Here is a 72,089-nt window from a genome sequence, read left to right as displayed (position 1 = left end):
TTTCCATAAAAGTGCCTCCCGCGGCCGAATCTAAAAGATTTCTAGAAGCAAAATTCAATCCGGCATAAAAGTTTTGTATAATCATCCACAAATTTAAACCATGAGTAGGGCAATTTTGTATCATTAATTTCATTCTCTCCCAAGCTTGTGCAACATGTTCATGATCAAGTTGCTTAAAATTCATAATATCGTTTCTAAGAGAGATGATCTTAGCGGGAGGAAAATACTTAGAGATAAAAGCATCTTTGCACTTATTCCATGAATCAATACTATTTTTAGGCAAAGACGAAAACCAAGCTTTAGCACGATCTCTAAGTGAAAAAGGAAATAACTTCAACTTAACGATATCATTATCCACATCTTTCTTATTTTGCATGTCACACAAATCAACGAAGCTATTTAGATGAGTAGCGGCATCTTCACTAGGAAGGCCGGAGAACGGATCTTTCATGACAAGATTCAGCAAAGCAGCATTAATTTTACAAGATTCAGCATTGGTAAGAGGAGCAATCGGAGTGCTAATAAAATCATTGGTGTTGGTATTGGTGAAGTCACACAATTTATTATTATCTTGAGCCATCGCGATAAGTAAGCAAACGAACACACAAGCAAACAAAAAGCAAGCGGACAAAAAGAGGCAAATAGAGAGGGAGAGGGAGGATAGAGAGAGAGGGCGAATAAAACGGCAAGAGTGAAGTGGGGGAGAGGAAAACAAGAGGCAAATGGCAAATAATGTAATGCGGGAGATAAGGGTATGTGATGGGTACTTGGTATGTTGACTTTTGCGTAGACCTCCCCGGCAACGGCGCCAGAAATGGCTCATTGTCGGGAGTCAACTCTTGACTTGCGCGAACCTCCCCGGCAACGGCGCCAGAAATCCTTCTTGCTACCTCTTGAGCACTGCGTTGGTTTTCCCCGAAGTGGAAGGGATGATGCAGCAAAGTAGCGTAAGTATTTCCCTCAGTTTTTGAGAACCAAGGTATCAATCCAGTAGGAGGCTACGCGCGAGTCCCTCGCACCTGCACAAAACAAATAAATCCTCGCAACCAACAAAAATAGGGGTTGTCAATCCCTATAGGGCCACTTACGAGAGTGAGATCTGATAGATATGATAAGATAATATTTTTGGTATTTTTATGATAAAAGATGCAAAGTAAAATAAAGGCAAAGTAAATAGCAAAGGAAATAACTAAGTAGTAGGAGATCAATATGATAAAGATAGACCCGGGGGCCATAGGTTTCACCAGTGGCTTCTCTCGAGAGCATAAGTATTCTACGATGGGTGAACAAATTACTATTCAGCAATTGATAGAATTGAGCATAGTTATGAGAATATCTAGGTATGATCATGTATATAGGCATCACGTCCGAGACAAGTAGACCGACTCCTGCCTGCATCTACTACTATTACTCCACTCATCGACCGCTATCCAGCATGCATCTAGAGTATTAAGTTAAAAACAGAGTAACGCCTTAAGCAAGATGACATGACATAGAGGGATAGACTCATGCAATATGAAGAAAACCCCATCTTGTTATCCTCGATGGCAACAATACAATACGTGCCTTGCTGCCCTTACTGTCACCGGGAAAGGACACCGCAAGATTGAACCCAAAGCTAAGCACTTCTCCCATTGCAAGAAAGATCAATCTAGTAGGCCAAACCAAACTGATAATTCGAAGAGACTTGCAAACATAACCAATCATACATAAAAGAATTCAGAGAGGATTCAAATATTATTCATAGATAGACTTGATCATAAACCCACAATTCATCGATCTCAACAAACACACCACAAAAAGAAGATTACATCAAATAGTTCTCCACAAGAGAGGGGGAGAACATTGTATTGAGATCCAAAAAAAGAGAAGAAGCCATCTAGCTACTAACTATGGACCCGTAGGTCTGAGTTAAACTACTCACACTTCATCGGAGAGGATATGGTGTTGATGTAGAAGCCCTCCGTGATCGATGCCCCCTCCGGCGGAGCTCCGGAACAGGCCCCAAGATGGGATCTCGTGGATACAGAAAGTTACGGTGGTGGAATTAGGGTTTTGGCTCCTGTTCTAATCGTTTGGGGGTATGTGGATATATATAGGAGGAAGGAGTACGTCGGTGGAGCAACAGGGGGCCCATGAGGGTGGAGGGCGCGCCTGGTGGGGGTGGGCGCGCCCCCCTACCTCGTGGCCTCCTATTTTCTTTCTTGACGTAGGGTCCAAGTCTCTCTGGTCTTATTCGTTGAGAAAATCACGTTCCCGAAGGTTTCATTCCGTTTGGACTCTGTTTGACATTCCTTTTCTTCGAAACCCTAAAATAGGCAAAAAACATCAATTCTGGGCTGGGCCTCCGGTTAATAGGTTAGTCCCAAAAATAATATAAAAGTGGATAATAAAGCCCAATAATGTCCAAAACAGTAGATAATATAGCATGGAGCATTCAGAAATTATAGATACATGGGAGACGTATCACATGCCTCCACTAGTCAGGTTCCAGACCCTGCCCTAAGGACGGGGCTGACACGTGAGTGGTGTCGGGCAGTCCTTTCGCAGAGGATTCAGACAATATGTTCGTCACGAACTCTGAAGTGGAGAGCGCCATGAATCATCATCGTCGGAGGGCCGTTCTCCGTGACTCCGGCTTTTCAAAGGAGGCATTCGATGCCTTCAGATCGGCCGATGCGTACATCCAAGCTGCTCTGGATGGACTTGCCATGGGCACGGACTAGCATCTAAAAGATATGCGAGTAAGTGTAGATTTAATAATCATATACCGGTAGACCCCGAGACTTAAAGCAGTTGATACAACTGATTTAAGGATCATTGTATGATTAGGCACTTATGGAGAAGAATAGCCTGCTGTCTCAAGAGCTGGAAAAGTGTCAGACTCAACTAACTACGGCTACCGCCGAATTGGAAAAATCCAAGGAGGCACCACCTGGTAATGCTTCTCCCCATCAGAAGAAAGTATAATCATATACCAGTTATATTAATACTATTGTGTTTCCGCTGACAGAATCGCTAGAGCAACTGAGAGAAAAATTAATGGTCGCCCAGGCTGGTGAACAAGAGGCCAAAAGGCAACATGCGGCAGGCGAGCTTGTGCTGACGCGGGTTAGGGAGGAGAAGAACAAGCTACAGGATTCCCATACCCAACTGGGCGAAGAACTAAAAGATGTTCGAGCCCAGCTAGCTGACGCCATCAAGGAGAATAGGAAGCTACAAGGCGGCATATTTAGTATTCTTTTCAAACTTGCCTCCCTATCATTTGGCGATGGCAGGAACTGACAGATTTATCTCTACAGGTATGCTGACTGGCTGTCCCGGAGAGGAGATGTCCGGATCTCAAGGCGACCCGCTACAAGAGCTGTCCCGGATGCACGAGCGAGTTCGGCAAGCAATGTGGAGTGTTGCCAAGGCTTTATGGCCATCCGCCTCTCCTCCAGGAGGTATGGCGGAGCTCGTGGAGCTATTCAAAGGGGCACGGCGGTGTATCCGATTATGGAAGATATCAGCCTACCGGGAAGGTGCGCGAGAGGCCTGGGCCATGGTAAAGACACGGTATACCAAGCTTGATCCAAATCATATGGCCCGGGTCTGACCTCTAGGGCCGGATGGGAAAGAAATTCCCGTTAATTTGGTATATGACCAAGTAGAAGTAGCCGCCAAATATTCCCAACAGGATTGTAAGCTAGACAGCCTGTTACACGGTATAGAGGAGGAATTTTTTTGAGTCCAAGTGACTATGTACGTTTCTTGACATATTTGACCCTAGCCGGATTGTAAAACAATTGTCATGGCCGACCTTTTCGCTTTGACCTATGGACCCGAAGGTGCGGAGTGTTTCCGAATACCTGAGCGGCAAAATAGACCGGGGTATGCGTGGAAAGAAGGCGTAGGGGTCATCTTTTCTTGAATAAACAAGTTGTATCCGACTAGCTATGTTATATTACATTGTGATTGTAAGAAACATCTTCTAGAGAGAATAGTTCCGTTAAGGGTTCCTTTCCCTGGGTGTACATGCAGTAATGTGGATGTCCGAACTGTGATTGAAAATATCACAGTATGTGTAACATCTGGGGGTAGTGGGAGGAATATAAAAACATCTATAGTCCGCCGACCGAATATTCCCTTAAGAACGCTAGCTTTCGGTTTCACCGAGTTTGAGGTACACATCCGGATGACCCAGCAGTAGCAATCGCAGAGGTGCTCCCTTTATGCCCTAGTCGAACTAACAGGAATGTAGGGCATAAGCACAGGAGCCAGGCAACCCAGCTTGGCCAAAACTTAAGTCATATTGATGCATATAATGGCGAAAAAGGTACATATGAGGAGAAAACGCATATGTGATGAGCTTGATGCTCGAAAAATAACAATAATAAGCTTTTGTGCAAGAAGCCCCCAGGTATAATGGACGTTTACATTTGAAGATGTGTACGTCATATGTGCATGTTTTGGCCGTACGAAAGTTTTAAGGCTAAAAAAAGGAAAAGAGAGAAGAGAGAAGAAAAAATAATGGATACAATAGGGAGAAGGAGACGAACGAAGAGTTCAGCGCTAGGCATAAAATCTTCGGAGTCTGGCTGCGTTCCAGTGGTTCGGTTCTAGGCGATTGTATGATGCATCATGCAGGCGGTACGCTCCTCCAGTGAGAACTTCATCAATGATGAAGGGACCCTCCCACTTGGGATTGAGTTTGTCCTTTTTCTTCTCTGGCAAGCGTAGAATGAGTTTGCCAACATTATAAGTCTTGGCCCGCACTTCTCTGCTTTGATATCCACGGGCCTACTATTGATAAAATGCAGAACGGGCTTTTGCAACATCGCGCTCCTCCTCTAGGGCATCTAAGCTGTCCTGCCGATCGAGCTCGGCCTCTCTCTCTTCGTACATGCGCACTCGAGGTGAGTCATGAATAATGTCGCAGGGTAACACAACCTCTGCGCCGTACACCATGAAGAAAGGTGTATATCCGGTAGTGCGATTGGGCGTGGTCCACAGCCCCCAGAGTACAGAGTCGAGCTCCTCAACCCAATGCTTGTCTGATTCTTTCAAAGACCGCACTAGTCTGGGTTTGATGCCGCTCATAATACGACCATTGGCTCGTTCAACTTGACCGTTTGTTTGCGGATGATAGACGGAGGCGTAATCGAGCTTGATGCCTAGATTAGCACACTAGGCTTTCACCTCATCGGCTTCAAAATTGGAGCCGTTGTCGGTGATGATGCTGTGTGGGACACCATAACGGTGCACGACACCGGATATAAAGTCGATCACTGGTCCGACTTCGGCCGTTTTAACTGGTTTGGCCTCTATCCACTTAGTGAACTTATCTACCATAACCAGCAGATATTTTTTCTTATGGCAGCCTCTTTTAAGGGGTTCAACCATATCCAGCCCCCAGACCGCGAAAGTACAAGTAATGGGGATTATTTGTAGGGCAGTGGGTGGCATATGGCTTTGGTTGGCGAAAAGCTGGCATCCGACGCAACGTTGGACAAGGTCCTGTGCATCTGCTCGGGCCGTCGGCCAATAAAAACCTGTACGGAAGGCCTTGCTTACAAGGGCCCGAGCTGCGGCGTGGTGACCACCGAGACCGGCATGAATTTCAGCCAAGAGCTGCTGCGCCTCTTCCTCGGAGATACATCTTTGAAGTACTCCCGTAGTGCTTTTCTTGTAGAGCTCTCCTTCGTGGACCTTGTAGGCTTTCGAACGCCGAACAATGCAGCGACCCTCATTCTGATCCTCAGGGAGCTCTCGCCTATTAAGGTAGGACAAGAAGGGTTCGGTCCATGGGGCAATGACTGCCATGATAAGATGGGCCGACGGTGTTATTTCGGTGGCTGGGCCTCTGATGATATCAGTGTGTCCGGAATTTGGGGTTATGGTCGGATCAGGATTGGTGTTGCCGCTCTCGCCTTGCCACACCACGGATGGCTTAAAAAGCCTTTCCAGAAATATGTTAGGTGGGACGGGGTTGCGCTTGGCGCCGATGTGAGCAAGGACATCTGCCGCTTGATTACTTTCTCGAGCCACATGGTGAAACTCGAGCCCCTCGAATTGAGCAGACATTTTGAGAACAACATTACGGTAAGCCGCCATCTTCGGATCTTTTGCATCGAAATCTCCATTTATTTGAGATATTGCGAGGTTCGAGTCCCCGCGCACTTCCAGGCGTGGTATGCCCATGGAGACAGCCATCCTAAGACCATGCAATAAGGCCTCGTATTCGGCTACATTATTGGAGTCTGTGTATAATATTTGGAGTACGTACTGAACTGTGTCTCCGGTGGAGGACATTAAGACAACGCCCGCCCCTAAGCCTACCAGCATTTTAGAACCATCGAAGTGCATGACCCAGTTGGAATATGTGCCGTACTCTTTAGGGAGTTCGGCCTCTGTCCATTCGGTGATGAAGTCCGCTAGTATTAGAGATTTGATGGCCCGACATGGCTTATATGTTATGTCGAATGGAAGGAACTCAATGGCCCACTTGGCAATCCGGCCCGTGGCGTCGCGGTTGTTTATTATGTCATTCAGTGGTACTTCGGAAGCCACCATGATCGAACACTCTTGGAAATAGTGTCATAGCTTCCGGGATGCCATGAAGACCGCGTATGCTATATTTTGATAATGAGGGTACCGGGATTTGCATGGAGTTAGGACAGTGGATACGTAGTATACTAGCTTCTGGAGCGGGAATTTGTGTCCGTCCTCCTCTCGCTCGACGACGAGTACTGCGCTCACCACCTGGTGTGTTGCAGAGATGTATAATAACATTGGTTCGCTGATGCTTGGCGCGACTAGGATTGGGTTGCTTGCTAAAAGAGCCTTTATTTCTTCCAATCCGGCCATTGCCGCATCCGTCCACTCGAAGTGGTCGGTGAGTCGGAGAAGTCAATAAAGTGACAATGCTTGTTCTCCTAGTCTGGAGATAAAGCGGCTTAGAGCTGCCACGCATCCAGCTAGTTTTTGGACCTGTTTAAGGTCTGATGGTGTAGCCAATTGTGATAAAGCTCGGATCTTGGCTGGATTTGCCTCAATTCCTCTACTGGAGATAATGAAGCCCAACAGTTTTCTGGAGGGAACGCCGAAAACATTTTTCCGGATTGAGCTTAATGTCATATGTCCGGAGATTATCGAATGTGAGGCGTAAGTCGTCCATTAATGACTCGACGTGCTTAGTCTTGATGACGACGTCGTCCACATACACTTCAACTGTCTTGCCGATTTGTTTCTCCAGGCATGTTTGAATCATGCGTTGGTAGGTGGCGCCGGTGTTTTTAAGCCCAAAGGGCATAGTGTTGAAGCAGAAAGGCCCATATGGGGTAATAAATGCCATTGCGGCTTGGTCGGATTCCTTCATTTTAATTTGATGGTATCCGGAATATGCATCGCGGAAACACAGTGAGTCGTGTCCTGAAGTGGCATCAATAATTTGATCAATGCGGGGGAGGGGGGAAGGGATTCTTAGGGCAAGCTTTGTTAAGGTCTTTGAAATCGACGCACATGCACTAGGATTTATCCTTCTTTGGCACCATCACCAGGTTTGCTAGCTAGTCCGGGTGTTTTATTTCTTTGATGAATCCGGCCTCAATTAACTTGGCTAGCTCCTCCCCCATAGCTTGTCGTTTGGGTTCAGAAAAGCGCCGCAATGTTTGCTTGACTGACTTATATCCCTTAAATATATCAAGGCTGTGCTCGGCCAACCTGCGTGGGATTCCTGGCATGTCAGAAGGGTGCCAGGCTAATATGTCCCAGTTCTCACGTAGGAACGCTCCTAGTGCGACGTCCACCATTGGGTCCAGCGGTGCCCCGATGGAGGCTGTATTCTTTGGGTCCGTCGGGTGGACTTGAAATTTGACTATTTCGTCTGCTGGTTTGAAGGAGGTGGATTTGGAGCGCTTATCAAGGATTACATCGTCCCTATCCACCGTCGAGCGCAGCGTGGTTAACTCTTCGGCCGCGAGGGCCTCAGATAGTGCCTCGAGGGCCAGGGATGCTGTTTTGTTTTCAGCGCGGAGGGCTATATCCGGATCACTAGTGAGAGTGATAATACCGTTGGGCCCGGTCATCTTGAGCTTCATATACCCGTAATGAGGTATGGCTTGGAAGCGTGTGAATGCATCTCGCCCGAACATGGCGTGGTATCCACTGTTGAAAGGGGCCACTTGGACGGTTATCTCTTCGGACCGACAGTTCTCCGGCATGCCGAATACCACGTCAAGTGTAATTTTTCCCGTGCATCGTGCCTCCCGACTGGGAATGATTCCTCGGAAGGTCGTGCTACTTTGCTCGATACGACCCCTGTCTATTTCCATTTTGTTGAGGGTATCCTCATAGATGAGGTTTAATCCACTACCGCCATCCATGAGCACTTTGGTGAGCCGAAAGCCGTCCACAATTGGATTGAGAACCAAGGCGGCTGGTGCCCGGGCTGTCCAGAATTTTGGTTTGTCACTAGCACTGAAAGTTATGGCCGTGTCATTCTAGGGGTTCATTGCTGTGACTTGGCAGACTTCGGCAAGATCGCGGAGGGCCCTTTTGCGCCGATTGTTTGAAGCGAAAGTCTCAAAGACCGCCAATACCCTGAGGTCGTCGTCTTTCGGAGGGTGTTGCTTCTGAGGTATTTCTGGTGAGGATATACTCGCTGCTCTTGGCCACTTGCCCGAGTATCCAACATGCTCTAAGGCTGTGGGTTGGTATGGTATCCGGTGTTGTGTGTATTTTGCATGGCCTATCGAGCCATCCCTCTAGAGCGGTTCCGTTCCCCGTAATGGGTTTAGATTTATTTACTGCTGTGTCAGACGCCCCGTGAGGGTCCATCCTTTTTGCCCGAATGAATTGTTGAGTGGAAACTGGTGGTTTCCAGCGAGCTGCCTGAGTTTTCTAGGCACTTTCCATTGCGCAGTACTTCTGTACTATGGTTGCCAAGTACGCAAAGTGTAACATGTGGCGGCGGTTGATGGCATTGAGGATTCCTTCGTCCATACAATTACTGCGGAATATTGAGATCGCTTCTTCGTCGCGGCAATCTTTAATCTTGTCCTTGACAAGGAGGAATCTGGCCCAAAAGTGACGGACTGTTTCCTGAGACTGCTGCCGTAGGTATGCGAGATTGCGTATATCTGGGTGGGTGGGTGGATTTAAATCTGAACCCTGACCCAATTTGGGATCCGGAGTTTGAGAAACTTTCGAGCTTGATAGTTCGGGCTCTGGGAGATCGACCGATTTTTCAGGTCTACCGTCTGATTGCGGGTTCGGAGGACAAGGCATGCCGTTCCACGGACAGGTATCCGGCTCTTCGAGCTCCGAGCTCCGAACATAGTTCGTCCTCAGTATAGAGGGAGAGTTGTTGTTTTGCTCCTCTATTACCGCTATCTGATGGGTGATCGGTGGAGATTTGATTTCTCTCTGATCGGGTTTAAGCCCAATCCGATCGTAGTCTGTAGCAACCCCCAAGGCGGTGATGCGATCCAGGAGTTCCTTCAAGGATGACAATTCCGTCGGGTCCATCCGTTTGGAGTATTCGGAGTCAATTCGGAAGCGATTTTTGATGACCTGAGAAGTCATCATCGGCTCACTGGCCGAACGGGCGGTCATGATAAAGCCACCCAGCCGGAGGGTTTGGCCCGGGGCCAGAGCTCCTTTGGTGGTGATATTGTCCTTGATCACAAGGCGAGCCATCGACCCTGACTTCGATGTCATAGTGGAACTCTCAATGAAAGCACCAATGTCAGTGTCAAAACCGGCGGATCTCGGGTTGGGGGTCCCAAACTATGCGTCTAAGGATGATGGTAACAGGAGACAGGAGACACGATGACCCGCCTGGAGCTTGGCGATTCACGGGTAACCCACCCGATCTTGGCGGCTCATTAGTAACCCGGCGGGCGGGTCAGGCAGACGACAAGGCCCGGTGGCCCAGAAGGCGGTTCATGGAAGTCCGGCTCAAGCTATGGTGGGCCGGTTTAAGAGGAAAGCATAAGTAATATTCCCTTACAAAGGAAGCAAGACTAGGACTCCACTTGTAATAGAGTAATCCTAATCCTAATAGGACTAGTCCTGTAAGCCGCCCCTTCAACATATATAAGGAGGGGCAGGGTGTTGGGGAACGTTGCAGAAAACAAAAAATTTCCTACGGTTTCACCAAGATCCATCTATGAGTTCATCTAGCAACGAGTGATCGGATTGCATCTACATACCTTTGTAGATCACGCGCGGAAGCGTTCAAAGAACGGGGATGAGGAAGTCGTACTCGACGTGATCCAAATCACCGGAGATCCTAGCGCCGAACGGAAGGCACCTCCGTGTTCAACACACGTACGGTCAGCATGACGTCTCCTCCTTCTTGATCCAGCAAGGGGAAAGGAGAGGTTGATGAAGATCCAGCAGCACGACGGCGTGGTGGTGGATGCAGGGGTCACCGCAGCAGGGCTTCGCCATTCTACTACGAGAGGGAGAGGTGTAGCAGGGGAGAGGGAGGCGCCAAGACTCAGGGTGTGGCTGCCCCCTCCCCCCCCTTTATATAGGCTCCCCAAGGGGGGGCGCCGGCCCTAGGAGATGGGATCTCCTAGGGGGGGTGGCGGCCAAGGGGTGGAGTGCCCCCCAAGCCAGGTGGGGCGCCCCCCCACCCTAGGGTTCCCAACCCTAGGCGCATGGGGTGGGCCAAGGGGGGCACACCAGCCCACTATGGGCTGGTTCCCCTCCCCACTTTGGCCCATGGGGCCCTCCGTGATGGGTGGCCCCACCCGGTGGACCCCCGGGACCCTTCCGGTGGTCCCGGTACAATACCGGTGACCCCGAAACTCTCCCGATGGCCGAAACTGCACTTCCTATATATAATTCTTCACCTCCAAACCATTCTGGAACTTCTCGTGATGTCCGGGATCTCATCCGGGACTCCGAACAACTTTAGGGTTACTGTATATTCATATCTCTACAACCCTAGCGTCACCGAACCTTAAGTGTGTAGACCCTACGGGTTCGGGAGACATGTAGACATGACCGAGATGGCTCTCCGGTCAATAACCAACAGCGGGATCTGCATACCCATGTTGGCTCCCACATGCTCCTCGATGATCTCATCGGATGAACCACGATGTCGAGGATTCAAGCAACCCCGTATACAATTCCCTTTGTCAATCGGTACGTTACTTGCCCGAGATTCGATCATCGGTATCCCAATACCTCGTTCAATCTCGTTATCGGCAAGTCACTTTACTCGTACCGTAATGCATGATCCCATGACCAGACACTTGGTCACTTTGAGCTCATTATGATGATGCATTACTGAGTGGGCCCAGAGATACCTCTCCGTCATACGGAGTGACAAATCCCAGTCTTGATCCGTGTCAACCCAACAGACACTTTCGGGGATACCTGTAGTATACCTTTATAGTCACCCAGTTACGTTGTGACGTTTGGTACACCCAAAGCACTCCTACGGTATCCGGGAGTTACATGATCTCATGGTGTAAGGAAAAGATACTTGACATTGGAAAAACTCTAGCAAACGAACTATACGATCTTGTGCTATGTTTAGGATTGGGTCTTGTCCATCACATCATTCTCCTAATGATGTGATCTCGTTATCAATGACATCCAATGCCCATAGTCAGGAAACCATGACTATCTGTTGATCAACGAGCTAGTCAACTAGAGGCTTACTAGGGACATGTTGGTGTCTAAGTATTCACACATGTATTACGATTTCCGGATAACACAATTATAGCATGAATAAAAGACAATTAGCATGAACAAGGAAATATAATAATAATCCTTTTATTATTGCCTCTAGGGCATATTTCCAACAGTCTCCCACTTGCACTAGAGTCAATAATCTAGTTACATTGTGCTGAATCGAACACCCATGGAATTCTGGTGTTGATCATGTTTTGCTCTAGGGAGAGGTTTAGTCAACGGATCTGCTACATTCAGGTCCGTATGTACTTTACAAATATCTATGTCTCCATCTTGAACATTTTCACGAATGGAGTTGAAGCGACGCTTGATGTGCCTGGTCTTCTTGTGAAACCTGGGCTCCTCGGCAAGTGCAATAGCTCAAGTGTTGTCACAGAAGAGTTTGATCGGCCCCGACGCATTGGGTATGACTCCTAGGTCGGTGATGAACTCCTTCACCCAAATTGCTTCATGCGCTGCCTCCGAGGCTGCCATGTACTCCGCTTCACATGTAGATCCCGCCACGACGCTCTGCTTGCAACTGCACCAGCTTACTGCCCCACCATTCAAAACATACACGTATCCGGTTTGTGACTTAGAGTCATCCAGATCTGTGTCGAAGCTAGCGTCGACGTAACCCTTTACGACGAGCTCTTCGTCACCTCCATAAACGAGAAACATTTCCTTAGTCCTTTTCAGGTACTTCAGGATATTCTTGACCGTTGTCCAGTGTTCCCTGCCGGGATTACTTTGGTACCTACCCACCAAACTTACAGCAAGGTTTACATCAGGTCTGGTACACAGCATGGCATACATAATAGAACCTATGGCTGAGGCATAGGGGATGACACTCATCTCTTCTATATCTTCTGCCGTGGTCGGACATTGAGCTGAGCTCAATTTCACACCTTGCAACACAGGCAAGAACCCCTTCTTAGACTGATAGATATTGAACTTCTTCAATATCTTATCAAGGTATGTGCTTTGTGAAAGACCTATGAGGCGTCTTGATCTATCTCTATAGATCTTGATGCCTAATATATAAGCAGCTTCTCCAAGGTCCTTCATTGAAAAACTCTTATTCAAGTAGGCCTTAATGTTGTCCAAAAGCTCTATATCATTTCCCATCAAAAGTATGTCATCTACATATAATATGAGAAATGCTACAGAGCTCCCACTCACTTTCTTGTAAACGCAGGCTTCTCCATAAGTCTGCGTAAACCCAAACGCTTTGATCATCTCATCAAAGCGAATGTTCCAACTCCGAGATGCTTGCACCAGCCCATAAATCGAGCGTTGGAGCTTGCACACCTTGTCAGCATTCTTAGGATCGACAAAACCTTCCGGCTGCATCATATACAATTCTTCCTTAAGGAAACCATTAAGAATGCCGTTTTGACGTCCATTTGCCATATCTCATAATCATAGAATGCGACAATTGCTAACATGATTCTGACGGACTTCAGCTTCGCTACCGGTGATAAAGTCTCATCGTAGTCAACCCCTTGAACTTGTCAATAACCCTTAGCGACAAGCCGAGCTTTATAGATGGTCACATTACCATCCGCGTCTGTCTTCTTCTTAAAGATCCATTTATTTTCTATGGCTCGCCGCTCAACGGGCAAGTCAGTCAAAGTCCATACTTCGTTTTCATACATGGATCCTATCTCGGATTTCATAGCTTCCAGCCATTTGTCGGAATCCGGGCCCGCCATCGCTTCTTCATAGTTCGAAGGTTCACCGTTGTCTAACAACATGATTTCCAAGACAGGGTTGCCGTACCACTCTGGTGCGGAACGTGTCCTTGTGGACCTACGAAGTTCAGTAGCAACTTGATCTGAAGTTTCATGATCATCATCATTAACTTCCTCTCTAGTCGGTGCAGGCACCTTAGGAACATTTTCTTGAGTTGCACCATTTTCCGATTCAAGAGGTAATACTTCATCAAGTTCTACTTTCCTCCCACTTATTTCTTTCGAGAGAAACTCCTTCTCTAGAAAGGATCCATTCTTGGCAACAAAGATCTTGCCTTTGGATCTGAGGTAGAAGGTATACCCAATAGTTTCTTTAGGGTATCCTATGAAGACGCATTTTTCCGACTTGGGTTCGAGCTTTTCAGGTTGAAGTTTCTTGACATAAGCATCGCATCCCCAAACTTTTAGAAACGACAGCTTAGGTTTCTTCCCAAACCATAACTCAAACGGTGTCGTCTCAACGGATTTTGACGGAGCCCTATTTAAAGTGAATGCGGCAGTCTCTAAAGCATAGCCCCAAAAGGATAGCGGTAAATCGGTAAGAGACATCATAGATCGCACCATATCTAATAGAGTGCGATTACGACGTTCGGACACACCATTATGCTGAGGTGTTCCAGGCGGCGTGAGTTGTGAAACTATTCCACATTTTCTTAAGTGTGTGCCAAATTCGTGACTCAAGTATTCTCCTCCATAATCTGATCGCAGGAACTTGATTTTCCTGTCATGTTGATTCTCAACCTCACTCTGAAATTCCTTGAACCTTTCAAAGGTCTCAGACTTGTGTTTCATTAAGTAGACATACCCATATCTACTCAAGTCATCAGTGAGGGTGAGAACATAACGATAGCCACCGCGAGCCTCAACACTCCTTGGACCGCACACATCAGTATGTATGATTTCCAATAAGTTGGTTTCTCGCTCCATTGTTCCTGAGAACGCAGTCTTGGTCATTTTACCCATGAGGCATGGTTCGCATGTGTCAAATGATTCGTAATCAAGATACTCTAAAAGTCCATCTGCATGGAGCTTCTTCATGCGTTTGACACCTATGTGACCAAGGCGGCAGTGCCACAAGTATGTGGGACTATCATTATGAACCTTACATCTTTTGGTACTCACACTATGAATATGTGTAGCATTACGCTCGAGATACATTAAGAATAAACCATTCACCATCGGAGCATGACCATAAAACATATCTCTCATATAAATAGAACAACCATTATTCTCGGATTTAAATGAGTAGCCATCTCGTATTAAACGAGATCCTGATACAATGTTCATGCTCAAACTTGGCACTAAATAACAATTATTGAGGTTCAAAACTAATCCCGCAGGTAAATGTAGAGGTAGCGTGCCGACGGCGATCACATCGACCTTGGAACCATTCCCGACGCGCATCGTCACCTCGTCCTTCGCCAGTCTCCGCTTATTCCGCAGCTCCTGCTTTGAGTTACAAATGTGAGCAACTGCACCGGTATCAAATACCCAGGAGCTACTACGAGTATTGGTAAGGTACACATCAATTACATGTATATCACATATACCTTTCGTTTTGCCGGCCTTCTTGTCCGCTAAGTATTTGGGGCAGTCCCGCTTCCAATGACCACTTTCCTTGCAATAAAAGCACTCAGTCTCGGGCTTGGGTCCATTCTTTGGCTTCTTCCCGGCAGCTTGCTTGCCGGGCGCGGCAACTCCCTTGCCATCCTTCTTGAAGTTTTTCTTACCCTTGCCTTTCTTGAACTTAGTGGTTTTATTCACCATCAACACTTGATGTTCCTTTTTGACTTCTACCTCTGCTGATTTCAGCATTGCAAATACTTCAGGAATGGTCTTTTCCATCCCCTGCATATTGAAGTTCATCACAAAGCTCTTGTAGCTCGGTGGAAGCGACTGAAGGATTCTGTCAATGACCGCGTCATCCGGGAGATTAACTCCCAGTTGAGTCAAGCGGTTATGTAACCCTGACATAGTGAGTATGTGCTCACTGACAGAACTGTTTTCCTCCATCTTACAGCTGAAGAACTTGTCGGATACTTCATATCTCTCGACCCGGGCATGAGCTTGAAAAACCATTTTCAGCTCTTCGAACATCTCATATGCTCCGTGTCTCTCAAAACACTTTTGGAGCCCCGGTTCTAAGCTGTAAATCATGCCGCACTGAACGAGGGAGTAATCATCGGTACGTGTCTGCCAAGCGTTCATAACGTCTTGTTCTGCAGGGAGAACAGGTGCGTCACCTAGCGGTGCTTGTAGGACATAATCTTTCTTGGCAGCTATGAGGATGATCCTCAGGTTCCGGACCCAGTCCGTATAGTTGCTGCCATCGTCTTTCAGCTTGGTTTTCTCTAGGAACGCGTTGAAGTTGAGGACAACGTTGGCCATTTGATCTACAATACATGTTGTAAAGATTTTAGACTAAGTTCATGATAATTAAGTTCATCTAAATCAAATTATTCAATGAACTCCCACTTAGATAGACATCCCTCCAGTCATCTAAGTATAACATGATCCGAGTTAACTAGGCCGTGTCCGATCATCACGTGAGACGGACTAGCCAACATCGGTGAACATCTTCATGTTGATCGTATCTTCTATACGACTCATGCTCGACCTTTCGGTCTTCTGTGTTCCGAGGCCATGTCTGTACATGCTAGGCTCGTCAAGTCAACCTAAGTGTTTGCATGTGTAAATCTGTCTTACACCCGTTGTATGTGAACGTTGGAATCTATCACACCCGATCATCACGTGGTGCTTCGAAACAACGAACTGTCGTAACGGTGCACAGTTAGGGGGAACACTTTCTTGAAATGATTATGAGGGATCATCTTATTTACTACCGGCGTTCTAAGTAAACAAGATGCAAAAACATGATAAACATCACATGCAATCAAATAATAATAGTGACATGATATGGCCAATATCACATAGCTCCTTTGATCTCCATCTTGGGGCTCCATGATCATCTTGTCACCGGCATGACACCATGATCTCCATCATCATGATCTCCATCATCGTGTCTCCATGAAGTTGCTCGCCAACTATTACTTCTACTACTATGGCTAACACGTTTAGCAATAAAGTAAAGTAATTTACATGGCGTTTCTCAATGACAGCAGGTCATACAAAAAATAGAGACAACTCCTATGGCTCCTGCCGGTTGTCATACTCATCGACATGCAAGTCGTGATTCCTATTACAATAGCATGAACATCTCATACATCATTCATCATTCATCACAACTTTGGCCATATCACATCACAAAACACTTGCTGCAAAAACAAGTTAGACGTCCTCTAATTGTTGTTGCAAGTTTTACGTGGCTGCAATAGGGTTCTAGCAAGAACATTTTCTTACCTACGTGAAAGCCACAACGTGATTTGTCAACTTCTATTTACCCTTCATAAGGACCCTTTTCATCGAATCCGCTCCAACTAAAGTGGGAGAGACAGACACCCGCCAGCCACCTTATGCAACTAGTGCATGTCAGTCGGTGGAACCGGTCTCACGTAAGCGTACGTGTAAGGTTGGTCCAGGCCGCTTCATCCCACAATACCGTTGAAGCAAAATAAGACTAGTAGCGGCAAGAAAGTTGACAACATCTACGCCCACAACAAATTGTGTTCTACTCGTGCAAAAAGAACTACGCATAGACCTAGCTCATGATGCCACTGTTGGGGAACGTTGCAGAAAACAAAAATTTTCCTACGGTTTCACCAAGATCCATCTATGAGTTCATCTAGCAACGAGTGATCGGATTGCATCTACATACCTTTGTAGATCACGCGCGGAAGCGTTCAAAGAACGAGGATGAGGAAGTCGTACTCGACGTGATCCAAATCACCGGAGATCCTAGCGCCGAACGGACGGCACCTCCGTGTTCAACACACGTACGGTCAGCGTGACGTCTCCTCCTTCTTGATCCAGTAAGGGGAAAGGAGAGGTTGATGAAGATCCAGCAGCACGACGGCGTGGTGGTGGATGCAGGGGTCACCGCAGCAGGGCTTCGCCATTCTACTATGAGAGGGAGAGGTGTAGCAGGGGAGAGGGAGGCGCCAAGACTCATGGTGCGGCTGCCCCCTCCCTCCCCCCCTTTATATAGGCTCCCCAAGGGGGGGCGCCGGCCCTAGGAGATGGGATCTCCTAGGGGGGGGGGCGGCCAAGGGGTGGAGTGCCCCCCAAGCCAGGTGGGGCGCCCCCCCACCCTAGGGTTCCCAACCCTAGGCGCATGGGGTGGGCCAAGGGGGCGCACCAGCCCACTATAGGCTGGTTCCCCTCCCCACTTTGGCCTATGGGGCCCTCCGGGATGGGTGGCCCCACCCGGTGAACCCCCGGGACCCTTCTGGTGGTCCCGGTACAATACCGGTGACCCCGAAACTCTCCCGATGGCCGAAACTGCACTTCCTATATATAATTCTTCACCTCCGGACCATTCCGGAACTCCTCGTGATGTCCGGGATCTCATCCGGGACTCCGAACAACTTTCGGGTTACTGCATATTCATATCTCTACAACCCTAGCGTCACCGAACCTTAAGTGTGTAGACCCTACGGGTTCGGGAGACATGTAGACATGACCGAGATGGCTCTCCGGTCAATAACCAACAGCTGGATCTGGATACCCATGTTGGCTCCCACATGCTCCTCGATGATCTCATCGGATGAACCACGATGTCGAGGATTCAGGCAACTCCGTATACAATTCCCTTTGTCAATCGGTACGTTACTTGCCCGAGATTCGATCGTCGGTATCCCAATACCTCGTTCAATCTCATTATCGGCAAGTCACTTTACTCGTACCGTAATGCATGATCCTGTGACCAGACACTTGGTCACTTTGAGCTCATTATGATGATGCATTACCGAGTGGGCCCAGAGATACCTCTCCGTCATACGGAGTGACAAATCCCAATCTTGATCCGTGTCAACCCAACAGACACTTTTGGGGATACCTGTAGTATACCTTTATAGTCACCCAGTTACGTTGTGACGTTTGGTACACCCAAAGCACTCCTAGTATTCGGGAGTTACACGATCTCATGGTATAAGGAAAAGATACTTGACATTGGAAAAACTCTAGCAAACGAACTATACGATCTTGTGCTATGTTTAGGATTGGGTCTTGTCCATCACATCATTCTCCTAATGATGTGATATCGTTATCAATGACATCCAATGTCCATAGTCAGGAAACCATGACTATCTGTTGATCAACGAGCTAGTCAACTAGAGGCTTACTAGGGACATGTTGGTGTCTAAGTATTCACACATGTATTACGATTTCCGGATAACACAATTATAGCATGAATAAAAGACAATTAACATGAACAAGGAAATATAATAATAATCCTTTTATTATTGCCTCTAGGGCATATTTCCAACACAGGGCACCCCAAGTGTCAGAGTAATGGGCCACGGGTAGGCCAACCCGAACCCCAGAACCTTTCAAGACATCGGGGCAGGCTGCGCCCCTTAAGGCCCCAGGACGAAGAGCCTCCTTCAAGAAGTCAATGGCAAGACGGCCAACTGACCACTCGTGGCCGAGTCCCAGGGACGACCGCAGGGTAAGCCGACTCCTGACTGGCGACTTCCGGAGAAGTCGGCTTTGGGGAGTCGGCCTGCGACTCCAACAAACCCCGTGACCTCATCAAGGGGGACGGGGCGGGAGAGTGGCTACAGTGAAGCCCACTCCCGCCCCTTACCAAGGGCGGGCATGGCCACAGCACGCCGTACCCCGAAAGATCTCCATGTGGCATGGCGCTGTTGCCATGCCGGCCCTGACATCAGCACCGCAGGACCGAATCCTGCACCCACGACGGCTTGTCTGTACGGCTCAGAGACAACGGGTCCCACCAGTCGGTGAGACCCCAGGAGACGGCAAGAGGACCACCAGTCGGACCCGTCAGGAGTCGGCCCGGGGGAGTCGGGCGAGCCCTCCCCCGGGGCCCACGCACCATTAATCAAGATGTGATGGAGAGTGGCAATAGTGATCGCCCGCCAGGCGGCGGGGCTGTTGCCACGACCCCATGATCAAGCCCGTGTCATCAGAAGCACGGCACAGTAATCAGTAGCCGGCAAGACCCACCCGCGGCGGACGCGGCCTGTCGGCTCCGTACCAGGCCAGTCGGCGGGGCCCGCCAGTCGGCGGGCTCCAGCGGTTGGCGGGCCCCAGCGGTCGGCGGGGAAGACGGAGGCCAGAGGCGCTGACGGCTGGGCCCGCATCCCGCCGGATTACCATTGTACCCCTGGGGGGTAGGCCTATATAAACCCCCCAGGGCACCCATGCAAAAGGTTGGAACCCATTAGCTCTATGCCAGATCATATAGAAGGGAGAGAGCTAGCCTTGCCCTCTCCTACCTTCAAGAAACAGCTCAAGGAGCAACCGTGTAAACACTTTGCCATAATGATCATGCGGAGACCCCGCAGAGCAGCAGTAGGGGTATTATCTCCCCGGAGAGCCCTGAACCTGGGTAAGATTCGCCGGCGTGCATGCCTTCGCCTCATCCCGTTTCCAGGCACCGGCGACGTTCTACTCGCCCCCACCATGATAAGTCATCCTTTGGCATATGTCGCATCAAACCCCCGACACCAAGGGGGACAAGTTTGACAAGTTCCACAAGTTAGACAAGTTAGGTTTAGACAGACAAGTCAATAGCTCTCGAGATGAGCACCCTTGTAATCGTGATCATCATCATCAATATCAATGAAGGAGGATGTAGGATTTTACCTCCACCATGAGGGGCCGAACCTAGGTAAAACCTTGCGTCTCTCGATTCCTACCAACCCCGTTCAAGCTATGACATAGATGCGTTGGCCTCACGACTAAGTCCTCACACTAGGACATCTGCCGTAACAATTCCACGACATTTGGCGCCCACCGTGGGGCCTGCGCACGATGGTGTTGAATTTTTGGAGGGATCTTTCCTAGGGATCGAGGGGCTCACAATTTTTCGGATGAAGAAAAGCTGGTTTGAACGGATTTGCATCAGTGTCAAGTTTGTCAGTCCAGATTTGAAGATTTGTGAGATTTAAGGTTCAAAGAAATTAGGGTTGGTTTGTCTGCCGCCCCTATACGCGATCTATCAATCCGAAGGCCGTTCGATTTTTTGGCCGCCGCCGTCATTCGGATACGCCGAGTCGGAAACAAGGTGTATTGTACGAGTGATTTATCTGCAGCGTTTCTATTCTGAGATCAACATGAGATTAACCTTTGCTACTGCCACCGAGATCGAGTTGGGAGATTCCTTTGTGTCCAAGTGCTAGCTATACGAGTCGCCACAGCCTGTTTTGCTGATTGGACGCGTCAGCTGATATCTGTATCCATAATTCGCTACAACTCCCAAGGGAAATTAATCGGTCGCGACACTGCTACTACTTCATCAATTGTGGCTAGTACTACTCCACCTTCTGACGTGAAGACACAATCAAAGTACTAGTTCAATGAGTATGGCCACGATTAAACCGTCATCAACCGCGGCTCCGAATCGGCCTGCTGCCCGCACCACATTGTTGAGCCGTCGGACTCGTCTCCGTTTCCGAGCTAACACCGTCCAGAGATGCCGGTCAACACATAGCTGCTGGTTCTATTCTCTTTAAGGTAGAGAAGTCAATTGGGCTTAATAGTAGTCCAACTCAATGCTCACGTGGCAACCAAGGCAAGAAAAAGCAAATCACAAGTCGTGGCACTTCTTGCACAACTCAGCCTGTGAGTCGCCGTCCCATTGGGCTTCTGCAGAGAATCGCCCTTGCCGGCCGTGCCATAGGCCGCCGGTCTCACTTCCTCCTCGCTGGAATCACCCCGCCTCTGCGCCATGGCTCGCCTCGCGCCACCACCACTTCTTGGCCTCGCTCTGAACCGCCCTCACGGCCCGCGCCTGTGAGTTCTCACCTGCGCCGCTGCGCCTCAAGCCGGCCCTGCCTCGTGGCTGTTTCCGCCGTGGTCTTGAGCTGCCGCTGTCTTATGGCTGAGCCGCCTGCCTAAATCGCCCCGAGCTTGCTAGTGCCCTGAGCACCTGCGGCCTCTGTGACCTTGAAACGCCGTCCGAGCTCTCTTCTCCACCCATGGCTCTGACCAACTACTGCTGAGAGCCGCCAAGTACTCGGTCTCATTTGCAAATCGCCATCTCACCTCGCCTTGGATCCGCCTTGAGCCGCCGCAACCTGCGCCGGACACTTCTACTGTTGCTGCCTCGTTTCACCTTCGTTCCGAGCCACCATTTCTTGTGAGCCACCGTTTATTCTACAGACAGCCACAATCAGGAGCTCCACGGACGTTCAATCACTTGAGGTATTGCAAAGGAGAATAAAAATGTCTGTTGCGGCCAGTCACGTGGTTAATTAAGATTGACTTGGTCAATGGCGGGACAATTACTGACAGATGTGAAGCAAATTGGATTAAAATTGCTGGTCAAATCAACCAAAGCAGTACGCATGTGAAAACAAGGTCTGATGGATTCCTATGCTCCTCCAAGTGAGCACCCCTGAACTATCACAACTGCTTTGTACACATGGATTCAAAGAAGGATTTAAATATTAAAAGTATATTGCTATGGCCTAGCACGAATGATTTGTCAAGCGTAGGCGTGATCTGTCAAAGCTTTTAAGCCCAACATGACCCGGAGGGTCCGTTCAAATCATCAAGCTCCGGTTCTGCTGCGGTCGAGCTTCAAGCTGCCTCCGAGTCGTCAAACTCCCCTGCGTTAAATCGCCAAGATGCAGCGAGACGCCCTCCTCGTTTGAGCTGCCGGTCTTCACCACCGTGGCCTTCTACCTCGAGCCGCCCGTCCTCTCCGGTCTCCACGCATCTGGGCTGCCTCGCGCTGCATCATGCTGGCTCTCCACCATGCCGGTTGTTTCTCTTCGTCTACTGCGGAACCGCCAAGGCCGCGGTGAGCCGCCCCAGCGCGAGTGGTCTCGCCTCCACCTCCGCCTGTGGCTGCAACTCCACCTCTGCTCCGGGTCATTGAATGCCCCGAGCTGCCTCAACTCTGCTGCCGCCGTGGTACCAAGTTTTTGAAATAAGTCAATGCAACAGATATCGTCACATCATAAGGCACGCGGTTTGAGCTGCTGAAAGAGTGCTCCCACGAAAAATCAAATCAGGTGCTATCTGCCTTATCTACTTTCCAGTATATATTTTTTATTCTTTTGAGGACAACTACTCTCGCACTGCCATATCTTTTATGCAGAAAAATTCTTCAATATAGAAGAGACCATTAAGCTATGGGTATAGAGATCTCGTGCGCATCATCCAATGGTTCGGTCTACAATGATATACGGAGGCCGTGCTGGCATACATCTGCATCGCGGTTTTTAACAAATGGACATTCAACTATCAACATGCCGGGGGATGACCTAAATCACAGGCAAACACGCCACTCGTCATGCGGTGGTCCGGTCTACATCGATTCACCCGGACAACGCCTATGTCGTTGCCCAATGGATATGTACAAGCCGCCGCACTGCGGTCTGGATTATTCCAACAACTCTGAAGCAAGGCATGACAATTTAGCATCTGCCTGCACCGGATGATTCAATGGATATGGCACATAAGTCGCCGCCACTACATTTTGGTTAAACAACCAGCTGGGATGAACTGCTGGCTGGATTACTGACACAAATCATACAGAGTCATTTATAACCTGCCATGATCGACCTCAAGTTTCCGTGGATTCATATTGCATTATCAACGCCAAGGATATACAATGAGTGTTGCGAAGATCATTAACTCGCCACCTTGCTTCCAGCTTCAACATATGACAGCGGTCCGCTGTTCAGTTATATGCCGGTTTATATCAGGGCCAAATATGAAGAATCTCAAGCCAACTCTTCGAGTCGTCTTAAGACTCGAGGGCTATGATGACATGACTCAGCAGATGTTGCCAGTTTCAGCAAAATTCAAGAACTCTGGGTCATTGGAGGGAAAAATGTTGGAAATATGCCCTAGAGGCAATGATAAAATGGTTATTTTTATATTTCCTTGTTCATTATAATTGTCTATTGTTCATGCTATAATTGTGTTATCCGGAAATCGTAATACATGTGTGAATACATAGACCACAACATGTCCCTAGTGAGCCTCTAGTTGACTAGCTCGTTGATCAATAGATGGTTACGGTTTCCTGACCATGGACATTGGATGTCATTGATAACGGGATCACATCATTGGGAGAATGATGTGATGGACAAGACCCAATCCTAAGCATAGCACAAGATCATTTAGTTCGTCTGCTAAAGCTTTTCTAATGTCAAGTATCATTTCCTTAGACCATGAGATTGTGCAACTCCCGGATGCCGTAGGAATACTTTGGGCGTGCCAAACGTCACAACATAACTGGGTGGCTATAAAGGCACACTACGAGTATCTCCGAAAGTGTCTGTTGAGTAGGCACGAATCGAGACTGGGATTTGTCACTCCGTATGACGGAGAGGTATCTCTGGGCCCACTCGGTAAGACATCATCATAATGAGCTCAATGTGACCAAGGAGTTGATCACGGGATGATGTGTTACGGAACGAGTAAAGAGACTTGCCAGTAACGAGATTGAACAAGGTATAGGGATACCGACGATCGAATCTCAGGCAAGTATCATACCGGCAGACAAAGGGAATTGTATACGGGATTGATTGAATCCCCGACATCGTGGTTCATCCGATGAGATCATCGTGGAACATGTGGAAACCAACATGGGTATCCAGATCCCGCTGTTGGTTATTGGCCGGAGAGATGTCTCGGTCATGTCTGCATGATTCCCGAACCCGTAAGGTCTACACACTTAAGGTTCGGTGACGCTAAAGTTGTTATGGGAAATAGTATGCAGTTACCGAATGTTATTCGGAGTATCGGATGAGATCCCGGACGTCACGAGGAGTTCCGGAATGGTACGGAGGTGAAGATTTATATATGGAAGTCATCATACGGTCACCGGAAGTGTTCGGGGGTTTATCGGTATTGTACCCGGACCACCGAAGGGGTTCCGGGGGTCCACCGGGAGGGTCCACCTATTGGGGAACGTTGCAGAAAACGAAAATTTTCCTACGTTTCACCAAGATCCATCTATGAGTTCATCTAGCAACGAGTAATCGGATGCATCTACATACCTTTGTAGATCGCGAGCGGAAGCGTTCAAAGAACGGGGATGAGGTAGTCGTACACGACGTGATCCAAATCACCGGAGATCCTAGCACCGAACGGACGGCACCTCCGCGTTCAACACACGTACGGAACAGCCACGTCTCCTCCTTCTTGACCCAGCAAGGGGAGAGGAGAGGTTGAGGGAGATGGCACCAGCAGCAGCACGACGGCGTGGTGTTGATGGAGCTGCAGTACTCCGGCAGGGCTTCGCCAAGCGCTATGGAGGAGGAGGAGGTGTTGGAGAGGGAGAAGGAGGCAACCAAAGGCGTGGATGAAAAGCCCTCCTTCCCCCACTATATATAGGAGGGCCAAGGGGGGGGCGCCGGCCCTAGGAGATCCAATCTCCTAGGGGGGCGGCGGCCAAGGGAGGTTTCCCTCCCCCCCAAGGCACCTAGGGATGCCTTCCACTAGTGGGACTCCTCCCCTTTTGGAAACCCTAGGCGCATGGGCCTATTGGGGCTGGTGCCCTTGGCCCATGTAGGCCAAGGCGCACCCCCTACAGCCCATGTGGCCCCCCGGGGCAGGTGGCCCCACCCGGTGGGCCCCCGGGACCCTTCCGGTGGTCCCGGTACAATACCGATAACCCCGAAACTTGTCCCGATGGCCGAAATAGCACATCCTATATATAATTCTTTACCTCCGGACCATTCCGGAACTCCTCGTGACGTCCGGGATCTCATCCGGGACTCCGAACAACATTCGGGTTACTGCATATACATATCCCTACAACCCTAGCGTCACCGAACCTTAAGTGTGTAGACCCTACGGGTTCAAGAGATATGTAGACATGACCGAGACGACTCTCCGGTCAATAACCAACAGCGGGATCTGGATACCCATGTTGGCTCCCACACACTCCACGATGATCTTATCGGATGAACCACGATGTCGAGGATTCAAGCAACCCCGTATGCAATTCCCTTTGTCAATCGGTATGTTACTTGCCCGAGATTCGATCATCGGTATCCCAATACCTCGTTCAATATCGTTACCGGCAAGTCACTTTACTCGTACCGTGATGCATGATCCCGTGACCAGACACTTGGTCACTTTGAGCTCATTATGATGATGCATTACCGAGTGGGCCCGGTGATACCTCTCCGTCATACGGAGTGACAAATCCCAGTCTCGATCCGTGTCAACCCAACAGACACTTTCGGAGATACCTGTAGTGCACCTTTATAGTCACCCAGTTACGTTGTGACGTTTGGTACACCCAAAGCACTCCTACGGTATCCGGGAGTTACATGATCTCATGGTCAAAGGAAAAGATACTTGACATTGGAAAAGCTCTAGCAAACGAACTACACAATCTTGCGCTATGCTTAGGATTGGGTCTTGTCCATCACATCATTCTCCTAATGATGTGATCCCGTTATCAATGACATCCAATGTCCATAGCCAGGAAACCATGACTATCTATTGATCAACGAGCTAGTCAACTAGAGGCTTACTAGGGACATATTATGGTCTATGTATTCACACGTGTATTACGATTTCCGGATAATACAGTTATAGCATGAATAAAGACAATTTTATCATGAACAAAGAAATATAATAATAATACTTTTATTATTGCCTCTAGGGCATATTTCCAACACCACCTGCCCCGGAGGGCCCTATGGGCTGTATGTGGAAGGGAACCAGCACCTAAGTGGGCTGGGCACCATCCCCCCTTAGGGCCCATGCGCCTAGGGTTGGGAGGGGGGAACCCTAAAGGGGGCGCCCCCTTGGCTTGGGGGGCAAGCCCCCTCCCCTTAGCTGCCGCCCCCTCTAGATCTCATCTAGAGGGGCCGACCCCCTATTGGAAATATGCCCTAGAGGCAATAATAAATTGGTTATTATTATATTTCCTTGTTCATGATAATTGTTTATTATCCATGCTAGAATTGTATTGATAGGAAACTCAGATACATGCGTGGATACATAGACAACACCATGTCCCTAGTAAGCCTCTAGTTGACTAGCTCGTTGATCAATAGATGGTTCCGGTTTCCTGACCATGAACATTGGATGTCGTTGATAACGGGATCACATCATTGGGAGAATGATGTGATGGACAAGACCAAATCCTAAGCTTAGCACAAAGATCGTATAGTTCGTATGCTAAAGCTTTTCTAATGTCAAGTATCGTTTCCTTAGACCATGAGATTGTGCAACTCCCGGATACCGTAGGAATACTTTGGGTGTGCCAAACGTCACAACGTAACTGGGTGGCTATAAAGGTACACTACAGGTATCTCCAAAAGTGTCTGTTGGGTTGGCACGAATCGAGACTGGGATTTGTCACTCCGTGTGACGGAGAGGTATCTCTGGGCCCACTCGGTAGGACATCATCATAATGTGCACAATGTGATCAAGGAGTTGATCATGGGATGATGTGTTACGGAATGAGTAAAGAGACTTGCCGGTAACGAGATTGAACAAGGTATCGGGATACCGACGATCGAATCTCGGGCAAGTATCGTACCGCTAGACAAAGGGAATTGAATACGGGATTGATCGAATCCTCGACATCGTGGTTCATCCGATGAGATCATCGTGGAACATGTGGGAGCCAACATGGGTATCCAGATCCCGCTGTTGGTTATTGACCGGAGAGTCATCTCGGTCATGTCTGCATGTCTCCCGAACCCGTAGGGTCTACACACTTAAGGTTCGGTGACGCTAGGGTTGTAGGGATATGTATATGCAGTAACCCGAATTTTGTTCGGAGTCCCGGATGAGATCCCGGACGTCACGAGGAGTTCCAGAATGGTCCGGAGGTAAAGAATTATATATAGGAAGTGCTATTTCGGCCATCGGGACAAGTTTCGGGGTCACCGGTATTATACCAGGACCACCGGAAGGGTCCCGGGGGTCCACCGGGTGGGGCCACCTATCCCGGAGGGCCCCATGGGCTGAAGTGGGAAGGGATCCAGCCCAAAGTGGGCTGGGGCGCCACTTCCCCCTAGGGACCATGCGCTTAAGGGTGGGGAAACCCTAGGGGAAGAGTCCTAAGAGGGGAAGGCACCCCTAGGTGCCTTGGGGGGGAGGGACTCCTCCCTCGGCCGCCGCCCCCCTAGGAGATTGGATCTCCTAGGGCCGCCCCCCCTTGGCCTCCGTATATATAGTGAGGGAAGGAGGGCCTCTCACCATGCGCCTTGGTGCCTCCCTCTCCCTCTCCAACACCTCCTCCTCCTCCATAGAGCTTAGCGAAGCCCTGCCGGAGTACTGCAGCTCCATCACCACCACGCCGTTGTGCTGCTGCTGGAGCCATCTTCCTCAACCTCTCCTCCCCCCTTGCTGGATCAAGAAGGAGGAGACGTCGCTGCTCCGTACGTGTGTTGAACGCGGAGGTGCCGTCCGTTCGGCGCTAGGATCATCGGTGATTTGGATCACGTCGAGTACGACTCCATCAACCCCGTTCTCTTGAACGCTTCCACGCGCGATCTACAAGGGTACATAGATCTTGGTGACTCGTAGGAAAATTTTGAATTTATGCTACGTTCCCCAACAGTGGTATCAGAGCTAGGTCTATGCGTAGTTTCTATGCACGAGTAGAACACAAAGTAGTTGTGGGCGTTGATTTTTTTCAATATGCTTACCGTTACCAGTCCAATCTTGATTCAGTGGCATTGTGGGATGAAGCGGCCCGGACCGACCTTACACATACTCTTACGTGAGACTGGTTCCACCGACTGACATGCACTAGTTGCATAAGGTGGCTAGCGGGTGTCTGTCTCTCCCACTTTAGTCGGATCGGATTCGATGAAAAGGGTCCTTATGAAGGGTAAATAGCAATTGGCATATCACGCTGTGGTTTTTGCGTAGGTAAGAAACGTTCTTTCTAGAAACCCATAGCAGCCACGTAAAACATGCAAACAACAATTAGAGGACGTCTAACTTGTTTTTGCAGGGTTTGCTATGTGATGTGATATGGCCAAAAGGATGTGATGAATGATATATGTGATGTATGAGATTGATCATGTTCTTGTAATAGGAATCACGACTTGCATGTCGATGAGTATGACAACCGGCAGGAGCCATAGGAGTTGTCTTTATTTATTATATGACCTGCGTGTCATTGAACAACGCCATGTAATTACTTTACTTTATTGCTAACCGTTAGCTGTAGTAGTAGAAGTAATAGTTGGCGAGATAACTTCATGAAGACACGATGATGGAGATCATGATGATGGAGATCATGGTGTCATGCCGGTGACGATGATGATCATGGAGCCCCGAAGATGGAGATCAAAAGGAGCAAAGTGATGATGGCCATATCATGTCACTTTTTGATTGCATGTGATGTTTATCATGTTTATACATCCTATTTGCTTAGAATGACGGTAGTAAATAAGATGATCCCTCACTAAAATTTCAAGAAGGTGTTCCCCCTAACTGTGCACCGTTGCGAAAGTTCGTCGTTTCGAAGCACCATGTGATGATCGGGTGTGATAGATTCTTACGTTCACATACAACGGGTGTAAGCCAGATTTACACACGCGAAACACTTAGGTTGACTTGACGAGCCTAGCATGTACAGACATGGCCTCGGAACACAAGAGACCGAAAGGTCAAGCATGATTCGTATGGTAGATACGATCAACATGAAGATGTTCACCGATGATGACTAGTCCGTCTCACGTGATGATCGGACATGGCCTAGTTGACTCGGATCATGTAATCACTTAGATGACTAGAGGGATGTCTATCTGAGTGGGAGTTCATAAGATGAACTTAATTATCCTGAACATAGTCAAAAGGTCTTCGCAAATTATGTCGTAGCTCGCGCTTCAGTTCTACTGTTTAGATATGTTCCTAGAGAAAATTTAGTTGAAAGTTGATAGTAGTAATTATGCGGACTAGGTCCGTAAACTGAGGTTTGTCCTCATTGCTTCATAGAAGGCTTATGTCCTTAATGCACCGCTCAGTGTGCTAAACCTCCAACGTCGTCTGTGGATGTTGCGAACATCTGACATACACATTTTGATAACTACGTGATAGTTCAGTTAAACGGCTTAGAGTTGAGGCACCGAAGACGTTTTGAAACGTCGCGAAACATATGAGATGTTTCGAGGGCTGAAATTGGGATTTTAGGCTCGTGCCCACGTCAAGAGGTATAAGACCTCCGACGATTTTCTTAGCCTGCAAACTAAGGGAGAAAAGCTCAATTGTTGAACTTGTGCTCAGATTGTCTGAGTACAACAATCGCTTGAATCGAGTGGGAGTTGATCTTCCAGATGAAATAGTGATGGTTCTCCGAAGTCATTACCACCAAGCTGCTTGAGCTTCGTGATGAACTATAATATATCAGGGACATATATGATGATCCTTGAGATATTCGCGATGTTTGACACCACAAAAGTAGAAATCAAGAAGGAGCATCAATTGTTGATGGTTGGTGAAACCACTAGTTTCAAGAAGGGCAAGGGAAAGAAGGGATACTTCATGAAATGGCAAATCAGTTGCTGCTCTAGTGAAGAAACCCAAAGTTGAACCCAAACCCGAGACTAAGTGCTTCTGTAATAAGGGGAACAGCCACTGGAGCAGAATTACCCTAGATACTTGGTAGATGAGAAGACTGGCAAAGTCGATAGAAGTATATTGGATATACATTGTGTTAATGTGAACTTTACTAGTACTTCTAGTAGCACTAGGGTATTAGATACCGGTTCGGTTGCTAAGTGTTAGTAACTCGAAATAAAAGCTACAGAATAAACGAGACTAGCTAAAGGTGAGATGACGATATGTGTTGGAAGTATTTCCAAGGTTGATCAAATATCGTACGCTCCCTCTACCATCGAGATTGGTGTTTGCGTTGATCATAGACATGATGGGATTATGTCTATCGCAATACGGTTATTCATTTAAAGAGAATAATGGTTACTCTGTTTATTTGAATAATACCTTCAATGGTCTTGCACCTAAAATGAATGGTTCATTGAATCTCGATCATAGTGATACACATGTTCATGCCAAAAGATATAAGATAGTAATGATAGTACCACCTACTTGTGGCACTGCCACTTAAGTCATATCGGTATAAAACGCATGAAGAAGCTCCATGTTGATGGATCTTTGGACTCACTCATTTTTGAAAGGATTGAGACATGCGAACCATGTTTGTTGGTAGATAAGCATGAAGAAACTCTATACAGATGGATCGTTTGGACTCACTTGATTTTGAATCACTTGAGACATGCAAAGATGACTGAAAGCCTCGTTTTTCAGTAAAATGGAACTAGAAAGCAACTTGTTGGAAGTAATACATTTTGATGTGTGCAATCCAATGAGTGCTGAGGCGTGTAGTGGATATCGTTATGTTCTTACTTCACAGATGATTTGAGTAGATGTTGAGTATATTTACTTGATGAATCATGAGTCTGAATTATTGAAAGGTTCAAGTAATTTCAGGGTGAAGTTGAAAGATCGTCGTGACAAGAGGATAAAATATCTATGATATGATCATAGAGATGAATATTTGAATTACGAGTTTGGCATAGAATTAAGACATTGTGGAAATTGTTTCACAACTAATACAGCCTGGAACACCATAGTGTGATGGTGTGTCCGAACATCATAACTGCACCCTATTGGATATGATGCATACCATGATGTCTCTTATCGAATTACCACGATAGTTTATGGGTTAGGCATTAAAGACAACCACATTCACTTTAAATAGGGCACCACGTAATTCCGATGAGATGACACCATATGAACTATGGTTTAGAGAAACCTAAGCTGTCATTTCGTAGAAGTTTGGGGCTGCGACGCTTATGTGAAAAGGTTTCAGGATGATAAGCTCGAACCCAAAGCGGATAAATGCATCTTCATAGGACACCCAAAACAGTTGGGGTATACCTTCTGTCTCAGATCCGAAAGCAATAAGGGATTGTTTCTAGAATCGAGTCCTTTCTCGAGGAAAAGTTTCTCTCGAAAGAATTGAGTGGGAGGATGGTGGAGACTTGATGAGGTTATTGAACCGTCTCTTCAACTAGTGTGTGGCAGGGCACAAGAGTTGTTCCTGTGGCACCTACACCAATTGAAGTGGAAGCTTATGATAGTGATCATGAAACTTCAGATCAAGTCACTACCAAACCTCGTGGGATGACAAGGATGCGTACTACTTCAGAGTGGTACGTAATCCTGTCTTGGAAGTCATGTTGCTAGACAACAATGAACCTACGAGCTATGGAGAAGCGATGGTGGGCCCGGATTCTGATAAATGGCTTGAGGCCATAAAATCCGAGAGAGGATCCATGTATGAAAACAAAGTGTAGACTTTGGCAGAACGGCTCGATGGTCGTAATGCTATTGAGTACAGATGGATTTTTAAAAGGAAGACGGACAATGATGGTAGGTATCACCATTAAGAAAGCTCGACTTGTCGTTAAGATGTTTTCCGACAAGTTCAAGGAGTTGACTGCGATGAGACTTTCTCACTCGTAGCGATGCTAAGAGTCTGTTGGAATTATATTGGCAATTACTGCATTATTTGTGAAATCTTGCAGATAGGATGTCAAAACATTGTTTCCTCGATGATTTTCTTGAGGAAAGGTTGTATGTGATACAACCGGAAGGTTTTGTTAATCCTGAAAGATGCTAATAAGTATGCAAAGCTCCAGCAATCCTTATAAGGACTGGAGTAAGCATCTCGGAGTTGGAATGTATGCTTTGATAAGATGATCAAAGATTTTGGGTTTATACAAAGTTTATGAGAAACTTGTATTTCCAAAGAAGTGAGTGGGAGCACTATAGAATTTCTGATGAGTATATGTTGTTGACATATTATGGATCAGAAATGACGTAGAATTTCTGGAAAGCATATAGGGTTATTTGGAAAGTGTTTTTCAATGGAAAACCTGGATTGAGCTACTTGAACATTAAGCATCAAGATCTATAAGGATAGATCAAAAACGCTTAATGGTACTTTCAAATGAGCACATACCTTGACATGATCTTGAAGGTGTTCAAGATGGATCAGTCAAAGAAGGAGTTCTTGCCTGAGTTGTAAGGTATGAAGTTAAGACTTAAAGCTCGACCACGGCAGAATAGAAAGATGAAGGACGAAGGTCGTCCCCGATGCTTTTGTCATAGGCTCTACAGTTGCTATGCTGTGTACCGCACCTGAAATGTGCCTTGCCATGAGTCAGTCAAGGGGTACAAGAGTGATCCAAGAATGGTTCACAAGACAGCGGTCAAGGTTATCCTTAGTAACTAGTGGACTAAGGAATTTTCTCGATTATGGAGGTGGTAAAAGAGTTTGTTGTAAAGGGTTACGCCGATGCAAACTTTGACACTAATCCAGATTATTCCTAGTAGTAAAAACTGGATTCATATAGTAGAACAGTTATTTGGAATAGCTCCAAATGTAGCGTAGTAGTTGCATCTACAAGATGACATAGAAATTTGCGAAGTACATACGGATCTGAAAGATTCAGACCCGTTGACTATAACATCTCTCACAAGCATAACATGATCAAACCCAGAACTCATCGAGTGTTAATCACATGGTAATGTGAACTAGATTATTGACTCTAGAAAACTCTTTGGGTGTTAGTCACATGGGGATGTGACCTTGAGTGTTAATCACATATCGATGTGAACTAGATTATTGACTCTAGTGCAAGTGGGAGACTGTTGGAAATATGCCCTAGAGGCAATAATAAATTGGTTATTATTATATTTCCTTGTTCATGATAATCGTTTATTATCCATGCTAGAATTGTATTGATAGGAAACTCAGATACATGTGTGGATACATAGACAACACCATGTCCCTAGTAAGCCTCTAGTTGACTAGCTCGTTGATCAATAGATGGTTACGGTTTCCTGACCATGGACATTGGATGTCGTTGATAACGGGATCACATCATTGGGAGAATGATGTGATGGACAAGACCAAATCCTAAGCTTAGCACAAAGATCGTATAGTTCGTATGCTAAAGCTTTTCTAATGTCAAGTATCGTTTCCTTAGACCATGAGATTGTGCAAATCCCGGATACCGTAGGAATACTTTGGGTGTGCCAAACGTCACAACGTAACTGGGTGGCTATAAAGGTACACTACAGGTATCTCCGAAAGTGTCTGTTGGGTTGGCACGAATCGAGACTTGGATTTGTCACTCCATGTGACGGAGAGGTATCTCTGGGCCCACTCGGTAGGACATCATCATAATGTGCACAATGTGATCAAGGAGTTGATCACGGGATGATGTGTTACGGAACGAGTAAAGAGACTTGCCGGTAACGAGATTGAACAAGGTATCGGGATACCGACGATCGAATCTCGGGCAAGTATCGTACCGCTAGACAAAGGGAATTGAATACGGGATTGATCGAATCCTCGACATCGTGGTTCATCCGATGAGATCATCGTGGAACATGTGGGAGCCAACATGGGTATCCAGATCCCGCTGTTGGTTATTGACCGGAGAGTCATCTCGGTCATGTCTGCATGTCTCCCGAACCCGTAGGGTCTACACACTTAAGGTTCGGTGACGCTAGGGTTGTAGGGATATGTATGCGCAGTAACCCGAATGTTGTTCGGAGTCCCAGATGAGATCCCGGACGTCACGAGGAGTTCCGGAATGGTCTAGAGGTAAATAATTATATATAGGAAATGCTATTTCGGCCATCGGGACAAGTTTCGGGGTCACCGGTATTATACCGGGACCACCGGAAGGGTCCCGGGGGTCCACCGGGTGGGGCCACCTATCCCGGAGGGCCCCATGGGCTGAAGTGCGAAGGGATCCAGCCCAAAGTGGGCTGGGGCGCCACTTCCCCCTAGGGCCCATGCGCCTAAGGGTGGGGAAACCCTAGGGGAAGAGTCCTAAGAGGGGAAGGCACCCCTAGGTGCCTTGGGGGGGAGGGACTCCTCCCTTGGACGCCGCCCCCCTAGGAGATTGGATCTCCTAGGGCCGGCGCCCCCCTTGGCCTCCCTATATATAGTGAGGGAAGGAGGGCCTCTCACCACGCGCCTTGGTGCCTCCCTCTCCCTCTCCAACACCTCCTCCTCCTCCATAGAGCTTAGCGAAGCCCTGCCGGAGTACTGCAGCTCCATCACCACCACGCCGTCGTGCTGCTGCTGGAGCCATATTCCTCAACCTCTCCGCCCCCCTTGCTGGATCAAGAAGGAGGAGACGTCGCTGCTCTGTACGTGTGTTGAACGCGGAGGTGCCGTCCGTTCGGCGCTAGGATCATCGGTGATTTGGATCACGTCGAGTATGACTCCATCAACCCCGTTCTCTTGAACGCTTCCGCGCGCGATCTATAAGGGTACGTAGATCCACTCCTCCCTCGTTGCTAGATGACTCCATAGATAGATCTTGGTGACATGTAGGAAAATTTTGAATTTATGCTACGTTCCCCAACACCCCCTTCTCCCTTCGCCCTATAAATAGAGGGGTGGAGGGAGGGCAGCAGCACCACATCCAAGGCGCAACCCTCCCCCTCTACAACACCCCCTCCTCCTCCGTTGAGCTTGGCGAAGCCCTGCCGGAGAACTGCGAGCTCCACCACCACGCCATCGTGCTGCCAGAGCTCTTCCCCAACTTCTCCTCCCCCCTTGCTGGATCAAGAAGGAGGAGACGTCCCCGGGCTGTACGTGTGTTGAACACGGAGGCGCCGTTGTTCGGCGCTTAGATCGGAATCAACCGCGATCTGAATCGTTGCGAGTACGACTCCTTCATCGGTGTTCTTGTAATGCTTCCACATCACGATCTTCAAGGGTATGAAGATGCACTCCCCACTCTCTCTTTGCTAGTCTCTCCATAGATTGATCTTGGTGATGTGTATAAAATTTTAATTTCTGCAACGATCCCCAACAGTGGCATCAAAGCTAGGTCTATGCGTAGATTCTATGCACGAGTAGAACACAAGTTGTTGTGGGCGTCGATTTTGTCAATTTACTTGCCGTTACTAGTCTTATCTTGACTCGGCGGCATCATGGGATGAAGCGGCCCGGACCGACCTTACACGTACGCTTACGTGAGACAGGTTCCACCGACTGACATGCACTAGTTGCATAAGGTGGCTAGCGGGTGTCTGTCTCTCCCACTTTAGTCGGATCGGATTCGATGAAAAGGGTCCTTATGAGGGGTAAATAGAAATTGGCATATCACGTTGTGGTTTTGGCGTAGGTAAGAAACGTTGTTGCTAGAAACCTATAGCAGCCACGTAAAAACTTGCAACAACAATTAGAGGACGTCTAACTTGTTCTTGCAGCATATGCCGTGTGATGTGATATGGCCAAAAGGATGTGATGAATGATATATGTGATGTATAAGATTGATCATGTTCTTGTAATAGGAATCACGACTTGCATGTCGATGAGTATGACAACCGGCAGGAGCCATAGGAGTTGTCTTAATTTATTGTGTGACCTGAGTGTCACTGAAAACGCTATGTAATTACTTTACTTTATTGCTAACCATTAGCCATAGTAGTAGAAGTAACATTTGGCGAGACAACTTCATGAAGACACGATGATGGAGATCATGGTGTCATGCCGGTGACAATGATGATCATGGCGCCCCAAAGATGGAGATCAAAAGGAGCAAAATGATATTGGCCATATCATGTCACTATTTGATTGCATGTGATGTTTATCATGTTTTTACATCTTATTTGCTTAGAACGACGGTAGCTTAAATAAGATGATCCCTCGAAATAATTTCAAGAAAGTGTTCCCCCTAACTGTGCACCGTTGCTAAGGTCCATTGTTCCGAAGCACCACGTGATGATCGGGTGTGATAGGTTCTAACGTTCGCATACAACGGGTGTAAGCCAGATTTACACATGCAATACACTTATGTTGACTTGACGAGCCTAGCATGTACAGACATGGCCTCGGAACACAGAAGGCCGAAAGGTCGAGCATGAGTCGTATAGAAGACACGATCAACATGAAGATGTTCACCGATGATGACTAGTCCGTCTCACGTGATGACTGGACACAGCCTAGTTGACTCGGATCATGTATCACTTAGATGACTAGAGGGATGTCTATCTGAGTGGGAGTTTATTAAATAATTTGATTAGATGAACTTAATTATCATGAACATAGTCTAAAAATCTTGGCAAAATGTCTTGTAGATCAAATGGCCCACGCTAATGTTGCCCTCAACTTCAACGTGTTCCTAGAGAAAACCAAGCTGAAAGACGATGGTAGCAACTACACGAACTGGGTCCGTAACCTGAGGATTATCCTCATAGCTGCCAAGAAAGCATATGTCCTTGAAGCACCGCTAGGTGAAGCACCTGTTTTCCCAGCAACTCAAGACGTTATGAATGCCTGGCAGTCGCGTAGTGATGATTACTCTCTGGTTCAGTGCGGCATGCTTTACAGCTTAGAACCGGGGCTCCAAAAGCGTTTTGAGCAGCACGGAGCATATGAGATGTTCCAAGAGCTGAAAATGGTTTTCCAAGCTCATGCCCGGGTCGAGAGATATGAAGTCTCTGAAAAGTTCTACAGTTGTAAGATGGAGGAGAATAGTTCTGTCAGCAAGCACATACTCAAAATGTCTGGGTTGCAAAACCGCTTGTCTCAGCTGGGAGTTAATCTCCCGGATGACGCGTTCGTTGACAGAATCCTTCAGTCGCTCCCACCTAGCTACAAGAGCTTTGTGATGAATTTCAATATGCAGGGGATGGAGAAAACCATTCTTGAGGTATATTCAATGCTGAAATCAGCGGAGGTGGAGATCAAAAAGGAACATCAAGTGTTGATGGTCAATAAAACCACTAGTTTCAAGAAAGGAAAGGGTAAGAAGAACTTCAAGAAGGACGACAAGGGAGTTGCCACGCCCGGTAAGCCAGTTACCGGGAAGAAGCCAAAGCATGGACCCAAGCCTAAGACTGAGTGCTTTTATTGCAACGGAAACGGTCACTGGAAGCGGAACTGCCCCAAGTACTTAGCGGATAAGAAAGCCGGCAATACCAAAGGTATATATGATATACCACTCATAGTAGCTCCTGGGTATTTGATACCGCTGCGGTTGCTCATATATGTAACTCAAAACAGGAGCTGCGGAATAAGCGGAGACTGGCGAAGGACGAGGTGACGATGCGCGTCGGGAATGGTTCCAAGGTCGATGTGATCGCCGTTGGCACGCTACCTCTACATTTACCTATGGGGTTAGTTTTAAACCTCAATAATTGTTATTTAGTGCCAGCTTTGAGCATGGACATTGTATCTGGATCTCGCTTAATGCGAGATGGCTACTCATTTAAATCTGAGAATAATGGTTGTTCTATGTATATGAGAGACATGTTTTATGGTCATGCCCCACTGGTCAATGGTTTATTCTCATTTAATCTCAAATGTGATGTTACACATATTCACAGTGTGAATGCCAAAAGATGTAAGGTTGATAATGATAGTCCCACATACTTGTGGCACTGCCGCCATGGTCACATTGGTGTCAAACGCATGAAGAAACTCCATGTAGATGGACTTTTGGAGTCTCTTGATTATGAATCATTTGACACGTGCGAACCATGCCTCATGGGAAAAATGACCAAGACTCCGTTCTCCGGAACAATGGAGCGAGCAACCAACTTATTGGAAATCATACATACTGATGTGTGCGGTCCAATGAGTGTTGAGGCTCGCGGTGGTTATCGTTATGTTCTCACCCTCACTGACGACTTAAGTAGATATGGGTATGTCTAGTTAATGAAACACAAGTCCGAGACCTTTGAAAAGTTCAAGGAATTTTAGAATGAGGTTGAGAATCAATGTGACAGGAAAATAAAGTTCTTATGATCAGATCATGGATGGGAATATTTGAGTCACAAATTTGGCACGCACTTAAGGTAATGTGGAATTGTTTCACAACTCATGCCGCCTGGAACACCTCAGCGTAATGGTGTGTCTGAACGTCGTAATCGCACTCTATTAGATATGGTGCGATCTATGATGCCTCTTACCGACCTACCGCTATCATTTTGGGGTCATGCTTTAGAGACTGCCGCATTCACTTTAAATAGGGCTCCGTCGAAATCCGTTGAGACGACACCGTATGGATTATGGTTTGGCAAGAAACCTAAGCTCTCATTTCTGAAAGTTTGGGGATGCGATGCTTATGTCAAGAAACTTCAACCTGAAAAGCTCGAACCCAAGTCGGAAAGATGCGTCTTCATAGGATACCCTAAGGAAACTATTGGGTATACCTTCTTCCTCAGATTCGAAGGCAAGATCTTTGTTGCCAAGAATGGATCCTTTCTAGAGAAATAGTTTCTCTCGAAAGAAGTAAGTGGGAGGAAAGTAGAACTTGATGAAGTACTGTCTCTTGAATCGGAAAGTAGCACAACTCAAGAAAATGTTTCTGTGGTGCCTGCACTGACTAGAGAGGAAGTTAATGATGCTGATCAAGGAACTTCAGATCAAGTTACTACTGAACTTCGTAGGTCCACAAGGACACGTTCCATACTAGAATGGTATGGAAACCCTGTCCTAGAAATAATGTTGTTAGAGAGCGATGAACCTTCAAACTATGAAGAAGCGATGGCGGGCCCAGATTCCAACAAATGGCTTGAAGCCATGAAATCCGAGATAGGATCCATGTATGAAAAGAAATATGGACTTTGACAGACTTGCCCGATGATCGACGAGCCATAGAAAATAAATGGATCTTTAAGAAGAAGGCGGACGCGGATGGCAATGTGACCGTCTATAAAGCTCGACTTGTCGCTAAGGGTTATCGACAAGTTCAAGGGGTTGACTACGATGAGACATTCTCACCCATAGCGAAGCTGAAGCCCGTCCGAATCATGTTAGCAATTGCCGCATTCTATGATTATGAGATATGGCAAATGGACGTCAAAACGACATTCCTTAATGGTTTCCTTAAGGAAGAATTGTATATGATGCAACCGGAAGGTTTTGTCGATCCTAAGAATGCTGACAAGGTATGCAAGCTCCAACGCTCAATCTATGGGCTGGTGCAAGCATCTCGGAGTTGGAACATTCACTTTGATGAGATGATCAAAGCGTTTGGGTTTATGAAGATTTATGGAGAAGCCTGTGTTTACAAGAAAGTGAGTGGGAGCTTTGTAGCATTTCTCATATTGTATGTGGATGACATACTATTGATGGGAAATGATATAGAACTCTTGGAAAGCATAAAAGGCCTACTTGAATAAGTGTTTTTCAATGAAGGACCTTGGAGAAGCTGCTTATATATTAGGCATCAAGATCTATAGAGATAGATTGAGACGCCTCATTGGTCTTTCACAAAGCATGTACCTTGACAAAATATTGAAGAAGTTCAATATGGATCAGTCCAAGAAGGGGTTCTTGCCTGTATTGCAAGGTGTGAGATTGAGCACGGCTCAATGCCCGACCATGGCAGAAGCTAGAGAAAAGATGAGTGTCATCCCCTATGCCTCGGCCATAGGGTCTATTATGTATGCCATGCTGTGTACCAGACTTGATGTAAACCTTGCCATAAGTTTGGTAGGAAGGTACCAAAGTAATCCCGGCATGGAACACTGGACAACGGTCAAGAATATCCTGAAGTACCTGAAAAGGACTAATGATATGTTTCTCATTTATGGAGGTGACGAAGAGCTCGTCGTAAAGGGTTACGTCGATGCTAGCTTCGACACAGATCCAGATGACTCCAAGTCACAAACTGGATACGCGTATATTTTGAATGGTGGGGCAGTCAGCCGGTGCAGTTGCAAGCAAAGCGTCGTGGCGGGATCTACATGTGAAGCGGAGTACATGGCAGCCTCGGAGGCAGCACATGAAGCAATCTGGATGAAGGAGTTCATTACCGACCTAGGAGTTATTCCAAATGCGTCGGGCCCGATGGCTCTCTTCTATGACAACACTAGAGCTATTGCCCTGGCCAAGGAGCCCAGGTTTCACAGGAAGACCAGGCATATCAAGCGTCGCTTCAACTCCATTCGTGAAAATGTTCAATATGGAGACATAGATATTTTTAAAGTGCATACAGACCTGAATGTCGCAGATCCGTTGACTAAACCTCTTCCACGAGCAAAACATGATCAACTCCAGAACTCTATGGGTGTTCGATTCATCACAATGTAACTAGATTATTGACTCTAGTGCAAGTGGGAGACTGCTGTAAATATGCCCTAGAGGCAATAATAAAATGGTTATTATTATATTTCCTTTTTCATGATAATTGTGTATTGTTCATGCTATAATTGTGTTATCCGGAAATCGTAATACATGTGTGAATACATAGACCAAAACATGTCCCTAGTGAGCCTCTAGTTGACTAGCTCGTTGATCAATAGATGGTTACGATTTCCTAACCATGGAAATTGGATGTCGTTGATAACGGGATCACATCATTAGGAGAACGATGTGATGGACAAGACCCAATCCTAAGCATAGCACAAGATCGTGTAGTTCGTCTGCTAAAGCTTTTATAATGTCAAGTATCATTTCCTTAGACCATGAGATTGTGCAACTCCCGGATGCCGTAGGAATACTTTGGGTGTGCCAAATGTCACAACGTAACTGGCTGACTATAAAGGCACACTACGGGTATTTCTGAAAGTGTTTGTTGAGCTGGCACGAATCGAGACTGGGATTTGTCACTCCGTATGACGGAGAGGTATCTCTGGGCCCAATCGGTAAGACATCATCATAATGAGCTCAATGCGACCAAGGAGTTGATCACGTGATGATGTGTTACGGAACAAGTAAAGAGACTTGCTAGAAACGAGATTGAACAAGGTATAGGGATACCGACGATCGAATCTCGTGCAAGTATCATACCGGTAGACAAAGGAAATTGTATACGATATTTATTGAATCCCCGACATCGTGGTTCATCCGATGAGATCATCGTGGAACATGTGGGAACCAACATGGGTATCCAAATCTTGTTGTTGGTTATTGGCCGGAGAGATGTCTCGGTCATGTCTGCATGATTCCCGAACCCGTAGGGTCTACACACTTAAGGTTCGGTGACACTAGAGTTGTTATGGGAAATAGTATGCAGTTACCGAATGTTGTTCGGAGTCCCGGATGAGATCCCGTAAGTCACGAGGAGTTCCGGAATGGTCCGGATGTGAAGATTTACATATGGAAGTCATCATACGGTCACCGGAAGTGTTCGGGGGTTTATCGATATTGTACCGGGACCACCGAAGGGGTTCCGGGGGTCCACCGGGAGGGTCCACCTGCCCCGGAGGGCCCTATGGGTTGTATGTGGAAGGGAACCAGCCCCTAAGTGGGCTAGGCGCCATCCCCCCTTAGGGCCCATGCACCTAGGGTTGGGAGGGGGGAACCCTAAAGGGGGCGCCCCCTTGGCTTGGGGGGCAAGCCCCCTCCCCTTAGCCGCCGCCCCCTCTAGATCTCATCTAGAGGGGCCGACCCCCTTCTCCCTTCGCCCTATAAATAGAGGGGTGGAGGGAGGGCAGCAACACCACATCCAAGGCGCATCCCTCCCCCTCTGCAACACCCCTCCTCCTCCGTTAAGCTTGGCGAAGCCCTGCCAGAGAACTGCGAGCTCCACCACCACGCTGTCGTGCTGCCAGAGCTCTTCCCCAACTTCTCCTTCCCCCTTGCTGGATCAAGAAGGAGGAGACGTCCTCGGGCTATACGTGTGTTGAACGCGGAGACGCCGTTGTTCGGCGCTTAGATCGGAATCAACCACGATATGAATCACTGCGAGTACGACTCCTTCATCCGCGTTCTTGTAATGCTTCCGCATCACGATCTTCAAGGGTATGAAAATGCACTCCCCTCTCTCTCTCGTTGCTAGTCTCTCCATAGATTGATCTTGGTGATGCGTATAAAATTTTAATTTCTGCAACGATCCCCAACAAAAATAACCCGACCCTGGAAGCTACTGCCATATTGGTGAAATTTGAAGGCCGTCAGAAAATTTCCGGCTTAAAAAAGTGATTGACAATCATAAAGTTCTGGCTCAATAGAAGAATTCTGGGTTATCAGGAAAGATTCCGGTTTAAAATCTGGCTCCAGAGAAGTCTATCTCCCACAAAGCCTTGAAAGCTCTCAATATCCGGTTTAAAGTCCCGGTTTAAAAGAATTAATCTCTTGCAAGTTCGAGTTCTCAGAAAAATTACAGGGACCAAAGAGAGTTGGATGCACAGCACAACTCAAACATAGGTACCCGACAAGCAGAGCTCACGAATATGTCACTTGGGGGCTTCCTGTTCAAACATAGATGTATTAACCAAAGAGAACATAGCATTACTACCCTCTTGAATGGCTTGGAACACCAGGTGTATTCACCAATTTTTCCAGGTTATCTTGTTAAAACATAGGTGTATTCACCAAAGAGGACATAACCTTTCTGGGTCATCCTACCTGTATACCAGCTGCTTCTTCATCAGGTAATCCTGATTGACCCGCCGAACTCTTAACAATCAACATTTTATGGTGTATTCACCAAAGATCATGAGCTTGTTAAGGTTAAAACGTCAGTTGTTATGTGAGAGCGCGGCTTACAGATAGTTAGGATAAATCCAGGCTACTAAGCCGCCTTCATTGAAACTTGGTTAAACCTGCCTGTTTGCTTGATGCTACTCCGACCTTGTGTACTCTCGATAAGTCATATCTGAACTTATCCAGGTTAAAACATCGATTGGGTCATGTGAGAGCCGGCTTACAGAAAGCGAGGATGCTCCAGTGGCTATCATGCTAGTTTCATTGAAGTATTCTGTTATCATACACACACATCATCATATATTGCATCATCATTACATCATCATATATTGCATCATACATTGCATCATCATTACATCATCATATCCTGCATCATATGTGCATGGATATACTGGTTTATATGGCAGGAATCAGTTTTCAGGCCGGGTTATATTATTTAAATCTTTAATAGCCAACATGACTGGATTTTATTATGGTTATCAATAACCAGTATTATAATTAAGGTTTTCAAAGTTGCTTCAGCGCAATGGCTATTATTTATCAATGGATATGATTTATTCTACAAAGAAAGGAATAGTCCCGAGTCGCTCCAGGCTTACGACCCAACACTTGGGGGCTACATTATTCAAGTTGAGATTACATCAGATATGCAAGTCTCATGTCGCTGCAAGCAAGCACCATGACACTTGGGGGCTAATGCAAAGTCATTTTTACTGGCTTTATTGAAGACCCGACTCATCACATCATAATGAGCCGGCCCTTGGGGGCTACCAATTGCTCCTATCAACAATTCAAGATACACAAGTCTTATTCCATTATATTGAAGGGTCCACTGCTCAGTTGGTAAAGCACAAAGCTCTTAACCTTGTGGACGTGGGTTCAGGCCCCATGATGGGGGTTACATCATATGATGTTCTTTTCAAAGAAGTATATATAAAGTCCCAGCTCAATATTATCTTATCGAGCCAGCCCTTGGGGGCTACATGTTGTTGTTCAAGTCTACATGATCATATTTATAAAGTCCCTACTCATTATTGCATAATGACCCAGCCCTTGGGGGCTACACTGGTTGAAGTTTTTAAGAGTATAAGGCAATTACAAGTCCCAGGTTGCTGCAAGCATGACAACCCGACACTTGGGGGCTACATATATGGAGTATTCAGTCTTTACTAGTGACTAAGATGAACAACATGGATTTCTTCAAAGTGGCAGTATTTATATTGAAGCAAGTCTTAAGTCATCACTTTGTTTCTGCTCAAGACTTGGGGGCTATAGGTAATATAGATATAAAGGAGAAAAATCTTCAAATTCTCAGTTTTGAGTAAACCAGATTGACCCGGCGTCACCAATAACTATGACCCTACGTCGACAACAATTATGACCCGGTGCTACCAATATTTACAAACCAAATATTTTGGCAATGATAAACCGTCAAGTTCTACAAGCCGACTGAAAGTCAGATGAATATTTCAAGACCAATATTTTTAAGCCGGTGCTTTGGAAGCTGATTCAAGTGGATTATTTCTTACAATATTTCTCTACAAGAGACCAATGTCAGCATATTGACTTTGAAGCTGGCCTATTGACCTGGATTTCTCAAAAGAAGTATCTGGATTCTTTACATTGACAAAGTTGAAACACATCTGCTAAGGGAGATTTGCTATGAGATCATGGACATGTATATATCAACAAGGAAATGACATGGACTTAACGATGATCAGGTGCAGGCTTACAAAATATTTAACCCAGAGCACAACCTGTCAAATTTGTTCTTGTGTTTATATTGCAGATCAGTTTTACATGGATAAATCCAAATTAAACTGGGGGCTAATGTCGGGGATATACCCCATGGTGTAACCCGGCTAGATGTATGACCCGAATGGATCTACAGGCGACTCACTGATGACCCGCCCGGGGCTTGGCGATTCATGGGTAACCCGCCCAATCTTGGTGGCTCATTAGTAACCCAGCGGGTGGGTCAGGCGGACGACAAGGCCCGGTGGCCCAGAAGGCGGTTCATGGAAGTCCGGCTCAAGCTATGGTGGGCCGGTTTAAGAGGAAAGCATAAGGAATATTCCCTTACAAAGGAAGCAAGACTAGGACTCCACTTGTAATAGAGTAATCCTAATCCTAATAGGACTAGTCATGTAAGCCGCCCCTTCAACATATATAAGGAGGGGCAGCGCACCCCAAGGGGGACAAGTTTGACAAGTTCCACAAGTTAGACAAGTTAGGTTTAGACAGACAAGTCAATAGCTCTCGAGATGAGCACCATTGTAATCGTGATCATCATCATCAATATCAATGAAGCAGTATGTAGGCTTTTACCTCCACCGTGAGGGGCCGAATCTGGGTAAAACCTTGCATCTCTAGATTCCTACCAACCCCGTTCAAGCTACCACATAGATGTGTTGGCCTCACGACTAAGTCCTCACACTAGGACATCTGCCATGACAATTCCACGACACCAGGTTTGGGCCCTCTCTATGGAGGTAATACCCTACTTCTTGCTTGATTGATCTTGATGAATACGAGTATTACAAGAGTTGATCTACCTCGAGATCTTAATGGCTAAAACCCTAGAAGTCTATCCTATATGATTATGATGGTCTCTACGGACTAAACCCTCCTGTTTATATAGACATCGGAGGGGACTAGGGTTATACAAAGTTGGTTACAGAGAAAGGAATCTTCATATCCGAACGCCAAGCTTGCCATCCACGCCAAGGAGAGTCCCATCCGGACACGAGTGAAAGTCTTCAGTCTTGTATCTTCATAGCCCATCAGCTCGGCCCATGTCTAACAGGCCAGACGGCCAAGGACCCCATAGTCCAGGACTCCCTCAGGTCTCATCCTTGATCCGCTTCGACGGGGTGAAAGTAGCTGATCTCCCAGAGGCGGTGGTGCGCCAAATGACCGCTCATGCTAGCACGCACGTTCGCATGGAACATCGTCATTTGCTCTGGAAGCGCGGGGACGACGATTTCTTCAGCCTTCTTGCTTGATTCTTTTGTGGAAAGTGTTTGTCACCTTTAATACGTGATTCAACAAATTAATATTGCTCCAATAAATGAATATTTCTCCATAAACCTTAACCCGAGGGCTTATCAACAAAAATAAGTGCGCGAATGCGGTAAAATTCCACAAAACCTACCTAGTAGGCACATTTAAAAAAAAGGTCTCATAATTTGGACTCATCAACTCCCCTAAGCTTAGAGATTTGCTCGTCCCCGAGAAAATACCACAACCTGTGATGAAGAGGTCATCTTGGTTGTAAGCTGAAGACGAATCAAATGAATGGGTCTAAAATAAATTTTTCAGAATTTACATCATATGACTAATTACCCCATGCACCATCACATCCTAATTTCCATCAAATGAGTATGAAGGCTTCTACACCTTATTATCAATCGTTAACGAGACTCCTTCTAACTTTAACTGATACTTTATTCTCCTCTTTCAGTTGGACAAGCTTTAGTACAATACATTTTACATTTTCTTGTTTTTCATTCCCCACTTTTATTTCATGAATTGCTAAGCCTGCCCCATATCACTTGAGGTTTTCTCTCTTTTTAAGATGTGATATGAAGGGTATGCTTAATCATCCAAGTTCATTCATTGGGAATCTCATTCCTTTTCTTGAATCATTAACGTTTTGCTCTATCCATATTTCATACTTGGTTCATCTGTATTAAGAAACCTCTCCAAGTAATCACCAAATAAACTGAAGTTTGTTCAAATGCATCACATCAAGTTGTTAAGTTCTCATTTATGATTGATACTAGAGACTTGGAAGACTTATAATCATCATCTAAAAACAAAGATATGTAGCACACAAAGATGTATAACCATACTAGAAAATTCATCTAGATCACTTTGGACTATTCATCAAACCATCCATGACTCAATGGATAAGACTCTTCCCTATTCACCAAAAGGTGTGATAGTACTTTTATTACTTGAAATAAATGAACTCCTTCAAACAAAGTTCAACTAAAAAGTAATAACAAAAAGGAAACAAGAAAGGGCTTCAAAATCCCCACAAGTTAACATGCTAAGCCGGTTGGATTCATTTAGTCTCCTTTTTATTGGTACCAGCATTATCTTCTGGAGGTGAAGCAATGACACTGGTTAGGGCGTTAATCAGGTGCTTGTTAGCAACCTCCAAATCGATGATACGAGACGGTACATGCGAAGAGTTGCATCTTGGTTGGCAATGATTCTTAAGCTCGTGTTAAGAGCCTCACGCGTCTTGACAGCCAAGGTAACCTCCATCTCCCTGATCTTAGCAATCATAGCTTTAGTCTCAACTACTGAATTATTAACTTGTACCCGAGGTGGAGTCAGTTGCACCGGAGCGATATAACGCCTTTTCCTAGGAGGCCCAACTTGCATGCAGGCGCCAATGGTGTGCATCCCACACACCCTTGAATCAATCTCGCCGAACTCATCCAAACGATCATGGATAGTGTTGTTACTGAAACCGCACTTCCCCATGGCAGCAGGAGTCTCCTTGACAAAATCAAGCTTGTCCTAACCGATGATGATCTTAATAGTGTTGACGGGGATGGCCATCGGTTTCTTGCCCTTCTCTTCATCTTCCTCTTCATCGTCCTCCACAAAAGGAGGTTCCTCCAGATATTCTTCGAAAGAGGTCCAATTGCGTCAGTGATGAAGCCTATCCGTTATGAGAGTAGCCTTCCCGCTCCAAGTCCTCTTATTCCTATGAAGAGGTTTGCCTCTCATCCCATGAATTAGCCATGGCTATATGCACTTCCAAACTCAAATAGACTTTGCCTAGATTTTTTTGTGAGCTTTGATAGAGGGGGGAGTAATGGTTTTGTATATAAGAGGATAATGATGCATGTTTTGAGGAGATAAGGAATTGAAAAAGGATAGCAAACAACCCACATAAGATGAGGTGAAATTCTGTTGAAACTCGGAAAGAAATCATGATCATTTAGGCATTCCTTTCTCCCCCCGAGCTCTTTGTGGACAGAGCATTTGACGGCCTTAAGGATAGGCTCTTTCGACCGTTCAGGCGTCTGTTTGATCCCCCTTTTTCATGCGAGATATAAACATACACAAATATATAGGACAAATTTTTCCTACTACCGGGTGTACTTACTCCCACTTTTGTTTCCTACGTTGTAGTTAGTATCTATCATATCGGAGAGTATGTACACGTAAGATGTAGTATATAAGAATGTTTAGGTAGTACATATACTATTTTTTGGTAGTATGTACTATATTTTGTGCATACTCCATTTCGCATACAAATATGTACGTATTTCACAAATACAATAAAACTATGAGCTCACTTGCACTTTTTTCGTATAACTCGCTTTGGAGTATATGAGATGTAAGAGTATATGAGAAATGGGTGTAACTACACCCGGTAGTAGGATGCAGTTTCCCGATGCAGATATATAAAAACACTATTCTGGTCACCGGATCTGAATATTATTCTGATCACAACCTGAACTTCCTGAGTTACACAACCTGAACTTCCCTCTGTATAGGAACCCGACCTTTGGGCTATCTTTGCAACCGTGTCTCCCCGCGTTAATTATTCTGGTCAGTCGTGTTCTATGTGATGTAAGTGTAATCTGCAAACAATTTTTAGTAACTAATTGCCCGTTTTAAATAGGAATTTCGCTCATTGGCGGATTTTGCTCTGGGGTCATGATGAACATGTGTCTGTTGTAATTTTTCTGCATGAGTTGTTCGACCCGAACTTCCCCAAGTGCTAGGTTGAACTTCCGCCAACATTGCCCAAATGGGGCTTGCGATATACCGTTGGAAAGCTATGGAAACAAGTATCATGACCCAAGTTATTTTTTTGGCAAAATGAAAGTGGTTTAAGAGAAGTTTTGAAAACTGTTTTTTCTTCATACAAAAAACGTGAATCGTATTTTCGATCGCATTTCTAAACCGTTTATCAGAATGAGGCAAATTATATGGCATTGGAAAGCTTCTGCAAAACCGCTCCTTCCACATGTTGATAGTTTTCTCTAATTCCCTATGGTTAAAGAGTAATTTGGAGTTCGTATTTTTGATGCCATTTCTAAATGTCTAATCTAATTGAGGCAAATGATATGGCATTAGAAAGCTTATGAAAATGCGCTACTTTTTCATGTTGAATTATTTTTCTACGTTTGAACGGTTTAAGAGTAATTTAGAAAATGGTACAAGTTCCACCGAGTTTGTATTTTCGAGTTAATTTTTTAACCGTATGTTCGAGTGCAGCAAACGATATGACGTTGGAAAGCTGGAACAAATGCGAATTTTTTGGTATATATTGTTTCTCCCAATTCTTTACGGTTTTAAGCCAATTTTGAAAATGGCTAAAAACTTATTTTCACCGTAATTTCTACAAACTTTACCGAAATGGGGCAAATAATTACCGTTGGAAAGCTACTGAAAATGCGAAACTTTTTCATGTTGATAGTTTTCTCTGATTCCTAGCCATTTTCAAGTAATTTTGAAAAGGCGAGTGTAGCGACCAGACCTCAAACAGTCTGATCTCTGTGCATCAGTGTCATCCCTGGATCGGTAATGCTGACATGCACAGTACTTGAGGATTTATAATAGAGTAGCAATCACACACTTATTACATCGAATGTCTCAAAAGAGAACTTATTACAATAAATATGGCCTAAGGCCATCTAATATGATAACAATGGAAGGCTTGGAAGATAAAGTGAGTCCATCAACTCCAACGGCATCATTGAGTGAAAGACCACGACCTAAGGCTCCTTACTCGTCATCTGAAAAGTCTGCAACATGATACGTTGCACCCCGAAACGGGTCAGCACATGGAATATGCTGGCAATGTAACACAAGAGAGTAATGAACAGAATAATGCTATCACTACATGCATATATGGCTGGTGGAGGCTGTATGGTTAATATGTTAAGCGGAAAACCAATGTTTTCCCTACAACAAAGGAATACATTTTATTTAACTATCATGGTGGTTGTTAAACATTGAGAAGGTTCACCCAACTCAATCCCAATTAAGCATCATCATTAAACCCAATGAAATTACATTAAGAGTGGTGAGATCCCCATGATAATCCAAGAACTAGATACTGAAGATGTCCATAACCGGGGACACGGCTAACCATGATTAGTTTGTACACTCTGCAGAGGTTTGCGCACTTTTCCCCACAAGACTCGATCTCCTTCGTTGGATTTCTCGCACTACATAATGTTTGAGAAACGGATGAGCGAGACACAGTCTTTCCGAAGAGGTCCCCTTAACCGATAGATAGGCATGTATACCTACATTCCCCTACATCTGCTAGCCCATCATGGAAAGGTTTCCCACAACTTACTCAACTATGCCAGAGCCCATAATGGCATGTGGCCGCACACAGAAGTTTCTAGCATGAATGATCTTATGATCCCTTTGAGCCTGGGTGGCAGTCCATAGGAGAATCACACGGTACCCCGGGATTTCCAGAAAATACAGGCAACACTGGGTTCCCCAGGTGCCTCAATCCACCCAGATGTGTATTAAAGTTGCCACCTTAAGTTAACCATTAATTAACAATACTCACATCTGTCATGAGTACACTCAAACCCAAACCACGTCTACGAGCATAGCATAGAAATATAAGCAACATAGAAGTAACTCCCAAAAGTTTGATAATAAACAGGTGAATAGGTACTACCTCATCTACTTCCCAAAACCCACATATTAATCAGATCCTAATCATGCAATTGTTTGAGGATTGATCTAATGCAATAAAACTGGGTAGTAAAGGGGTATGATCAAAGTGTTACTTGCCTTGCTGATGATCCGTGAAACCTAGAGACTCGTAGTAGCACGCTTCGCACTCCGGGTACTCTATCACAATCAAACAAGCATACGATAAGCAATCAAGCAAAGATGCATGGGTAAAACTCAAATAACAAGATCTAACCAGAAAGTTCAACTTAAGAACTCCGGTTTGCAAAAAGAATCAAATCAAACGAAACAACAAAACTCAAATTGTGAAAGAAACAAGCTTAAATTACTAATCTAGACTAAAGTCAAATTCTACAGTAGCAAAAACTTGTTTAAGTTGATTAAACAGAAAGAGGGCTTCGAGACGAAACTCTAGGCACTTGAATCGCCTGATTCCGATAAACGAGCGAAAAGATAAACTAAAACGAAAATCAGATCAAAAACCGCGATCGAAAATAATCGCAAAAAATCAGAGAAAAAGAAAAACTGCCGAACAGACTAACGAACGAATGTTCGCTGTGTGCGGTTAAATGGTGAAAGCCATTCGTTAAAACGAATGAATGAACGGGCGTTCGCTAAATAAATAAACCGAAAAAACCGATCTAAAATAAAAAAACGGGATCTAGGGTTTCGAAAAAAAATCGATCAGTTTTCTCGTGAACACCGAGGGCGGCGGTGGCTACCTCTAGCGAGGTCCGGCGAAACAGCGGCGGCGGCGAGCGGCTCCGGCAGCGGGGCGATAGCGGGTGGCGGCGCGGGGCGGCGGGCTAGCGGGCGGCGACGGCTGCGGAACGCCGCGGCGGCGGCGGCGGCTCGGGCGACGCGGCCTAGGGTTTCGGCGGGGTGGGCTAGTGGCGGCGATTTGGGCCTCGGGGCGGCTTAGGCTGCGGCTTATAAAGCCCCCGGCCGAAGGAATCCGGCTCAGGCACGGCCCGTAGGTCGGTTGACTTTCTTTTTTAAAAAAATCTGTGCAGAAAAACAAAGAAAAGAAATACTAAACAAACTCCAAAAATCCTGAAATAATTTTTCCCCGTCCTCTAAGAATCTACCGGACAAGGTGAACATTTATTTGGGACTCTAATGCAATTTTGAAAATGCATATTTTTCCTAATTCAAATAAAATAGCGATAAAACTCTGAATAAAAACCTTATTTGATTTTAATATTAAATCTCCAATATTTCTTTATTTTGAGGAAGTCATTTTATCCCCTCTCTTGTATTTTCATAAAAGAAATATTTGAGGAGAAAATAATTAAAATCAAATGATCCTCTTTTCAAAATTCGAGAAAACTCAAATACGAAAATAACGAAATCCCCAACTCTCTCCGTGGGTCCTTGAGTTGCGTAGAATTTCTAGGATCAAGCTAAAATGCAATAAAATATGATATGCAAAGATGACCTAATGCATAACATTCCAAATTGAAAATTTTGGATGTTACAAACCTACCCCCTTAAGATGAGTCTCGCCCTCGAGATTCGGGTTGGCTAGAAAATAGGTGAGGGTGATCCTTCCGTAGGTCTTCCTCCCGTTCCCAGGTGGCTTCATCCTCGGTATGGTGGCTCCACTGAACCTTACAAAACCTTATAACCTTGCTGCGTGTGACTCGGCTGGCAAAATCAAGAATCTTGACTGGTTTCTCCTCGTAGGTCAAGTCGCTATCCAACTGAATAGCTTTCCAGTGGCACTGTATCTCTCAGAGGGATATCAGCCATCTCTGCGTGGCACTTCTTCAACTGAGAAGCGCGGAACACATCGTGAACTCCTGACAATCCTTCGGGCAATTCCAACTTGTAAGCAACTTCTCCCATACGTTCCAAAACTTTGTATGGTCCCACAAAACATGGTGCTAAGTTTCCCTTAACTCCAAAGCGCTTCACTCCTCGAAGGGGTGATACACGAAGATACACTCTGTCTCCGACTTCATAAACTATCTCCTTGCGTTTAGAATCCGCATAAATCTTCTGCCTGGACTGGGGTACTTTGAGTCTATCGTGAATCAGCTTGACCTTCTCTTCAGACTCTTTAATCAAATCTGATCCAAACAACTGTCGGTTTCCAACTTCATCCCACAACAACGGTGTCCTGCACCTCCTACCGTACAATGCTTCGGAAGGGGCCATCTTCAAGCTGGCTTGATAGCTGTTGTTGTAAGAGAACTCTGTGTAAGGCAAATTGTCATCCCAACTAGATCCATAATCCAGCGCACAAGCTCTCAACATGTCCTCCAAAATCTGATTGACTCTCTCAGTCTGTCCATCTGTCTGCGGGTGAAAAGTTGTACTGAACTCTAGCCTGGTTCCCAAAGTTTCATGCAACTGATTCCAAAACTTTGAGGTAAACTGGGTTTCTCTATCTGATACAATGGTCCTTGGAACTCTATGCAAACATACGATCCTGGTCATGTATATCTTTGCCAACTTAGCACTGGTGTAAGTGGTCTTCACTAGGATGAAATGAGCTACTTTCTGCAAACGATCGACTACAACCCATATCTAGTCATAGCCTGAACGAGTCCTGGGCAATCCCGTGATAAAATCCATACCTAGCTTGTCCCACTTCCATTCGGGTATCGGCAATGGTTGTAGCAATCCTGTTGGCTTCTGATGCTCTGCCTTCACTCTCTGACATACATCACAAACTGCTACATACTCCGCAATATCCTTCTTCATTCTGGTCCACCAGAAACTATCCTTCAAATCTAGGTACATTTTAGTATTTCCTGGGTGAATCGAATATGGTGAATCATGGGCCTCCTGTAAAATTAGCTTCCTGATCTCCTGATCATTTGGTACATATACGCGGTCCTCGAACCATAAAGTATCGTGCTCATCCTCACGAAATCCTTTAGCCTTTCCTTTGCTCATCCTTTCCTTTATCTTGGCAATCTCCTTGTCCGTCTTCTGAGCTTCTCTGATCTTATCCATCAAAGTAGACTGAATCTCCAATGCTGCTACATAACCTCTCGGAACTATCTCCAAACATAGCTCACAAATTCTCTGCTAACTCCTTGGGTAACTCTCCGGTCATGAGTGTATTGACATGACTCTTGCGGCTCAACGCATTGGCTACTACGTTAGCCTTTCCGGGATGATAGTGCAACTTCATATCATAATCCTTAATGAGTTCCAACCATCTCCTATGCCTGAGATTCAAGTCCTTCTGCGTGAAGATATACTTCAAACTCTTGTGATCAGTGTATACCTCACAATGGTTTCCGATGAGAAAATGTCTCCAAGTCTTCAACGCATGCACTACGGCTGCTAACTCCAAATCATGCGTAGCATAATTTAACTCATGGGGTTTAAGCTATCATGAGGCATATGAAACAACTCTTCCTTCCTACATAAGCACTGCTCCAAGTCCTCGACGAGAAGCGTCTCAATACACTTCATAATCCTTGCATTGATCTGGAAGGATCAACACTGGTGATGTAACCAAGCATTTCTTCAACTCCTCAAAACTGGCCTCACATTCCTCAGTCCATTTGAACTTCGTGTCCTTTTTTTAACAACTCCGTCATAGGCTTTGCAATCTTCGAGAAATTCTCAATGAACCTCCGGTAGTATCCTGCGAGTCCAAGAAAACTCCGGATCTCTCCAACTGACGTGGGTGCCTCCCAATTTGTCACAGTGACGACTTTGGTGGGGTCTACCGCTATTCCTTCTCCAGATATAACATGTCCAAGGAATCCAACTTCCTTCAACCAAAACTCACACTTGCTGAACTTGGCGTATAGCTGATGTTCTCTAAGCTTCCCAAGTACTAATCACAAATGCTCTTTGTGCTCCTCTTCATTCTTCGAGTAGACCAGAATATCATCAATGAACACCACAACGAACTTATCCAAAAACTCCATAAACACCTTGTTCATCATGTTCATGAAATAGGCAGGTGCGTTAGTCAGGCCAAATAACATAACGGTATACTCATATAGCCCGTACCTAGTGGTAAAAGCTGTCTTAGGGATGTCCTGCTCTCTAATCTTCAGCCGGTGGTACCCTGATCGCATATCGATCTTGGAAAACACCTTAGCTCCTTGCAGCTGATCAAACAAATCATTGATCATTGGCAGTGGGTACTTGTTCTTGATCCTCACCTCATTCAATCCTCGATAATCAACAACCATCCTCAATGATCCATCTTTCTTCTCCACTAGAAGTACTGGTGATCCCCAAGATCACGAGCTTGGGCGAATATATCCTTTATCCAGTAGCTCCTTAATCTGCTTCTTAATTTCCTCTAAATCCTGTGCGGGCATCCTGTACGGTCTCTTAGATATTGGCCCTGTGCCTGGCAAAAGCTCAATCAAAAACCCGATGTCTCTATCCGGTGGCATGCCTGGCAACTCTTTTGGAAATACATCTGGGAAATCCCTCACCACTGGTACTTCCTCCTGTACAACTCCTGATAAGGAATTTACTTGAGTCCTAATCGGCACATGCCGGGATACATACTTGATCCTTCTTCCTTCTGGGGTGGTGAGCAAAATCGACTTACTGGCGCAATCGATGTTTCCTCCATACATCGATAGCCAATCCATACCCAGACTCACATCCAAACCTTGCGACTCCAAAATTATCATATCTGAGGGGAAAACATGCCTACCTATGGTCAATGGCATCTGAAAACATCCTTGGCTTGCCATATACTCTGCTCCTAGCGAGCTCACTAACATAGGTGTACTAAGAACTTTGGTGGGCATCTTATACTTATGCACAAATCCCCTTGATATGTATGAATGTGATGCACTAGTATCAAAAAGAACGACTGCAGTAAATGACTTAACCAAAAACTTACCTATTACTGCATCTGGGTGGGCCTCAGTCTCCTCCACGTTGACGTGGTTCACTTGTCCCCTGTTAAAAGGGTTGGGCTTCTTCCCAGAACTTCCATTACCATTTCCATTCTTAGCTTTAGGACATTCATTGGCGTAATGTCCGATCTTATGGCACTTGTAGCAAATAACATGGCTTAGATCTTTCTTGGCGGGGGTTGCTGGGTTGGAACGATTCTGTCCTCTGGGGAAATATCGATGTAGTTCTAGCAGACATCAATCTCCATTCGAAAGATGGTTTGAGTTCAGGAAGATGGTCGTCATTCATGAAAATTAGTGTTGTTGCTGGAATGCTGTGTTACTTCTTATGAGGCCGCATTCAGCCAGTGTCCTCATCTACTCGGGCATCCGCCTCTGCCTCGCTGCTGAACTTCTTTGTCCATCCAACAAAAAAATTACCCCTCCTATAGTTGTCGTGTATCTACTACAGAAAAATGCATCGTCCGTAGAAGTTCAGAAATAGCTGGAAAGGAACAGCTATAGCTTTCTCTATGCACATGTTGTGTTTGGAGAGGCACGGTTTTGATTTTGATTGGATGTACGAGGTGTATGATGAAGATGAGACAGTGAAGTGAAGTCCATTTGGACATGTGAAATTCAGTGATGCATATGAAGGGAATAAGATCATTAGTTTATTTGGCCACCATTTGTACATCATGTTGTCTACTTTGTTGTTTTGTACTGTTTCCTGAAGTTCAATAGTATGCCTTGATGTAAAAAAACATGTTTTTAGTATGTTCTATATATACCAAAAAATTCAAGTTTTCACATTTCTAGAAAAAGTAAAGTATGAAGTTCAATCTGAAAAACTAAAACTACAAAAGGATTTTCACCATTTCTAAATAAAAAACTTACAAAGTTCAAATTAAAATAACGGAGCGGTTTGATATTTACTAAAAACTAGGTTTCTTCCCATTACTAAAAAAAGAAGTCCAAATGTAAAAAATGGTGAAGTTCAGTGTGAATAGAATGCTCAGATTTTTACACATTGCTAAAGAATAAAATGGAGAAGTTCAAATTTAAATAAAGAAACAACAAAAAAATCAAATAGAATATTAAAAGTGTGATATTACATTGCATTAAATAATAGAGGTTTACAAAAACTTATGAGGATGTTGATATTTTAAATTTTGGAAGTTGAAAATATAATTGAGATAGACGTTCAAATAAAAAAGCATTTCAAAAATCTCTATAAAAATGGATTTTTCCCTAGGTAAAAAAATTAGAGAAGTTCAAATTAAAAATAGGAACATTTTAAAAAAATTCCACGTTCTAAAAAAGTAGAAGTTCAAATTAAAATAACGATGTATTTCAATGTTTATAAAAAAGGACATCATATTTAATAACTAATAAAACCAAGAAGTTCAAATTTTAAAAATGGTGAGGCTCGATGTCTATAAAAATAAAAAAATGCAGAGTTCAAATTAACAAGGTCAAAAATGAAAAGGCAGAGCAAGTCAAAATTTTCTAAAAAAGGATTTCCCCACTACTAAAGAGTAAAACCAAGAAGTTCAAATTTCAAAACCTTTGCCCTTCTTATTAAAATAGCAGAGCAATTACAAGTTTATACAAAAATAGATTTATCCCATGCATAAAAGCTAAAATCTAAGAAGTTCAATTTTTTAAACAAGAGCAGTTCAATCATTAAAACAAAAATTGGATTGATCAATTTTCTTAGAAAAAACAAGAAGTTGAAATTTATAAAATAGATCAGTTTGATTCATATAAAATCAAATTAAAATATAAAAATACAAGGAAAATAAAAATGACGAAGTTCAAATTTATAAAATGAAAAGAATTGAAAAATACAAGGAAAATAAAAATGACGAAGTTCAAATTAAAATAAAGGAGTGGTTCGATTTATACGTGAAACTCAAATTATTACCGTTTCTAAGAAAAATAAAACTATGGAGTTCAATGTACAACAAAAATGTTTGAGGCTTATTTAAAAACATATTTCCTTTCTAAGAATATGAGTAAGAAAAAAGAGGAACAAACCAGCATCTAGCCCCCGGCAAGCCAGTATTGCCGGGGGCTGCAAGAGCAAACATTCACCCATGGCGAACCATGGTTGCTGGGGACTGCAGCTTCAGATAAGTTCTTCATCCCTTATCATGCATTCCATTATGGACTGAGGTATGTGAAACCTCGTTTTCCCCTAAGCTACCGTGCTCCCCTAACTCTAGGCCCTAGGGCTCGTTCCTGGGGCCAAGTTTGGTCGTAGTCGCGGCAGCGAAAGGATGAAACAAGGAGCCTGAACCCGCCTCATCCCTGCCTCCGCCAAAGGCGTGAGGAAGGTCGAGCGAAGTGGGGAGACGGCACGGCCTGTTGCCGGGCAAGGAAATGTTTATCTTGAAGATATCAAGGATTTACTCCTTGTCGTGGGTTCCACCCGCAAACAAATGACCCGGCAAGCATCCCTTTTTCACTAAAAAAACATTCCGCTCAGGTACAGTCCATAGGGAATGAAAAACATGAATGATGGGATTACAAGTTTTAAATTAAACAAAGGCCCGAAGGCTTACAAACTAAAAAGAGATAAGGTGCCCGTAATCCCTTTCTTGTCCCTCTCCTCAGGAGGCAGGTCAAGGAGGCGAAAAGGACAAAAGGAGCGCCTAGGCGAGCTACGGGTGGTAGAAGACACCAAGAGAACATCTTGGTGGCCGTCCAAAGGCTGGATGGTGATGGCGGTGCCGGAAGGAGAGCTCAAAGACGAGGCGGCGGTACGTCAGCACGCGTCGAAGGCATCGGTGCCCGCGTACTCCGACTTGACGGCCTTGCCGCCCGCCCTCTTCCTCTTCCACAGCCTCCCAACGCCAGCCGCCCAAGGAGACGACCCCGAGAAGTTCAAGGAGCCGGCGACACGGATGATGGGGTCGCCGGTGCCGCACGGAGCGGCACCCGACACCTAATCGGACCCGTCATCCTGCCGCCTACTACCCTCGTCGTCGCTGCCGCTGTCCTCCTCGTCACTCCCGCCCGAGGAGGAGTCTTCATTATCAGAAGAGCTCTCCACGCAGCACCTTGCATGGGTCCCAAAGAGCCCGAAGACCTTGACGGAGAGAAGGCCACCCCCCATCAGCTTAAAATGGAGAGTGAGCCCCTCCGTCAAGCTATGGATATGAGCAAACGTCTTCCATCCCCGACGAAGATACATCACGTGAGGGGCGGGGAAGTCGACGCGGACCCGCGTGCCACTGATCCCGCAGCCCCTCATGTGCAGCCACAACGACGTCGGCGGATCCAGCTCCATCTCCCGCGCAAATGGAGTCGGGAGACGAAGGCGACGGCGCGGCGGCCGGCGCAGCCTGACGAAGAACTCACAAGAGTCATCCCCAACATGTCCCTCCATTGGAGGAGGAGCTGCTAGCGGAGGCGAGGCCGACACGCCTCCCCGTCCTCCCCTTCCCCGAGCGCCCCGGCCTCGCCCCCTCCCCCTTCCCCTCGCGGCTGGCTCTACCACCGTAGGCGCATGAGAAGGAGGGACGTGTTGTCGAGCGGCGACCCTCGCCGCCACTGTTGAAGGACCGGGATTCCCTCTCTCCATGACGGATGGAAGGGAGGAGCAGAAGCTGAAAGAATGCGGGACGCCATCCCCCCTCTTGCTCTTTATAAAGGATCGGGGTTGGGGCTTGGCCGCCCCGCTCGGCCAATCAAGATACAGAAGGCGTAGGGAGCCAGGGCCGACCCGCCGCCCCAACCAGCGACGACACGGTTTCTCGCCTCCACCGTTTGCCACCCCAGGAGCATGGGAGACACGTGGCAGACGTGCAGAACCAAGGGGACAGGTAAGACGACCACTCCCCACCCCGTGATCGTGGGGAATGGATGCCTTGAAGACCGCGCCTCAACCCCATTCAGTAAATGGGATGCGCCTCCACGCCTCCCTCCATTTATGGGGAAGGCGCGAACCGCCCCTTTACTACGATGTGACGCATGCCTGCGGGAACCAACCCCACGCATGCCGCCCACGTCACACGCGCCTCCCCACGCCGCGCCATGCGCGGGAATCGTGGGAAGCGCAACACGCGAAGAATCTTACCGCGGTAAAAACCGCCCGCCTGCCCGCGCACCGTTTTTGGGCCTAGCCCAACAACGCGTTGCGCTTATGTGTGGCCCAGGCCCGGGGGCTCCTGTCGGTGTACAAAAAGAGGGGTACACTTTTTGTACCCCTGTAACTATGCACGGGCAGTCTGAGCCGCGGATACCACCACACCAAGCAAGGCAAGGGAGGTGAGCTAGGGTAAGACCGAAGCTCAAAGAGAACTAGAACGACGCCAAGGCCAAGACCACGAAGAGCAAAGGGGACGAAGTGGACTCCCCCGGCAAGATCCTTGTCGGGAGACAGTTTTAGCAACCCCGGCAAGACCCTTGCCGCGGCAACTCGCCCCACACCTACGGAGCAAATCACCCTTGAGTCCACTGCCCCCATGGGGCAAGGATTCGGGAAACATCCCCGTGGTGGCATGCAGATCTTTGTGAAGACATTCAAGATCAGATACACACTGTAGAAGATGACGACCCTTGGCGGGATCCCAACCGAGGAAAACCACAAGGCCCCCGGCAAGCACCTTGCCGGGGATGACAGCAGGCGCCTCGGCAAAACCCTTGCCGGGGCCCCGGCAAGGCCCTTGCCAAGGACATCCGTAGGACCACCACCAGGCCCACGCCGACTAAACCTCCACCGCCGTTCGCATGCAGCTGCCGACCCAACCAGCTGGGCAGGCACCTGCGTGGCGGCATGCAGATCTTCGTGAACACCCACCACTGCGCCACCTCAGCTGCCTGCCTACCTACATGGAATCACAGGCGTCGCTGGCCAGGGCGCGTGTCGACACAAGAAGGAGCAGCGACGGACGAGACAGATCTCTCCCCCGTTCCCGATAAAGCAAGGACACCTAAACAAGACACATTAAATGCACCTTGTCATGTAATGCGAGGGATAACCTGCATCACTGTACCCTTTCCACCTCCTGTGTGCCACTGTGGCAACCCCTTTTTCTATAAAAGGAGGACCGAGGCGACCAGGAGAGGGATTCGGCTTTTTGGAGCTCCTCACGCCCCATAGCTAGCTCAAGAACATAGATATACAATCCACCAAAGCAGGAGTAGGGTTTTACGCATCCTCGCAGCCCGAACCTGGATAAACGAACCATGTGCTATCTGTTTGATTCGCTCTTCTCACGACCCCGCGCCCCGCTAACCACAGTAGGGATTCTTGTGATCCCATAGGTGTCGTTCCCACCGACAGCTTAGGCTTTTAGGGTGCCTCGGCGTCAACAAACCCTAAATGATAAAAGCTTAGCTTTTAGGATGCCTCGGTGTCGAAAAACCCTAAATGATGAGACCATGATCTTGTTCCTTGACAATAACCAACTTTTTTACAAAACTTCTTTCCTATTTAGAGCGAAACATGGCCCACAATGATGAGGCCGGCGGTTCGGGCGGCAAGCATTCTGGGAGCTGTCCTAGGAGTTGGAGGAAGAACCTCACCGCTATGAGGACACCGCAGAAGACACCAATCCTGACTACACAACCCCTAGTGGCGTCGGGGATGACACCACTGATGATGGCACCGCGGATGCCACCACTGATGATGGTGGCGCATGCACAGATGGCAGCCAACCGAAGAGGCAACGGAAGGACCGGCGCCCGAGCGTGCTCGGCACCGTCAGGGAGGAATTTACTGAAGTGAACTCTGACGGGCATCCGACGGCGCCCAAACACGTAGTTAAGGGGTACTCGGTTCAGCTCGGGTGCATTCTCCAGAGCACCGTCTCGATCAACACCGAGAACCTAAGGCATAAGGACCGAGGGAATTTGCGCAGCCTCCTCTTCACGAAGCTGCACGAACGATACAAGTTCCCTGCTGAGTTTGCAAACACACGCCTCTCAGGGAATAAAGTGAACGGTGCCGCCCTCACGAGGATGAGCACGGCCCTGTCTACTTGGAGAAGCACGGTGAAGGCAATGATTGATAAAGGTGATATTTATGAGAAGATCAAGGCAAAATATCCTTTGATGAGCGAAGATGACTACAAGGAGTTCAAGATCAAGTGCGAGAGCAGCGCAACCTCCGAATCAAGTCAGTGGGGGAAACAAATGCGGAAATTGAACTTAGGGGTCCACCAACTCGGTCCCGGCGGTTACAGAGTGGCGGAGCCTATATGGGACCAGGAGGACACAGAGCGTGCCGAGCAAGGCCTACCGCCTCGCTTCGAGAAATACCGTGACAAGCAGACCAGGAACATTCTCAGGGCCCGGTACAAGGAGGACCCGGTAACAAAGGAGCTTACCACGGATCCGAATACCAGGGCGCTTGAGCTTGTTCTGGTAAGGAATACATCCCCCGCGTAATTAGCTCCATATGGTTGCATTCTAATTAATCCCCAATATTTCTAAACGGTTCACGTTCCTTCCGCAGGACAATGAAAGCAGTAGCGCGGGTTCGTCTCAGAGCTCCCCTTTGACACCCCTTTAAATAGGGCATTGAACGTAATGAAAAACAAGGATAAGCTCAGTAAGCCGACGTCAGCTGGTCGTGTGGCTGGCAAAATCTTGTCCACAAAATGGTCGTCATACTATACCGCTGGTGGGCAAAAGGATAAAAAGACCAGCTCGGAAAGCCAGTCGCACGAGGTTGAAGCACTCAAGGCACAAGTGGCACGGATTCCGAAGATTGTCCAGGAGCAAGTGCAACAACAACTGGGAACGACGCTCAACGCCACGGTGCCTACGTTGATTCATCAGCTGACGACGTGGATTGCGGGCGGCCAACAGGGGCCTCCCCCAGTTCCCAGCTTCACGGCCAGCAACTCGCACAACGCGCGTGCAGCGCCATTGGTGTCTCCGGCGGCGCCATTGGTGTCTCCGGCGGAGGCGGTATTCGTGTCTCCGGCGCCGACACGGGCATTGGAGCTTAATGCACCCGGGTGTACGCCGGCCGACACCTCGCCAGCAAGCGGCCCCTCCGTCAGTTGCACGCCCGCCCTTGGTGGTGCCTTGCCATTAGCCGAGCTCGACGGCATCACGGTAACTAAGCCTCTCGGCCGATGACTTCATCTCCTTGCCTTTGACTGGGCATCCCTGATGCCGTACATGTTTTCGCAGGGCGCCGCCGATGTTCCTTGCACTCTCCTGCACTTCGTGGGTGGCGAGTTGGTCGATGTAGCCAAGGGAAGAATCGTTCAACCGGGCAACCCCGTGTTCCACGGTAATCCGATGCCACCCACAGTGTATAGGGTTGAAGTGGTTCGGGTGCTGCCAGGCTGCGACGAGCTGTTACCTCCGATTGGACCCGCTGGGGCCGACGAAGAAGATGACATGACCCTCAGCGCCTGCGTAAGCTGGCCCCTGCTTTGGCCGAAGAGCCAGATTCGTTTGGGGGCAGGGGACACCACCCCACAGACAAGACCGCTAGTCGTGCCGGCGCCAAGCCATGGCAAGAACGCCGCAATGCTACCAGACATGCCGGACATCCCTATGGCACAGGATCCGGACATGCATATGGCACATGATCCGGACGACGACGACAATGACGACGATACATTTACCAACATTGATAAGTACTTTGCCGAACATGGGTACGGTGACGAGTTCTGCGTGCCTCCTTCTCAAGAACCCAACCAAGACGACCGCGATCTAGCTGGTATGGCAGAGAAACCCAATTGCAACAGGCGTCGTCTGGCATTCAGTTCTTAGGAGATGCCTCCAGCTGCTGCCTTCACCGAGCCTCAGATAGCTAAGGTGCAAAATATTATCAGCCCCAACACACTCAAGAAGGCGGTCTGTGAGCAGAACTCGGTCCCATTACAGGAGATCAAGAAGAAGGGACAGAAACGAAAGGCTAAAAAGGGCGCCGGTGCGAGCCAACCGACACCGAGTACGATCCGTGCTCAGGACGGGCCACCTTCACCTAAGGATATCTCGAGGAGGGTGCATGTGGTGGGTAGGGCGATGCTACCGACAAATATGCTCAATGCTGCAACCGGTGCTATGCGGAGTCTGCATGACAGTGTTCTTTCTTTGGAGAAGCGGCGTCTCAGAGAGAATGATGTGGCATACCCGGTTTTCGTGGCCAAGGTGCCAGAGGGCAAGGGCTTTGTGGATGGCGCCATCGGGGGTACGATCGTCCTGCGGTTTGATGACATCTTTTCTATGTTTAACCTTCATCCGCTGCACTACACCTTCATTCGGCTATTTTTGCTGAGTATGGAGATGCGGATCATTAGAGACAAGACCCCGAACTTCGTGATAGTCGACCCCTTCTACATGCATGCCAAGCTCTTGGGCAGCGCTGGGGACCGCCAAGTCGCGAGTTCACACCTCGAAGGCGTCATTCTGGCAAACCCAGATAAGGATAACTTCCCCGTGTCTTACTTTCCCGAGTAAGTCATCCCTTAACCGCCGCGAAACAAATGATTTCTTATATTTCGATCGTTCTTTCTTTTTTCTAACATTCCGTGTTCTGTGCAGTGACACACATTGCACACTCATCCTCTTAAGCCTGAAATATTCCATGGCCACGTATTTCGACCTGAACCGTGACTCCAAGATAGACTACACAAATATCAACAAAGTTCTTGATGATGTTCTCCCCGGCTACGCCAAATCTGGAGGCACCTTCACCAGGCCAGTTCATAGGTACGGCAGGCACGTGTTCACCCACAATACTAAGTTCTGCTGCGTTAAGCAGCCTCCTGGCGGTCAGAAGGATGCCTACTACGCCCTCCATCACATGCGGGCGATCGTACAAGACCATCATCACCTTCTGCTACCAGATAATCTCAAAGATTGGGCCGCGAGCTTGTCGGCAATCCAGGACGCGGACATCAGCCAAGAATTCTTTCGCATCCAGTCGGAGTTAGCGGAAATCATCCATCAAGATGTCCTTCATACCTCGGGGCAGTTCTACCTGAGATATCAACTGTCCAACAGTGAGATAGACACAATGCTACAAATGCAGGCTGACAACGCACGCGATTTCATGACCATCACGACAGACGGCGGCTTCATCCACGCTCCGGTCCCATGAGATGAGTCGAAAGTAGTGATGCTATGTGTAGTTCTAAAACATTGATTGCCTCATGTTGTAATTAAACTTTAATGAATTGTATGTCTCTTTGGTTTGGACAGTCGTTCAACTTAGATGTAATCGATGCTATTTATTAGTAGGACCATGAATCGTGCTATTAATGTCTTGGTTTTCTCTTCTGATCCTTTTGTTGCATACTTATATATTTCTTATGTATTGTCTGTTGTTTGGCTTGTGCATAGAGATGCCGTCGTATGTCGTGTACGAGGGTAAGGTTCCCGGAGTCTACGACGACTGGGAGGAGTGTCGGAGACAGGTTCACCGTTTCAGCGGTAACAGTTACAAAGGGTACACCACTAGGGCGGAGGCGGAATCTAGATACGCCCGCTATCTAGTGGGAGAGAGAAGGGAGCGTTGGAGGAACCGGATGAAGACCAGTTTCATCGCGATGATGCTCATCGTGATGACCGCAGCTCTCTTCTATGTGATGGTAGTTTAGATGATCGATATCGACTTGTAATGTAAAGACAAACTCGCTACTCGCGGTCTCGAGACTTGTAATGTTTTATCTTTGTTCGGTCTTTTGAATTCAGAGACTAATATGATGAATTGTATTCGGAGACTAATCTTCTATTGTATTCGATGAATCTGCTGTTGCTGTGTGCTGCTGTCTATATTCTGTCCAATAATATATTTTGTAACCTGTGCAAAAATCAGAAAATTAAAAAAAAACATAATATTCATACTAATGGCGCATCACCTCAAAGTGCGCCATTGGTATGCCAAAGGACACTAATGGCGCATCACTACGAAGTGCGCCATTAGTATGCCAAAGGATACTAATGGTGCATCACCCCACAGTGCGCCATTAGTATGCCAAAGCACATGGGTAAATATGGCCCCCCTGGGAGGCATACTAATGGCGCATGGTGGTCTATACTAATGGCGCACGGCATGGTGCGCCATTAGTATACCAGATACTAATGGCGCACCAGTGGTGCGCCATTAGTAGGCAAAACTGGTGCGCCACTAGTAGGCCTTTTCCTAGTAGTGCATGCTACATCATTTCTGCAAAGGGATCAGCCACTGACAAGTCATGTATGGGTTTGACACAATAACTTTCAATTGCTTTTCCATATGTTCTTCCCATATGAAGTTTGGCATTTTTGGAGGCACTTCCATTGCACAGTACCAGCCGGCTCTGATAATCATACCATTGATCTTTCTTAATTAAATGTGTGTTCAACCTCAGTACACTCAGCACCTTTGCTCTGGCAAGAAAGAACCTGGCAGTGTAATCTCCGATGGGGTACCTCGGTAGGAGTTCAAAGTAATATTTGAGAGATGCAGATCCAGGCATTCAATGTGATTGTCGTTATAAACATCATCCATCGGGCCTAATATGCACTGCAAAAGAAGAGAACGTGTTAGTGCCTACATGCAGTTTTGAACACTGCTACATGCCCATTTGGTTTGCAGGATTTTTAAAATGCACCAACGTGCCATCTTCGATCTGGCATGATTAACATGGGCATTTGATTACAATCTAGAAACATGTAGCCTTCTTCACAAGAGGTTGGATTGGATGAAAAATTCCCTAAGAAAACTAGTACAGACGAATCCAAAGGAGAAATGCTTATGGACGATTGTAACCATATGAATGAAGCAACCAATATGGGGTGGGGGTGTATGTCCTAAAATCCTCCAAAATTCCTTCAGAAATTGTAGTATATTGTCATTGTAAACTTGGGAAAAGGTGCAAAAAAATTGAAGTCCCTTATGGTTAACATTTATCAGGAAAGGAACATCACCTCGATATACAGCTTCTTCAGGCACATAAAGCATCTCAGGCAGCTAAAAACTTGGTCTGGGTTGGGGATGACAGATTCTAGTGCCAAGACCTTCACTATGCCCAGAGTCTGGGTGAAGCTTCGCTGGATGACAGACGAACATACATCTTCAAAACTAGAAATAATGTTGATATCAAGAAGGAGAGGTATATAAGGCGACTGTTGTACCGGAAAGTTGTAGTGTTTGACAGACGAGTAGCACACTACTTTCAATTTCGGCGCAGAAATGACATTGATTCTTGTTGGACCTTGTTGATCAACTACAAGTAATCTCTCAAGTGAAGGTGTGTCCTGGATGACCATATTGTGGTCCACCTTTTGTGATCTCTCATTGCAGCACCAGCAACACACATAAATTGTCCGGAGAGTCCTGGAGGTGATGTGCAAGGTACTTGACCAATTCATCGCCTAAAGACGAAGGAACTAGAGTGCAGTACAGCCATGGAGCAGGCGCTCCATGTCATCCTTTGGGATGCGGACGGCGACGAGCTCGAGGTGCTTTAGTCGTGGTAGAAAAAGAGTGGGCGAGTCATTAAGGGGGGGATGGCAGTTCATGAACTTGGCGAGGCGCAGCGTGGGCGCGAAGCAGAGCACGGACTTTGGCAGCAAGAGCATATGCCCATCATTATAACTTAGCTTCTCGAGCTGATCTATGTCGCGGGATCGGAACCACTCGTCATGCTTGGCTCGGTCCTTGCTATTGGAATGGAACTTGCCCACAATAAGGCCTTTGATTGGGCCATCGCGACTGCTGAGGATCTAGGAGAACGCATCCAAGGTTTGGCGATAGCCATGGAAGAGCTTGTGGGCTTCGAGGAGGTCGACAGGAGTGCGGAGCCATAGGGTGCGCCACCGCCAGGAAAGGGCGGCTGTCCTCGCCCGATATTTGATTGGGAGGAGGGATATGACGACTATCAACATATCATCAGGGAGGTTGTTGATGAAGTCTAGGCATGCGGTTCTTTCTCGACCCGCCTCCGCTTGTTGGTAGTCTCGTTCTCCACTTAGTCAGTGGGGACGGAAACCTCTGTCTCCATATTCATGCCGTGCTCCTGTGCTTCAGCAGCCCCGTCGTCGCCACTCCCTCCGGTGGGGCGCTTCGGCGGCATCCTCGTACACTGACGGCTTTGAGGACTCAGAGCGGCGTCGAGGATGCGGGCGGAGAGAGAGGAATTGTGTGTGTGTGGTGAGGATGGGGGGTGCGGCCGCTCGGTGGCGCCATTAATATAGACCAGTGGGAGCGAGGCGGGCGGCGGTCCAAGGCTGTCTCGCTTCCCGGTGAGAACGACTCCTTAAACTCTAGTATGAATTAAATATATGCTTAATTACTAAATTTTGGTTGGAAAAAATAGATAGTGCTATTGATTTTTAGTTGCATATTTCGACAAATCACAGTGTCTCTTGGCTTAGCGCCTAAGTCTGGCTTTAGTTTGCATACCGTAATCTGAACCGTTTGCGTTGAAGAGATGCACAAATCCTGCGTTCAACAGTTTGTACGCTTCCCGGTGAGCCTGCGCACCGGACTGCGCTCGCACGCCTCCCGTTCAGTCAAGCAGTTGTCCACACGGCTCCTCATATAGCCATTAAAACCAAGACACGTGGCATCACGTGAATGGTTAACCAAACGCACACGGTTTGAATTATACAAACATTTGAGATATTAAAGTGGCAGCAATTTTTCCAAAATGCCTTTGTTGGCTATCATTATTCGAGTGCGCCTTCTCTCAAAATGGACACGAAAAATACCACAGCATGTCGGGTGCCCTTCCATGATAGCATGCCAAGTTTAATGAATTTCAAACGAGTTTTATATTTACTAGAATTTAAAAAAAAAGTATCTCAACGTTTTGCCGGCAATCGATGGTGCCCTGGTGTTTGAAATTCATTCCAATTTAGGACACATATTTGATTTTTCAACCAATTTATATGCATTGGAGCATGTGCATGTAGTTCAAATTTGAATTATGCACATAAATGCATTGAAAACTCAGTTAATGCATAAAAATGTCCAAACTAACCCCAAAAAATCACAAAAATTCTCACGACACTCCTGTTGTTCTATGTTGACATGAGAATTTTTTTTGAAAGCAATAAGAGGCAATGGATATCGTTTCATCCCCAAAGGTGGGGCGTTCCCTACCGAAAACCATCATGCTTGTTGTGAGAAGCTCCGGTTTGTGAGAAGCATATACCCAAACCTGCCCCAAATGGGATAAATTTTTTACCATGGCATGTTGATGCCACTCCATGATAGCATGCCAAGTTTCATGAATTTTAGACGAGTTTTGGATTTACTGGAATTTAAAAACTAGGCATCTCAATGTTTTGCCGGCAATCAACGGTGCCCTGGTGTTTGAAATTCATTCCCATTTCTTGCATGGGACCTAAGCATGCACCCAAGGACACATATTTGATTTTTCAATGAATTTATATGCACTTGAGCATGTGCATGTAGTTCAAATTTGAATTATGCACATAAATGCATTGAAAACTCAGTTAATGCATAAAAATGTCCAAACTAACCCCAAAAAATCACAAAAATTCTCACGACACTCCTGTTGTTCTATGTTGACATGAGAATTTTTTTTGAAAGCAATAAGAGGCAATGGATATCGTTTCATCCCCAAAGGTGGGGCGTTCCCTACCGAAAACCATCATGCTTGTTGTGAGAAGCTCCGGTTTGTGAGAAGCATATACCCAAACCTGCCCCAAATGGGATAAATTTTTTACCATGGCATGTTGATGCCACTCCATGATAGCATGCCAAGTTTCATGAATTTTAGACGAGTTTTGGATTTACTGGAATTTAAAAACTAGGCATCTCAATGTTTTGCCGGCAATCAACGGTGCCCTGGTGTTTGAAATTCATTCCCATTTCTTGCATGGGACCTAAGCATGCACCCAAGGACACATATTTGATTTTTCAATGAATTTATATGCACTTGAGCATGTGCATGTAGTTCAAATTTGAATTATGCACATAAATGCATTGAAAACTCAGTTAATGCATAAAAATGTCCAAACTAACCCCGAAAAATCACAAAAGTTCACACAACACTCCTGTTGTTCTATGTTGACACGAGAAAATTTTTGAAAGCAATAAGAGGCAATGGATATTGTTTCGTCCCCAAAGGTGGGACGTTCCCTACCAAAAACCATCATGCTTGTTGCGAGAAGCTCTGGTTTGTGAGAAGCATGTACCCAAATCTGCCCCAAATGGGACAAATTTTTTACCACAACATGTTGATGCCGCTCCATGATAGCATGCCAAGTTTCATGAATTTCAGACGAGTTTTGGATTTACTAGAATTTAAAAACCATGCATCTCAATGTTTGCAGCCGAGTGACGGTGGCAGGGTGTTTGACATTCATTCCCATTTCTTGCATGGGACCTAAGCATGCACCCAAGGACAAAGATTTGATTTTCAACCAATTTATATGCACTGGACCATGTGCATGTAGTTCAAATTTGAACTATGCACATAAATGCATTGAAACCTCACTTAATGCATAAAAATGTCCAAACGAACCTTGAATAATTCCAATTCTTTTATGACACACATATAGTTGCATGATCACTGCAGATAAAAGGTATATCAATTCAAACACCGTCCATGGCCGCTGTGACCCCGTTATGTAATTCAAATCAAGACGAGAAATCAAGTAGATCCCACATAGTTTATTATAGCCAACCGTGTGAGATGCAGCACAAAATATCTTTTGACCGTGTCTGAATGAGGGACCGTGTCTGATGAAACTTTACGTGCCAGTTTTTTGGCTGAAGCGATTCCAAATTTTCGGCTTCCGTGGAAATATCTGCCTCCCCACCCCCCCTTACCAAAAGCCACATTTCCCCTATTTCTGCCTTCCTTTCAAGGTTTAAACCTTCACTCCTTGCTTGCAGTGCCACCGCCTCCTTGCCGGCGACCCTCATTCACGCTGCTCGGCCTCGCCTATCCACGCAGGTAATCCACACCCGACCCCCATCCTCCTCCTCCTTCGACGTCCCACATGCCCCGACCGCCAGCCTGAGTGCGACACCTTCCACCCAAATCCCTGACCCCTCCACCAAATAAGCGCTGGCCTAAGCCATGGTGCACGCAGTATAGCCAGGACCTCAAGGAGCATTTGGTAGCAGAGAAGCAAATCGCGTCCGCACACGCGGATGAGGTCGTGATGGCTGCCATTCGTGCTGACCACCAGATCTTTGAGGAGCACCTCGCCATCGAGGCCACCGTTGACGCCTCGCGCGCCGACGCCGCGACGTGGTTGGCTGCTTTAAATGATAGTTCGTGGCATTTTCTTGAGGCCACCGTCGGTGCCTTCGACGAAGACTACGAGGTGTTTTCTCAGCATTCATGTGCTTACCTCATCTCGAGAGCCAGCAGGTTGGTGCCCGGAGCGGCTCAGGAAACTCACCACTACAACGAGGGCACCCACGATGCGGAGGCATCGCCCTCTTCCATGTCCAAGGAGCCAATTGTCATCGATATCTCCGACAATGACGAGTAGCTTGTCTTATTAGCTCACTATAAGGACCCATGTGCAGTTTGCTAGCTACTGCCTTTCCTTAACAAATTCCAGTGAATTGTGCTATCTACTTTTACCATGCAATCTTCTGCTATAGTGTATATGTTCTATATGTCGTGCAATGTGGTGTTCAATTAACTGCTTGGTTCAATTATGCAAATGTGATGTTCAATTCTTCACGGTGCAATATTTCCAAGTTGTTAAGCATGCTTGGTTTGGTTAACTGTCCGATCTTCTATTAGGAGTATGTTATATTGTTCAATTGGTGTTTAGTTAACTGCTTGGTTCATTTGTTGTGGCTTGGTTCACTTGTTGTGGTGTTTAGTTAACTGCTTGGTTCAATTCTACAATGTGATGTTCAATTGTTGTGGTTGCATTCTATTATTGTATACCATGTGAGGAATAAATCGACTTTGGCTGTACTAAATACATGAGAAACAAATACAATTGCTATATTTCCAAGTTGTTAAGCATGCTTGGTTTGGTTAACTGTATGATATTCTATTAGGAGTATGTTATATTGTGCAATGTGGTGCTCAGTTAACGTTTGGTTCATTTGTTGTGGTGTTTAGTTAACTGCTTGGTTCAATTTTGCAATGCGATGTTCAATTGTTGTGGCTGCATTCTGTTATTGTATACCATGTGAGGAATAAATCGAATTTGGCCGCACTTAATACATGAGAAACATATACAAGTGCTATATTTCCTAGTTCTTAATCATGCTTGGTTTGGATAAATGGGTTTTCCATGTGGCTTGAATTAATCTGATGAATCTGCAATGTGCTTATTTTTCATCAAGATATTTTACTGATAGCATGCGAACCCTTACTTAACCTCATGACTAACTACCTTATATGTGTTGCAAGGAAACAATGGGAAGCACTGAGGTTTACAAGATGGTACTAACTATTATACCTTGCCTTTTTTTATTCCTTTGCCCTGTTTCCAATATAGAGATGATATTTATGCACATCCTTGTTTTTAGGGTTCACTGATGATTACCTCTCAAACCACCTCTGTGGTCAGGAGGCGAGGAAAGTTTTCATACAACACCCACGGTTCAATATTGAAGTGTTCCCAAAGAGGTCGAAGGATGGATGGTCAATCATCCACACGCACTGGCCTAAAGTTGCAAAGATCTTCAACATGAATGAAGGC

The sequence above is a fragment of the Triticum urartu genome, chromosome 7, assembly GCF_003073215.2.
Source record: "Triticum urartu cultivar G1812 chromosome 7, Tu2.1, whole genome shotgun sequence".
NCBI lineage: Eukaryota > Viridiplantae > Streptophyta > Magnoliopsida > Poales > Poaceae > Triticum > Triticum urartu.
This window is presented reverse-complemented; position numbering follows the sequence as displayed.